Source organism: Bactrocera tryoni, chromosome 4, assembly GCF_016617805.1.
Source record: "Bactrocera tryoni isolate S06 chromosome 4, CSIRO_BtryS06_freeze2, whole genome shotgun sequence".
NCBI lineage: Eukaryota > Metazoa > Arthropoda > Insecta > Diptera > Tephritidae > Bactrocera > Bactrocera tryoni.
The window spans coordinates 62917645-62980506 of NC_052502.1; the positions used below are offsets into that span (position 1 = coordinate 62917645).

Here is a 62862-nt window from a genome sequence, read left to right on the forward strand (position 1 = left end):
CTCCGTGTGCATGGTGCTAAGGGTTTGCGCGTGGTCGACGCCAGTATTATGCCAGACATCGTGGCCGCTAATACGAATGCGGCCATAATTATGATTGGCGAGAAGGCTGCCGACATGATCAAAGAAGACTGGACGGAAAAACACACTGAGTTGTAATGAGTTCTAATGGTGCGATTTAGTATATTTCTTATCTGTTAAGATTATTTTTTTTATGTTTGTTTGTATGCCGTAAACATTTTTGTTAAATAAAGTAATTATTATTAACATTTTTGTTAAATAAAGTAATTATTAAAAAAAAATGTTTCAGTGTCGGATTTCTCTACTTAAGATAACGCATTTCAAGATACCTGCATCATTAAGATTGATGACATGCTGACATGACATAATAATTGCAGTTTAAAGTCAGTTGATGTTGGTCCGATAATGAATTTTTTCACAAACAAGTTTCAAAAATCCCTTTTTCAGAGATACATTTTTATTTGAACCGATAATGACGTTTTATAGAACACTCGAATTTCTGCCACATATCGACGCACTTATTGGCTTTTATATTTATGTTTCTATGAACTGATAATATGAAACAAGGGTGGCGTAAACTGATAGCACATTCTAAAGACCTCAAATCGCTAATATAATATAATAATGAAAGAAGGTGATAAAATAAGCAGAGAAATGGAAGAAAGGAAAATATCTAAACATTTTTGATATTGCAGTTTTCAGTACGCAAAACACTGAAATGCTTATATTATTTCAGGGATTGAGTGTTCCCAGAACTGTCGACATACGAATTTTATTTTAGTTAAGGACAACGTCGAGCTTGGAGGTAGAACTTTAAGCTCTTATAATAAAAATATTTAAAAAGGAAATGTTTGATGATTGAAGTATGTTGCTTTTAATTCCAAAAGGGATACGAAGATATCAAAGTTCAAAACATTATCAGTGACCAAAATACTTTACTGCCCACACAAAATAGTAAAAGAAAATAAATGTCCAATAAAGTCAATAAAGTTTTATATCCACTTTAGCTGCTGTGCCATAGATTAATATGCATGATTATTAGAGTGATTCAAAAAAATTTTTTTTTTCGTTTGGTACTCGGAAAAATAGGTTCCTAGACACCTCTAAGAAAGCCTCTCCAAACATGACTTTTTAAATGCAACGGGAAGGTCCTCCTACATACAGTTTTATATTTTTTCCTATTATCAGATAGAAAAATTTATATCTCGCTTCCAACTACTTGAAAAAATATCTTGTTCCTTAGATTTTGTAAGAAATTGAATGCTCTACAAAAAAGGTCCACGGAGGCTGCTATATATATTTCTGGCCTAGGCAACACTAAGTGTTGCCAGGTGCAATCTGACATTTCCATTGGAAAGTTTGACATTTTTTAGCATAACATCACTCAGAACGTTTTGTCATTTAATCGTGAATTGTTTTATTTACAGGGAATTAAAAAATTCATCTCGGCCAAAAAATGGAATTAACTCGTGAACATTTTCGTGCGATCATTTTTCACAACTTTCGACGTGTATTATCACGACAAGAATGCATCGATGAACTAAAACCTTTGTATGGCTATGAAGCACCATCCTATGGCACTCTGAAAAACTGGTACAACGAATTCAATCGTGGCCGACGCTCGCTCAAAGACGAATTCCGTGAAGGTCGTCCAAAACAGCCGTTGTGCCAGAAAACATTGATGCCGTACGTGAACTGATAATGCAAGACCGTCATGTAACATACCTTCAGATAGAGGCATGCCTATGCATTTCTCCCACCAGCATACATTCGTTATTGCATGAACACCTGGCCGTAAAAAAGGTTTGTTCTCGTTGGATCCCGCACAATTTGACAATCGCTCAAAAAAAGGCTCGTGTGGATTGGTGTAAAGAAATGCTGAAAAAATACGATCGCGGTGCTTCAAAAGACGTTTATAAGATTGTCACAGGTGACGAATCATGGATCTATGCGTATGAGCCCGAAACAAAACAGCAATCGACCGTGTGGGTCTTCCAAGACGAGCCAAATCCAACGAAAGTTGCTCGTGGAAGAAGCACTTCGAAGCAAATGGTCGCCTGTTTCTTCGGCAAAACTGGTCATGTGGCGACTGTTCCGGTTGAGCAACGTAGGACGGTCATTTCAGAGAGGTACACCACCATTTGTTTGCCTGTTCGGAGAAATTCGAAAAACGAACAAGAGAAGACGAATCATTGTGCACCATGACAATGCGTGCTCTCACACATCGGCTCAAACCAGCGCCTTTTTGACCGGCCGAAACGTCGAATTGGGGTCATCCGCCGTACAGCCCTGACTTGGCACCCAATGACTTCTTTTTATTCCCACACATCAAGAAAATAATGCGTGGTCAACGATTTTCGTCGCCATGTTTTGGAGGTGTCTCAATCGGAGTGGAAAAAGTGCTTCGAAAATTGGTTTGAGCGCATGCAAAAGTGTATAAATCTTGATGGAGAATATTTTGAAAAACAATAAAACCATTTTCGTTGATAAATATTCCTATTTTCATTGTTAGGCTAGAAATATATATAGCAGCCCTCGTATTATGATTTTTTTCGTAAACCCAATCGTTTAAAAGATATTAACAGTTAAAGTTTGATTATTTTTGGGAAATTTTTTTATTTCAAATGAATTTTATAACTCAATGAAAAAAAATTATTATGAATGATGAAACTTATAGGCTTTTTAGAGATGTCTAGGAACCTATTTTTCAGAGTATCAAACGAAAAAAAAAATTTTTCTTTTTTTGATCCACTTTAATATGCATTGATGTTTGACGATGAATATCTCGTAAACGCTTAACTTAATCGAAAAATCATAGGAGACCATTTTTATAGAGCAGTAAATTTCCTACAAAATCTAAGGAACAAGATATTTTTTCAAGTAGTTGGAAGCGAGACGTCTTGAATTTGCTGATTTTGCTTTGGAGTAACTTGAAAATGAAAACTATTTTTTTAAGAAAATTAACTTCTCCGATGAGGCTCACTCTCATCTGAGTGATGCGGTTAATAAATAAAATTGTCAATTCTGGTGGGAAGAAAATCCAAAAATTATTCATGAACAACAATTACATTCACCTAAATTCACATTTTGATGTGGCATTTGGACTGATGGAATTATCGCTGCGTACTTCTTACCAAATTAAGCAGGTGACACCGTTACTGTCAATGGAAAGCGAAAGAGTATAGAGCGGTGATAACCATTTTTTTTTATAGCCGCAATTGGAAGAAGTTGATCTTGACAACATTTGGTTCCAGGTTCCAACAAGATTGAGCTACGTGCCACACAGCGCGTGCAACAACCGAATTATTATAAGAAAACTTGGGAGATTCGATTATTTCTAGAAATTGTGACACTGAATGGCCACCACGAAATTGTGATTTCATTTGATTTGATGTCATTGGTCTATAGAAATAAACTAGACTTTATTCAAGCTTTAGAAGTCAATAACGTGCTATTAAATAAAAAAACATTTGAATTTTCTTAACAATAGGTGGGTTTTTTTTTGTTTTTGAACGATATAATATCACTCTTATTGGAAAACTTTATATTTAGAAAAATGTCCGCCAAAAAGACAGTTTTCACTTATTTATTTTATCCTTCGTCCAAAACCTAGGTTGTGGTTTTAGTTAAAATATGTAATTTTTGCTTTTAATTCTAACGATGCTGTTGGAAGTTCTATTGCCAAGACGGAGGCACCGTTTTCTGGAAGGACTGCCGCAAGTGACGTAGTAATGGCCGAGTTTTGTTTATTCTCCTATGAAAATTTCACAAAAGTCTTTGTAAAATATGAGTGCTTAGGAAAATAAAAAGTTTGAATAAAATATTTAAACTTTTATATGAAACAAAAATTATAGAAAATAAGCCGATTTCTGCTTGATCAAACTCATAAACCCTGAATGAGTACGTTTACAAATTTTCAATCACTGTTACGAAATACATATATTTTGGTGAAAATGTTCATGCAAGTGGTTAATGCACCTAAGCGAATATGCAGTTAAGTGGAATACACACATATACATACTATAATATACATATACATATGTACATATGCAATCTGAGTACAAGTGATTTGGTTACTAATTTGAACAGCTACCGAAGAGGTTTTAACTTGTTTATACTTGATTTATCACTTGTTTTAATCAAAGCAAATTTACTGATTTTTGTTCATAATTAATTTGTATCTGCAAATGTCGATTATTTCATTCAAATTACATCTCCATTCAAGTGTTCAACATGTTATGGTTTGAAAGCCACCGAATTAAAAACCAAAATGGTTTGCGCCTGAGCTGTCAGTAAAGCTTTTAACAAACGATACATTGGCTATCAAAATACTCGTATATAGCCGAGCTTCATATATGGTTAGCAAGCTTATATGTATGTAAATTATAAATATAAGAACAGTTACCCTATTCACTTCATTGTCTTTCTAATACAAGGTGGTCGAACAGAATCGATGTCGTCAGCCTTTTGCGAAAAGTCTTTCCGGATTGACACACGCTTTGAAATAAGTTAAAAAAACACAACCTTAGTTCAAAAACCTTAAGTCACTCAATGAAAAAAAAAGACTTGGTTCTTCAATGCCACCATAGAAGTTAGAAATATAGAAGCCTTCTTGTGGATTGCAATTGCTTCGCGGCCAGTGGAAAATCAATTTATAATGAATGCAAACTTGTTGTAGAGAATTTAGAGATTGTCGAGGCGATGTTATCATCATCAAGAAAAAAACGGAAACGACCTACATGAAGAAGTTGAATGAACCCTTTGCCATTAATTAACGGGTTTTTGAATAGGGGTGCTACAAAAGTAGACCGATAGGGAGCAAAATTTAAAATAAAAGCACAACAAAAGTTTTTTTTAAAGCAACAAAAACGGTTTGGGATATCAATAAAATTCTTTACTCCTGTGAAAATATTCGCACGTACTCCATGAGTCACCATTGCATTACGAAAAAATTACGGTTTGGCCGGTGGTGCAATTGGGCCATACTTCTTTCGTGGTGATCAAGACCGGCATGTCACTGTGAATGGGAATCGCTACCGCTCAATGATAGCCGAATATTTTTGGCCCGAATTCGATGATGTGCACTTGGACAATATGTGGTTCCATCAGAACGGCGCCACAAACCACACAGCGAATGTCACAATCGATTTATTGAAAACCAAGTTTGGTGCAAGTGTTATTTCACGAAATGGTCTAACAAATTGACGACCGCCTCGGTCGTGCGATTTGCGCGGTTAGACTATTTTCTGTGGGGTACGTCAAGTCTATGGTCAACAAGCCAACGACGATTGACACACGTCAATCGTACGAATATCGAACATGAAATTGCAGCAGTATTGCTGGACTTCTGCAAGCGTGCTCGTGGCGGTCATACAAACGAAATCGAATTCCATGCATAATCGCATCGAATGTACTTTCACAGGAATAAAGAATTTCATTGCAATAACAATCGTTTTTCTTTTCTTAAAAAAAAAAAAAAACTTTTGCAGCGCTCTTATTGAAAAATGCGTTACATCGATGCATAGATATTTGAATGCGATGCTACTGACCTAAGCACATCTTCAAGTGCCAAGTAAGAACTATACAGAGCATGACTCTTCAAATCGATGTTTTCAGTGCTCAAAAATTAAATTGCTTCAGTTAATGTTTGAGAGCTCGCATTATTTTGGTGAAAAGTGATCCGTCTTCAGTTTTTCTAAAAAACAGAATCATTTGATTGATTTGTTTTTGTTGGATGCGGCTCATTTTGAAACACCCATCTTCTTCACACCCATACCTACTGCTTATTTTCAGGCGTAAATCCATCACTCATCACTTTATGATGTCACAGACGTGAACCGAAGCATCGCTATCGTATATCGAGCGTCAAGATAAGGAAAAAATTTAAAAGGTCATAAAAAAAAACTGACACATACGAACGCCAAACCCTTTGAGGGTTTTACTATACTGCCCTAGTACCATCACCCTGACTTGGAATTTCTCACCCCCCCAGACAATAATCCCAAAAATGTTCCACAGTGTTATTAAACAGCCTTCAAGTAGTAAATGGGAAGCTTGTTAATAAAATTTGTTACGTATTAGAAACAGTTCTGTAGGGAGGGGCCCCGTCTTTTCAGCCCTGATAGAAAATTTCACAAATCTTGGAAGAGAGAATACAAATTGGACTAGTAAACGAAAATGAGCGGTCTAGTTAATGACTAAACAATGCATGGTGGCAGAACTAACGACCCCACTACTATTCAAAGGTTGCTCTTAAAGTGGGGGTGATAGTGGCTTGGCATCTTCTTGATTTGAGATAATGGGTTGTCAAAAAAGTCTTGCGGTATTTTTATTAAATTTTTTTTTTATTGAAATTGAAATGAATTTTTGATGATTTCATCTTCGACCACATGCTATGGCTGCCACTATGCGGGTCTCTTTCGACCAATTCAGCGATTTTATCGCAATTTTCGACGACAGGCCTTCCGGAGCGTGGCGCATCTTCGACCACCTCCACACCAGAACGAAAACGTTGAAACCATCGTTGTGCGGTGGAAATGGAAACTGTAACGGGTCCATAAACTGCACAAATTTTATTGGCGGCTTGAGATGCATTTCTGCCTTTATCGTAGTAGTACTGTAAAATATGCCGTATTTTCTCTTTATTTTGCTCCATGTTTGCGACGATATAACTCACGAACGACTTAAAAGAAACGACAATCAATCAAACGCGTGTTAGCGCGTGAAATGAGCTTTCCAAAAAGGTATAGCATTACCCGATGCGACGAATAAAACTAGAACTACGCGCTTTCAGCGCCAACTAGCGAAAATACCGCAAGACTTTTTTGACAACATACATAATTTAATGTCGACTATAAATAAACCTTATAAAAGCAAATTTAGACTTATTATTTAAAAATATACAACTCTATATATAATATAATAAATACAATTCTTAAGATTCTTATAATTTTGCAGATTAATTAATAAAATCGGCGGTATTGCTTGAATACTGTTCCTACTTTGTGGCATGAGAAAAAAAGCAATTAGTAAATCTAATTTTAAAAAAGTCGAATGTAAATCTGTTTAACAACATTCGAGTGTCATTCATTATCACGTGTCCGCCAACCCGCATACTCGCATGCGCAATAGCGAAATAATTTGGACACTTTCACTATTACCAAATTTCGGGCGCTTCAAGTGCAAATTCGAACAAACTATGCACATAAAAATGAAATATAATTGTCTAAGAGTATTTGTTGTTGTTTATATATATATAATTTTCGGCTGGCATAAAGACCAAATACACAAACAACAACAATCAAGCGTAGAGAAATTGTATTAACAAATAAACTAACAGGAAGACAGAGCGGAAAACAAACAAGTGAAGAAAATCAATTCGGCAATTCAAGCAACAAAACGACACCGATGAGAGCAAAGTCGCAGAAGCCGGCATTTCGTTAAGTACACACATTGTAATTGCTGTTGATTTGCGCTTGCGCACCCTTTGTTTGCCAAATCTGTTTTCAATTACACGCAATAGCATTTACAAATGAAATTGGGTGGCGCAGTTGGAGATCAAATAGTGCGTTGATCACCGTTTAGGTAGCACGAATTTATCGCTTAGATCTATAAAATAAAATAAAAATTGTTATAGTTGTTAGCGATGCTTGCAGTGTCTGATTCCGCAAAATTTTCATGTACGAGTACATAAAGTACTTGAACTCTTCCGAAGAGAGAGAGAGAGAAGAAGGTTACGAAACGGGCGAATAAATAACTGTTTTCTTTATTGCTTTTTACAACACGCACATGCGAAAGGTAGATCAGTATATGAATATAAGTACTCACTTTTCCTGGACATTTCTAGAGCATTCAACAATATTTCTACAGTATCTACATTCTATTCTGAATAGTATCGAGCCAGTAGGTGTTGAACCTCCTATACAACATTAAGGGGGTATTCTGGTCTAGGATTTTGAAAAAATCGATTTTTTTCGCATATTTTAAAAGTTTAGATTTTCAAAAATATGACCTTGGCAGGATTTTTAAAAATTCGACTTATTTTCGGAGATACAGCCGATTTTGTGGCGTGGCGTCTGTGTTCACTAAAACAGTACCCTAAACTTTAAACGTGTTTTTCTCGAAACTACTTTTTTTGAGGTGGTTGACATGATATCTCAAGTTCTACAGAACCGATTCCTTTGAAATTTTGTATATATCTTCTTTATACAATGCTCTATCGTCTCTGCCTTAGATTTCCAAAAATTTTGATTTAAAGTACTTTTAAAAAATTCGAAAAAGTCGAAAAAATCGGGTCAAAAAAAATTTTTAAGTCGACGGCTTTTTTTTTCGAAAATGGTCCCGATAACGACATCCTTACTAATAATGGCTTTTTTTTTCGAAAATGGTCCCGATAACGACATCCTTACTAATGAAGAATCTTCTTGTTTTTTGTGTTTTAGATCTTTGGAAGGATAAAAGCAGAATGGAACTTCACTTTCAAAACACTTCAGAATTGGGCATCGCAAGTGTGTCTGGGTTTAAATAGGCAGAAAATTGGTATGCTGGAGTTCACAAGAAAATACAAAATTCTACATGAAGGCTTTCGATAAATGGACTTTTGATAAATGGTCTCTCTCAAGGACCGCACCAATTACCTTGGGGTAGTCTTGGACATCAAACTGCTCTGGAAGAAAGAGTGAAAAAGTACAGCAATGCCTTATATGAAAAGACAACTGTTGAACTGTTACTAAACCTGAATCGAAGGGCCAATAATGGGTGTAGGAGAATCTAAGAATGGAAACTCCGAACATAGTGGTAGATAATGGGTTTGGCAAGCACCTTCTACAAGATATTACTTTTCAAGAATAGAATGTTTAGAATAAAAAGAGAAAAAGATCATTGGCAAAAGGCATGTTAGTTGCGCGCGATACATAATAAGTTAATACGGATGGCTCGAAAACGGAGGCCGCAGTTGATGCGGAGATATGCTGTCTAGAGTTAGGCATAAGAATTTCAAGCAGCCAGAGCAATACAGTATATTTTAAGCAGAGATCTTTGCTATTGGAGAAGCCGCCGTGCTGGCCACAAAAGAATCAGTAAGACAAATCCAGGGTTAACAACTACGTAGATAGCCAAGCAGCAGACCAGATGTGTATTGGGAAGCAGGGCATCAGTGGAGAGTGGCGCCAGAAACAAACGACTTCACTTCTACTGGATGCTAGGTCATATTTGATAATTGGTGATAATGAAATAGTGGACGAGATTGCCAAAGTTGGTTTATGGTGGTCATCCGATATCGTGACCGACATTGCTACATTTATGCATTGTTTTTACATGTTCTGGACAAGGGCTTCACTAGAAAGGTTAGAATTCGATGGCATGAACTCTCGGGATTAAAAATTGCAAAAGTCATGTGCAATGCGTTAGACCAAAAATACACAACGGATCTTCTTCTTTATTAGCGTAGACACCGCTTATGTGGTTATAATCGAATTTACAACAGCGCGCCAGTCGCTCTTTCTTTTCGCTGTTTGTCGCCAACGGGAGATTCCAAGTGTAGCCACCTGGTCTTTCCAATGGAGTAGAGATCTTCCTCTTACTCTGCTACCCCCGGTGGGTACTGCATCGAATACGCTAAGAGCGTTCCTGCTCACTCTTAATAGCAGAGACTGTAGGAAGATATTGAAATATACACTGATCAGTCGTGTGGCGGCTGTGTGTGACGCCTGCCAAATGAGGCTGATAGATCGAAATGACTGCGGAAAATGAAAGTAGCGATTTGCGAAAAAAATCAATGGGAAGGTGCAGTAGTTTTGACGTATGAAGGTCACCGACTTTGAAATCTTGAGTTATGGGGAAAAGGATTTAAAGTACTGAACATTATAAAAACTGATGTAAAAAGTTCATAGGACTGGTATAAAAATACTCGTAACTTCAAGTCAATGTTGCTCCATTCGATTTGAAGTTTAGCAATAATGTTCTTGAAGTATTCATTAAACTAAGCAAATACAACGCAAGGAAATTTTAAAAGTATTCCTGTGCACCGTTAAATGATCGTTAAGCCGTTATCGCATATTATTTGCCTTTTACTGACGCCTTCGGGTGATAACAACTACATACATATATATATGTTCCAGTTTACTCGCTTTTATATGTATTTCCTTTGATTTTATGTGTGTTCACATCCGCAAATTAGAGTGAAGGGTAAACGGGAAACACTTTACTTTGCCGAATCCAATCACTACTTTGTATCTACGACGAAGTCGACCGTGTTGTGATGACACAGTTTTAAAAGCTCACCTGAAAAAAGAAAAAAAGAGAAATTGTTAGTTTTTTTTACAGTTATTTGAAGTATTTAGTGATTACTTTGAGAGAAGTACAACCAAAAGCAATATGCGTAAATATCCGTTACCTAATGAGGAAATTAATTTTGTTTACAAACTTTTAGGCCGACATTAATATGTCTGTTGGAGTTGTGTACTCATTAAGACTTTTCAGTCATCCAAACCACTTATATAAGAAATTAACACACGCTTGGATTAACGTTGCTAACTCAAAAATCATGAACTTGACGAAACTAATTATCTTATTCTGAGATTGGGAATAGTTTATATAAGAGAACTACGAATATCATTTGCGCTATTGAAATGTATTACTACTGGGACCAAAAAGTAAAGTAATTTGTCATTTGGGCATCAGGAAGAAACATTTTTTTTATTGGATGGTAAGGTTGTCTATAATGCTTATTGTTCTCCAAGTTATACGTTATAGTTCATTGTCAATTTACAGGTCTATTGAAAAGTCTACGACCTGACAAATAGATGGCGCTACTAGAATTAAATCCATATGATTTTTAGTTAGCCAAAACGTTCACAAGGCGCGTGTATAAATTTGACAGCTGTCGGATCATTAGTTTGTGAATCATCATCATATCATCATATCATTTTGAGTGAAGCAACTATTGTTATTGTGAAAAAAATCAATAAAAAGGAATTTTGGGTAGTGATAAAATATTGCTTTTTGAAGGCGAAAAATAGAGTTGAAGCAAAAACATGGTTTCATGACGAGTTTACAGATACTACGCCAGGAAAACAAACCATCAGGGATTGGCATGCTAAGTTTAGACGTAGTGAAATGAGCACCGAAGACGGTGTACGCAGTAGACACTTAAAAGGGGACTTTTGGACCAAGTATTTTCTGGGTAGACAAAAAAAAAAACCGTTTAAAGGCGAGCTGAAGTGAGAAGGCGAAACATACCTCTCCAGGGTGTGCTAGGTTTGTTAACCAAAAACAGCGCCAATGAAAATAATATTCCTCTAATATACATACTTACATAGCTCGACAAAAAATATTCAAAAGCTTATGAACCATGGGCAGCAAATATTGGGATAGCTTTCATATTATTATACCCTGAACAGGGTATATAAAGTTTGTCACGAAGTTTGTTACACCCAGAGGGAAGCGTCGGAGACCCTATAAAGTAAATATATAAATGATTAGTATGTTGAGCTGAGTCGATTTAGCCATGTCCGTCTATCTGTCCGTCTGTCTGTATATACACGAACTAGTGCCTCAGTTTTTAAGATATCGTTTTGAAATTTTGCAAAGGTCATTTTCTCTTCAAGACATATAGCTGCTCTACAAACTGAACGATCGTAATCAAGTTCTTGTATGGAAAACTTTCACATTTGACAATGTATCTTCACCAAATTTGGTATAGATTATTTTCTAAGGCAACAATGTAATCTCCGAAGAAATTGTTCAGATCGGTTAACTATAGCATATAGCTGCCATACAAACTGAACGATCGTAAAAAAGTTCTTGTACGGAAAACTTTTGCATTTGACAAGATATATTCACGAAATTTGGTATAGATTATCTTCTAAGGCTACAATGTAATATCCGAAGAAATTGTTCAGATCGGTTAACTATAGCATATAGCTGCCATACAAACTGAACGATCGTAAAAAAGTTCTTGTACGGAAAACTTTTGCATTTGACAAGATATATTCACGAAATTTGGTATAGATTATTTTCTGAGGAAACAATGTAATTTCCGAAAAAATTGTTCAGATCGCTTAACTACAGCATATAGCTGCCATATAAACTGAACACATAGTTAGTAAAAGAAATGCACCTGTGAAGGGTCTATTAGCTTAGGTGCAGCCGAAGTTAACGTTTTTTCTTGTTTTTATTTAAAATTAATTAAAGTTGCATTATTAATATGAGGGAAGAATTTTTAACAAAACAGTTTTATGAGACTAAACTTTTTATTTTATGTATTTTTTGCGAGTTATTTGCACACTTACATAACTACCAGGAGTAGTTTAATTTAATATCTGCACTTGTGCAATTCGTTTTCTACCACTATGACCAAAAAGATGAAATGTGCTTGAGGCAGCGTAGCTCCCACAATTTAAAATTGAAGTGCGCGCATGCGTGGTTTTGTTGTGTGGATGAACGTTTAGCGCAGAGGAGCATGTAGTACATGTCGTTTAATTAAATGTTGAACAAATGTAAGAGCACACATCGTACTCGATGCAGTTTGCAAACAATGCCAACAATTAATTGCGTGTTATTATTATTGGGAAGATGAAAACGCGGTTACTTTCACGCATCTGAACATGAATTTGGAGTAAAATGCGGGCTGCGTAACTATCTACTTCGCAACTGTGAATGAGTAGACATCTCAGTTTTTACTAGAAACTTGCTTTTCGCCTGGCCTGTATTCATATGGCACACGCAGTAGCTTACATACTATATATCTAGTTATGTAATACTTTTGTAGTTTTAATTTTTTTTTTTTTTGATTTGATTTTACAAGTTTGACCTTCAACTCATTTCTTTTTTTAATTTCCTCGTTTCTCTTGATTTTCTTTCCATTTCAACGTATGTGCCGCAACAGATGGAGACAGTGAACTGATTTTCCAACAGTCAGAAATTATATAATAATGCTATACATTATATCATACTCACCACGAGTTAGTTTATAAAGCAGATAAATAACTGATATTAAACATATATTCGTTATGATAACGAGTGTTACGGATATTAATTTAACAAGATATAACCATTATATACATACACAAGATATAATAAGTTATTTACGCAAATCAAAAAACAATAATTTGTTGGTATTTTAAATGTAATTACCATAACCGCATACCTTTTATAGTGACGGGGCAACTTCTGGAATTCTATGTTTTATAGTGAAGAATACCAGCTAGTGCTTTATTTTCGCCCCATCGCACAGTGGTCGGTCTTGTATGGAATCAGCGACCGAAAATACTTCCACTGCATATATAAAAGTGAAACTTTTGCCAAAGCTTTTTAAAATCTCCCTCTCCCGTTTCCCACTCTGACACTCCCCGATGGTAACAAATTTTAATTAATTATATTAAATTAAAAATTTTGATAAACGAAAAAAGGATTTTTTCGAATATTATTCAACTAAATCAAAAACTGATTTTAATAAAATTGATTTAATTTTGCATGATAGTTTCTTTGTGTTTCTATTGTCTCACTTCTCTTGCTTTTCGTAGCCCCTACGAATGCGATAGACCAAAAATGTATTTACCGTTAGTTTTATTGGTGTTTTAAGAAATAGCCTTGATACAAACAGTGGTAAATTTTAAACTTTTATTTTTTTTATTTTTGGCCTATGAAATCGACCAGTGCGCATCGTTTTGTCGTTTTACAGTCTGTCAAGCAAGAGCGTGGTCGTTGAAATTTATAAAAAAAAGTTATTTTATGAAACTTTCATATTTATATATACATTGTACACATTACAAACAATGATGCAATTTGGTCAATAATATGTCCAGTCACCACCGGCGTCGATAATTGCTCGGCATCTCCGAGGCATGCTTTCTACTAATTCGATGGCGTATTCTAGTGGCAAGGATCTCCAGATCCGGCGAATTTCGACAGACAATTGCTTCAAAGTGTATGTGCGTCTTCCACGAAGCTTCTGTTTAATATATGCATTTTCAATAGGGTTTGCATTGGGCGACTGCGACGGCCAATCCGATGTAACGATGCTATATTGAGTTTTCCACTGAGTACAGAGCTTGTCGCGGTGTTTAGGATCGTTGTCCTCCTGCAGAATCCAGCCTTCATTTTTTCTGATGAACCATCGTTTGGCAGATGGCAGTAAGGCCTTTTTGTAGATTTTTATCATTTTCTCGGCATTTAGATTGTCAGTAAAGAGGTACAAAGTGCTGAATCCCTGCTTTGAGAAGCAGCCCCAAAGATGCACCTTTGTTCCATGTTTTACGGTCCGCTGAACAAGCCTATTGGTGGAAGTTGACCAGGCTCGCGTGAGAACAGAACGTGCCCATATGGAACATTCATCAGTAAAAATGACATTTTCAAAATCTCTATAAATATTCTCAAGCGCCCAAGCGAGTCGGTTTGTCACAAGTTTTTCAATCAACAGAGGCTTCTTCATTGTGTTGCGCCATTTCAGATCATGAGTATGAAGAAGGATTCGGATAGTTTCGTAGGATATATCGAAACCTTTTGCCATTTGCAGGATTTCGCGAAAACAGATTCACTATTCTTTTTTCATCTATTTTGTTCACTTTTCCTATCGAACCACGTTCTGGTAAATCATCGACATTTTTAGTCACTTTATATCGCTGTACCCACTTCTGTACAAATGCCTTCGACTTTCTCATATATTTAACAGCCGCTGATTGCGACATTTTGGGACATTTCGGGTGGAACTCCGCCTTAATTTTTTGCTAACATGTGTACAAAGTTTCATCAAGATATCTCAATTTTTACTCAAGTTACAGCTTGTATGGTCAACGGACCGACGGACGGACGGACGGACGGACGGATGAACAGACAGTCAGCCGGATTTCAACTCGCCCAGTCATCCTGATCAATTATATATACAGTAGCGGACAGTGAAATCCGGACAACCCGTCGTTTTGTATTTAAAGCACGATTGTAACCGACAAGTGTAATTTTTCGCGGAAAGTTTTCTTCTTTCGTTTTATAACAACTTTTCGTTTTTTTTTCAATAGTTTCAAAGTTTATTTCGTGCTCGAGCTTCGCTAAAACTTAAAGATGCCAAATTTAAAGAAAATGTCCGAATTGCCAAAAAAGTAATATTTTGATTTTGTGTAAAGAAATTCTGACCATCCGGGAAATGAGTGATAGAGTTGGCTTCAGCAAGTCTTCCATCGGAGAATTTCTAAAAAATTTCGATAAAACCAGGTCTCTTAAGACAAAAACTGGCTCTGAAGCAAAGAAGAAGACAAGTTCTAGAGAAGATCGGGTTATAGAACGCATCAGCTTGAGAGATCGCTTCAAAACCGCTGAGGACATTAAAGTAGAGTTATTTGAAGATGCTGGTACGGAAGTTAGCGCAAGAACTGTTCGTCGAAGGCTTCAAGAGGTTAGTTTGAACGCTCGTCGGGCCGCCAAAAAACACTTTTAATCTCAAAAATGCGTCAAAACCGTTTGAGATGAGCAAAAAAAACATCAAAATTCAATTCAACTTGATTGGCGAAATGTAATCTGCTCAGATGAGTCCAAATTAAACTTTTCTGCAGCAACGTTATGACCTACGTGAGAAGGAGAACTGGCGAGCGGTTCAAGGACGAATGTATTCAAAGAACTGTTAAGCAGGGAGGCAGCTTTTCCTACTATGGCCTTGGGCAACTAGCCTTAATAGAAGGAACCGTCAATGGGACTAAGTATCAGGAGATACTTGAAACAAATTTTATACCTTCAATGGAAAACCACTTTTCAAGAGCGGATGTTCTTATTTTTCAGGATGATTCTGCGCCCTGCCAACTAGAGTTTATTGTTTTAATTTTAAATACAAATTTAATACTTATCCTTTTTTCTTTCTTTAAGGTGAAGAATTATTTATCAAAATCGGGGTCTCGACTTTGGAGTGGTCAGGTAACAGTCCGGACCTAAATCCCATTGAGAACCTTTGGTTTATAATGAAGGCTCAGGTAGCACAGAAGAGACCAAAGAATTTAGCAGAGTTGAATGGAATTCTGGAAGAAACGTGGTATAACGGTATTGGAGCAGGCACAATAAAAAACCTTATAAATTCAATGCCCGCGCGTATAAAAGCCGTTATAAAAAGCAAAGGAGGTTTGACAAAATACTAAAAAGAATGTTTTTAAAAATATTTCATAAGTGCAATCGACTGCGCTGACTATTTTTCGCTTAATACTAATGTATTTAATATATATTATTGTTTTGAAATAAATAATTTAAACATTCCACTAAAATATTAAGGAAAAACTATCATTTTTAGTTGTGCGGATTTCACTGTCCGCAACTGTATATAACCTTATATTTATTTCGATTAATTTTAGGTGATACATACAAGCTTTAGGTGAACAAAACTATTATACTCTGTAGCAACATGTTGCAATAGTATAAAAACTGACCGAATTGTAAGCGTCAGTGGTCACAATTGCATAAACATATGATAATTTTTAAAAAAATTAAAATCGTTTTGTGGGAATTGATCGCCCGCAGGAAAAATTATATTTATATATACTTTCTAGGTTCACCGACGTTTCCTATTTATTCCGGGAATAAAAATCTAAACAAAATACAAGGTCTGTCGCAAAAGAAACAACGTTATAAATATAACTGTTTCTGGTGGCGCCACCTATTGGTGGGTATATGAAATAAAAAGTTTGATCTCTTGTTGACATTTCGTAAAAATTTTAAGACAATTGGATAACTACAATCGATGTTATCGATCAAAAAGTGACAGCAGCTTTTGGTCATCGGTCGTAAAATGCAAAGAGCAAATATTAAATTTTGTTTTAAACTTGGGAAAATGTTTACTGAAACATTTCAAATGATGAAAAAAGTTTATGGTGATCAGTGCCTATCCCGTAGTAATGTGCATGAGTGGTTTAAGCGATTCCAAGAAGCTCGTGAGGACCTCTGTGACGATCAGAAGTCGGTCGTCTTCAGAAATCAAAAATAAAGACAATGCTGATTTGTTTTTACGATTCCGAGGGTATTGTACACCGAGAGTTCGTCCCACCTGGCCAAACGATTAATGCTGTGTTTTACCTTGGTGTTATGAAGCGTCTTTTGTCACGCATTCGTCGTGCTCGACCACAATACCGTGAGGCAGGGTCCTGACGCCTGTTGCACGATAATGCGCCGTGTCATCGGTCGACGCTTGTCACTGATTTTTTGACAAAAAACACCATATTAACCATTAATCACTCATCCTACTCACCTGATCTGGCACCCTGTGATTTTTACTTATTTGGAAAACTTAATTTGCCCATGAAAGGACAATGGTTTCAGGACATTTCAGCTATCCAAAAGGCGACGACCGATATTCTCAAGAGCATTCCGAAAAATGACCTTAAACACTCATTTGAAATGCTAATTGACCGAGCTAAACGCTGTATCGAAGCACAAGAAAACTGCTTTGAATAAAAAAATATAACTTTTGTTGTTTTTGTTGTTTTTTTAACAATCCTGTTTCTTTTGCGACAGACCTTGTATGTAGGCACAGCTTTCACTTAGTTGCACAGAGCGAAAGGGTACCTTGGTTCTGAATTAAAATGGCTGATCTTCAATCTTTCAATTGATTACTTGCTAGTTTGATTAGAGAATGAACTATTGTAAAAAAAAATGTTTGTTTTTTGTGTAATGTATTAACAGCTGCGGAGAAAATTAAAAAAAAAAGCTTTGGCGACTACTTCTGATGGGTATAGTAAAGTCAATTAAACGGGTTTGGGTGCAAAACCACCCACCTATCAATAGACAGGTCCGAACAATAACGAACAGTTCAACACTTTCAGCATTTTTTGCAGGGTCAAGTACATTTTTGGCATTTTTTTATATTTTAATACCAAGTGCTATTAGACAGATATATGCAACAACTTTATCGAATGTAGATATTTTATATTGCAACAAAAATGCGCAAATTTTATAATAACTGACACTTAGTCTTCGTAATTATCATTACCTTAATGACAAAAATTAAAAATGTAGGAGAGATTTTCTTATAATGATTGTATCTTCAAATGCTAATAAGCTCTACCTTAACTTAATTTTTAGCTTTATAACGAACTTATAGAATGACTTGTCTAACTACAGCAAATCTTACAGTTATCAAACAGTTTATGATACTGTATTTCATAATGCTCGCCTTTCAAAACTGGCAACCCTTGGCAACTCTTGAAATTACTTTGGCAAAAAGCGTAAAAAACGTGATTAAATCTTCGACCTTCTCAGTTTGGTTTATATTAAATCACACGCCGCGCTTAATTTAATTAATGTAATTACCAAAAGTAAATAATGAAGACACACATAACTATTAGCAGCCAGCTTACTTACATATGTGGAGTCTTGGAGTTTAAATGTTGGTATGAAGCACTCGTAAATAGTTTACACAATTCGCCTGACCTAATGGGCCATTTGAGGGCAAATCTTACTTGTTATTTAATTGTTTTCTGTGTTACTGTAGTTTTGTACTAGCTTACGTGACTATTTGCATGGGATGTAATACAAAAATTTGCTACATATGCAATTGGGCAAATAAATCTTGTTTTTGCATAGTAAAGTTGAGCATTTGAATTGTTATTGAAATAAATCTGGAAAGTGGAATGTGTGAAAATTGTTTAATGACGAAAAAGTGAAGAGAGTGTGAAAGAAAACAATTCATAAAGGTTATCAATCAAATGAAGACACGACGTAAACCGCCATTATTACAACATAAGAAATGTTATGGATCCAGATATGAGCGTATGAGCTTTAATGCAGGCGTAAGACACCTAATGGTATTCGTTTAAGGTAGTAGTCTGGTAACTTATGCCTATTCTCATGACTTCTTTGGGGTGTGTTTTTTATAGGAAAATAGAAATGAATTATCTTGAATATTTAGAGTGTTTTTATTTACATATTGAAAATATAAAAAAAATTATTTGAAAAAATTTAATACTTTATTACCATTATTATTGTCACTCGAAGCTAGAACCTCGAAAAAAATGCACGTGGGTGGCCCGGGTGATTTTGGCTCTTCTTGTTATCTGAAATCAAATATTTTTGATTATTCTTAATCTATAGACACGTCATTCTGGTCGGAACTAATGAAGTTAAATTTCAAGGGTAAATAACAAAATGGCGGACTTTGAAAAAAAGTCCTTTTTATTTTAGCAGAGAAAGGGATGTAAAATAAAAAGTTAGGGGAGAAAAAAATTCTCGTTAGTTCCGACGAGAACTATAAATGTGTAGATCGGTTCAGTGGAAAGAAAGTTAGGACCCGGGCCGACCAGAAAAACAATGTTTTAAGAAAAACGCGTTTAAAGTTCAACAACTTCTAGAGAGAGGACTCCGAGGCGCTCCAGGAAACTCGTTATAACTCCCGAAATATTTCGAATTTCTGTCTGAAATTTTCACAGTATATTATCAAGACATTGTACTTTCAAATTAGGTAAAAAAAATGTCGATTTTTTGAAGCCAAATTACCAGACTACTATCTTAAGCGAATAAGTTTACCAAACTCATATATTTATACATTTACGCACTGCGTTACACGAAATGCTTTTTATCAGCTGTTTAGTTGTCAAAATCATAGATCTTTAGAGTAAGCTAAAAAGTGAAATTTCTCAAATTTTTGGAAAAAGTCCTTTTAAATTATTTATTAATGTTGGAGCTATTTGGAAAAAATGACAATAATATAATTGCTTTTGTTTTGAGTGTTCAATACTAAAATCATATCACCTTATTAAAGATGACTAATACAAAAAAAAGACGAAATTAAGGAAGACTTTGCCTTTGCAATTAAAGCTTCAAAATATTTTAGATATGAGTACCCTTTTGTTCATCATTCTGTTCCAAAATCGAATAAATTTTTAATAAACGTTTTGCCACATTTGGATGAAAACAGGTTTAGACAAATTATGCGGGTCGAAATACGTTTGATGTTATTATTAAACTAATACAAGGTGCGTTCCAAAGTAAACACGCCCCTGGTGGCGCCATCTACATATATGTCGACTGGTGTGTTAGAATCTGCTATCTCTATCGATTGTCCAGTGAGAATTTCATGACATTTCATTGATTGGAAGTGAAGTTATTGCATTTTAAGTGTCAGTATGTTTGCGTTATCGGTGCAAAAATGAGCTTCGAACAAAGAGCCAACATTAAATTTTGTTTTAAATTTGGTAAAACTTTCAAAGAAACGTTTCAATTGATGAAACAAGTTTATGGCGATGAATGCCTATACCGTAGCAGAGTGCACGAGTGGTTTCAACGTTTTCAAAGTGGTTGTGAGGACTTAACAGACGATCAACATATGCGCCAATCAAAATCCGTGATCACCGGCAATTCCACCAGAACTGTGCCTGAATTCATCAAAAATCAACCGAAATCATCATTGAAATTCACCAAAATAGAATTGAACATCTGCAAAACATGGATTTATCGCATTTTGACCGAACATTTGGGTTAACGAAAGGTGTGCGCACGGTGTGTGTCCGCACAAATTGACGGACGACCAAAAATTGCTCAGAATCCGACATTCGAAGGCCGGTTATTTGACCAAAAATCACATTTTAACCATTAACCACTCCCCATATTCACCTGACATGGCACTGTGCGACTTCTTCCTTTTCGGAAAAATGCATTTGCCCATGAAAGGAAAGCGTTATGCAGACGTAGAGGTCACTCAAAAGGCTTGCACCGGCATACTGGCGGCCATAACGGCCAACAAGCTAAAACACTCGTTCGACATGCTTTTGGACCGTGCAAAAAGCTGTATTGAAGCAGAAGGCGACTATTTTGAATAAAATAAATTGATTTTGCCGAAAAAACCATTTCTTCTGTCGTTTTTAGAAGTCCTGTTTACTTTGGAATGCGCCTTCTAAAATATGATGAAGTGTTCATTGGCCCGCATTCGTGCAAGCAATTTCCCGTACAAATGCAAGATTTAATTATACTTTATAGACTGGGTTCAAGTGGGGAAGGAACAACAATTTCGAAAATCGCAAGTTTGTTTGGAGTTAGCGAAGAAGGAGTAAGAAATGTGAGTTTTCCATTAAATTGTGCAGCTATGCTTGATCTTACGTTTCTTGATAACATATATAGGTCGTAACCAATAGTGCATTTTGTGCAATTCTGAAGCTAAAAGATAAGTTTATGTACTGGCCAGATGCATGAGCTTCCACAAGTGTTGGCCATGTTGACGTCACGGAAATAAAATTAGCTGAGAAACCTACTAAAGACCCAGAAGCATATTTTTCCCGATAACATGTATAGTCATTAAAGGAAACTGATGAATCAAACTACTAAACTTTACCTACTAACGAGGGTGAATCAAAACGGCTCACCTTGCTATCGCTAATACAAGATTTGAATGCTTAAAATCGTGTTTGCAACTAATATACTTATCTAAAATAAAAGACACATATAATATTAACAAGCGGTTTTATTTAACAGTACTATATAAAGATTTAAAAAAGTTGTACATTTATTTTAATTCGCTCCTCACTTGCCGATTTAAGTTTTTCTATTTCTAACTTATTTTCTTTTTCCAGTTCCAATTTTAACCTTTTTTTCCTATATTAATACTAAATTTGTCAAAGGATTTTCAATGTTTCGTCGTTTTTTTTAATTTTTTCAGCGGCGTAAGCGGGGTGGAAGGCTCTTTATGGTGTTAAATATTTTGTCAAAAGTATATGCCTCTGCCAATGTTAGGCAGCTTGTCGTGTCGCAGGGCCTGCACTGCAATGCATTTTCGGCATCTTCCAACCGTCAAGAGCGATGCTGCTTGGTATCTCTCCTGGAGGCTGACAGAAGCTGCATGTGTGCGGCGACCAAGAGCTACCACCTCCTAATCCAGGGTGTTATGCGAGTCCCGTGCCCATTGGATGATTTGCAACCAGGAGGTTAATTCAGCTGTACTAGAACGGAGTCTTCCCAGCACCGGGCCGAATAAAAAAGTAACTGTGGCCTTACCGCGTCAAGAGGCTCTGGCGTGGCGAATCTTTAGTTCCCCTTAAGAAAAGTAAACCCGACAGTTCACTGCGTTGAGCCAAGGGTCGTAAGGAATGATGTGTGACAACAAAAACTCAAAAACCAACATAAACAAACCAATAAGGCAACAACCAAGGACAACGACCACGGAAAACGATAAGGAGAAAATAATCAGCGCAGCTGCAGATAAGGGGGGTCAAAGAGTTAAGCGGAAGTTTAGCTTCCTTGACGCTCTCTCGCCAGAGGAGCGGGCATTGTTTGAGGAGCAGACCATGCAGCGGCGCTCTGCAGGCGAAATCGGCTGCGGCCGCTGATGAAGCTGCGAGCACAACCAAGACACAGCTGTCAAAACCGGCGGGCACGATGACCAGGCTTAAGTGGTATCTGCGGCATCTCCGGGAGGGGAAGTAGCCAGGAACAATATTGACTTCTTTTGCATTTCAGAGTTCTCGAGGATCTGGTGGCGGTACAGCCAGAGACTATGAAGGCATAGACTTCGTCGTGGCATCAGCATATTTCCCAGGAGAGGTTGTGGATAAACTGGTAAGGTACTGCAGAAAACACATGCTGCCCCTAATCATTGGATGTGATGCGAACGCCCATCACATAGAATGGGACAGTACGTACTGCAAGGCACGAGGTGAGTCTCTTTTAGAGTGTATAATAAGTAGTAACTTAGCTATAGAAAATGTGTGGTGTGAACCCACATTTATTACAACAAGCAGGAGAGAGGTGCTTGACATCACCTTGAGCAACGAGCCTGTGAACGGATTGGTCTCACAAGAGAGGATGTCAACAGAGCCCTCCTTGTCAAATCATAGGATCATAAAATTCGCGCTAAAGGTAGAGGTCAGGCAACTTCCCCCCAGTCGTAACCCTCAGAAGGCAAACTGGGATACTTTCCAGAATTTGCTAAGTAGGAATTTGAGCAGTGAGGGGCAGTCTAACAATAGTGTTACGACGTGTTAAAGACTGATTCGGGTGTTCATTAATTGATACGCTAGCTGCAGCAATGTTCTCGACACTACGGGTATTTCTTTGTCTCACTGGCACGTGAACATTTTGTACTGTGCCTGCGGATTCAAGTTTTTCCACTAGACGTTCAATTGTTGATCTGACAGGACGATTATGATGACTATAATTTGGACAAAGCGCTCTTAAAGTTGAGGCCATTAATTTCGAATTTCGGTAGCAAATTTTAATAATTTCGACTCGTTGTTGGAGCATATATTTTCCATGGTAAAATGGCAAACCTTATAGAAGAGAAATTTCAAAAGAGCGGGGAAAATATGGCGTCGTTTGCTGTCCCTATTGTTCTAATTTTGTAGCGTTCCCATTAAAAAACCCGTTAGATGCTGCATTCAGCTCCATCTGTGATATGTTCGATTGATACATTCTCCGCGGTTTATCCACTAAGTTTTCCAACAAAGAAAAATTAGTAACTGAAAAAATAGGGAAACAACGTTACTCGCAGCCGTGCAAATTTCAATTTATATTTGGGATTTTTTCTAAGTGATATTCTACCTCTAACTCTGTCACTTAGCGCGATTCTTCAGAAAGAATCGATACATGGTCTCAGTGTACATTCCTCTTTTGGATACAATCGGCAAAGATTTGAAGGCGCGCTTTTCTAGAGAAGTATTGGCTGGATTTCAACTGAGTTTGCTGCTTCCAGAAAAAGTATGTGCTTCGAAAACCAAAGAAATGGAAAATCTTGATAGATAGATGCAAAGAAAAAAGTGAACTTGATCACTGGCAGTGTCATTAGGGACCGAAGCAAAAGTCAAAAGACAAAAAGTATGTCAACCGCACGTCTACGATTTAAAATGTGTTTTTTTTATTTTTTTCAATTTACTAGGATTTGATATTTTCGATTATTCGATTAGAAATTACTCCACTATGATATTAAACTGTATGAAGACTACTATATTTAATGTAATAATCTTCATGTTTCAAGTAAATGTTTATTTCTCTTCTCAAAAACTATTTCTGGATCCGTCTCCGTCTTAATAAACAACTCGTTAATGGTCATTATTACAAAAATAGAATTAAATCCAACATACAATTGAGTTGCGTATACAAAGAAATATAATTTGTCACTATTTATTGCACACCCTTGAGTATCAACCCTTAAGTTAATCAACCCAGCGACGTAGCAATAAATGAGCGCCAAACGGTTTAGCGCACTTGTAACGTTTCGTTGCAACGCCAAACCGGCTGGGAGCCAATGCGAGAGTGAGCGCATTGCGCACGCGCACAGACACTACAAGCATACCGGAGCGCTGGGCGCTAAGCCAAGTTAATAAGCCAGGCAATATGTTTGTTAGGCATTTAAGCCCGCGCAGTGAGTTACCATGCATGACCGACACTTGTGCACCAGGCACAAGAGACTCGACGACACAGAAGCAAAACGGCAGTGCGCCACTGCAGACGTGTTTAACGGTGCAACGGTAGATTTAAGAAGAAATTTCTATGCGCAGAAAAAGAAAAAAAGTGTTGTTTGTGTAAGTGAAGTGAAGAATTGAATTGGACGTGCGACACGGGACATTTGTGGCTGCGCATTGCACGACTCAAAGCATTTCGATTTTTGTTAACAAATTAACGGTTAAATTGTAGTGGGCGCTTGCGCCAACACAACCGTAACAAACGAAGTGGCTTGCGCAGGAGAAATGCCTTAAACGCGCCAACGTGACGAAAATGTTTTAAGCTTGTGTATAAAGTAAATTCCAATATCACTTACCGCGCGTCACAACAAAAACAATGCACATATATGCAGTGAAAATAAATTGAAAGTAAAAAATGCAAAGAAAGTGTGCATATTGCTCAGAAGCCAATAGCGTGTAAGTGCATGAGTGACGCTACAAGGCGCAGAACGTGTATATCTGCTTTTAAAACCCCCTAAATCACAACAACTACAACAACAAGATTTTGTGATAATTATAGTCAAATATTTAGCCATAATCCCTGAACGCAAAATATAGAAAATGGTGCTTGGTCTTGGTCTTGGCGCCGCTGCCGGTGCCATATTCAAGGCAAGCGCGGGCTCAAAAGCCGCCGTCACTGCTGGCGCCGCTGCTGTGGGCGCCTCCAAATTGGGTATAGCTATTGCAGGTGCTATCAAAATCGCCACCACCATTATTGGTGTCAGTAAACTGGCCATCCTGCCGTTTTTGATAGCCGCCATTGCCTACTACAATTACGATCTTTTCGATCCGGAAAATCGTCCGTTCAATGTGCCTGCGGTCTCATTGGCCTATGATTTCATCATTGTGGGTGGCGGTTCGGCAGGTTGTGTGTTAGCTTCGCGACTCTCCGAAGTGCCGCATTGGCGCATTTTGCTGCTCGAAGCGGGCGGTCAGGAAACAGAGATCTCGGATGTGCCGCTGCTGTCTTTGTACTTGCATAAAAGCAAACTGGACTGGAAATATCGGTAAGTGTTAGTCAAGAGTAGTTAGAAATTAAATAAACGGTCGAGAATGAAAAGAAAAAATTAAGTGTGAAGAAACCTGTATCAAGTGTGGATAGGCTTCGAAGAATAATTTAAACCACTTATAAAGATGATTTTTGCTAAATAGATGGTGTGTTGTGATGGTTAGAATTTGTATACCAACTAGTTTCTAGTTAAACATTTGGTTTATTATGAATTCTTAAAACAAAAGTGATGAGCCTTCTACATAGAATCACAACAGTTCGGGCAACTATAGCATCTGACTGCCATACAAACTGACCTATCATACAAAGATATGGAAACATTTTTTAGTTTACGAGCTCTAAGGCAATGCTATAATACTCAGCAATGTTGTTCAGATCGGACAACTATAGCATGTAGCTGCCGTAGAAACTGACCGATCTCAAGTCCTTGTATGGCACACTTTTTTACGACGTTTCTTCACGAGATTCGGCGTAAATTTTTATTTAAGGCATTGCTCCAATATCCAAGAAATTTGTTCAGATCGGACCACTTTAGTATATAGCTGCCATACAAACTGGCCGATCCAATTGAAGTACTTGAAAAATAACAAAGCCGTTTTTATTCCGGAAAATATATCAATTATATCATATCGTATCAAATTCAGTAGAAATAATTTCAGTCAATTTTTAACGTAAATCTGTAAATCTGTGTGTAGAAAATTTATGACAAACGCGTTGCAAAGTATTAAAAAAAAAATTCATTAATTAGCGTATAATAAAAGTTTTGTATCATATTTCTTAACTGATTAAAAAAATATTTTATACTTATATTCAACAAATTGAACAACGTAATATTTTGAAATTATCATCTCGCACGAAATGCCATTTAAAAGCAATCAGCTATTTTTTCCTCATGATAATTGAATTGAAAGTAAAAGCAAGCAGAGAAAATATTACGCCTGAGTTGGATTTTTTTTTTATTTTCACTCTCGATTTCTAGCAGACACAAACAGCTAAGCTGCGCAAACGGCACATTTCTCGCTGACGCTTCGTACACGAGCGCAAAGCCAGACGAGATAAAGAAAGATAGAAAAAAGACAGCAGGCGTCTAAAGTGACACTAACGCGGCAAATGATGATGTTGGTTTTGTTGTTATTTATATTAATTTTTATGCAGCACAAATTGAGCACTTTACCATAAAAACCAATCAGCATTATAAAATAAAAGATCAGTGTGAAGATGACAAAACAAAACGAAAGTTGGTCAACAAGATATGTAAACTCACAATGACTTGAAGATTATATTTGTTTAAAAAAAAAAATGTTTAATATTTAGTTTAGTAAAGGAAGAGCGCTAATTGAAGTTGTAAAGAGCGAGTTGCGTAGAATTTGATAAAAATTTGATAATGCCTTGCCAAACTTTCTTCACATTACTGTGGAACATTGGCCTAAGTTACACTAGTTTACAGTACATTTGTGGCCGAAGAAATTTTAGCTGTTGCAGACTACATATAATATGCTAATTCCAAAAATATAACTAAAATATTTTTATCAGCTCGAGTTTCAGAGTTTCAGCCATGTAGGTATTACACAGAAAAAACATGCATTTATTAAGAAAAATTGTATTAAGAAAAATAATTAATCATTAAATTCTAAAAAATTTCGTTTTAAAGCTCTGCTCCGATGTGTAGACTTTGGAAAATGACGCATTAGAGACCAACAATAGTCAGACATCATATTTGTATCCCAGAAACCCTGATGGCGCTCTTCCATGACGCTTAACTCTTGATGCATATGCTCTCCTGCTCTTCGCACATATCTCCCAAATTTTCCGGAAACCTCTCTAGGTGACTATGGAAGAAGTGGAGTTTTATACTCATATTGGATCCCATGTTTTTTTTTTTGTAGCAGAAGGTCTTCTACAAGTTCAATATAATTTTCAGATTTTTTTTTCCGAGAAAATTCTGCATCACAGACACGAATGCTGTCCAAGCCTTTAGTTCTGACTCAGTCATAGAATTTCTAACTTGAGTATCTTTCGTAAGTTGTCTAATTTGGAGGCCATCAAAAATTCCGGCTTTAATCTTTTCCATAGTGAGCTGCGGAAATTTTTGGCAAATGTAAGAAAAGCAGTTCCCATCTTTATCTACTGATTTTACAAACTGTTTCATGATGCCCAGTTTTATATGTAGTAATGGTGGAAGCATAATTTTGCTACGAGCTACTAATGAATTGTGGCTCGCAGGCTCCATTTTTTCTCTCAAGGGCCAGTTTTTTTCTCACCCAATGCTCTTGTTTAACTCTACTGTCCCAAAGACATATAAAACTGGGAAACTTGGTTTAACCACTTTGTTGACCATTTTTAAATCGACACAAATTTGCCAATCATGGTCATTGTATTTTACTTTGTTCAAGACTAGCGAAATGTTACAATATTCCTCCTTTAACTTTGTACTGTGGGCAATAGGTATCCCAGCGGATTTGTTTCCATTATGTAATAGAATACATTTAAGGCTACGTTTTGAGCTGTCAATGAATAAACGCCAGTCCTTTGGTTCGTATCGCTTCAAGCCCATTTTTATCAACAAGTTTTTGATATCTGAACAAAAGGTAATGCCGTTTTCTGCAGAAAAATAACGCCGTAATTCTGCATCTCTTTCACGATAGAAACTTATTTTAGTATCCGAGGATAGCAATTTTTTTTCTTTTAGTCTTGATGCTAACAATTCTGAAGCTTGTTTAGAAAGATTTAAATCTCTTACAAGATCATTCAACTCATTTTGGGAAAAGCGTTTGGCTCATTAGACATACCTTCAAAAACAGCATCATTTTGTGATGAGCTTGGTCCTTCAATGTCTTGCTCTAATGGTTCAGATATATTTTTAGGCTCTGAAGAGTTAGGTGAACGCTGCACTGGACGTTGAACACAACTAGTACTTGGGTACTGCCATTTAGCTCGATTTATAGTGTTTAAACCGTTTATGTTCACAGTACAAAAATAACAGTCTACTGGATGATTTCGTGGTTCTTGCCAAATAACTGTTGTTCCAAATTTAAAGGCACTTCTTTTACCACTTTTCCATAATCTTTAATATTCCACACAAGATTTACAAACACAATTGGGAGTCCAAGAATTCTTATTTTTATCCAAGAGCACCCCAAAATACTCAAAATAGGTATTTTTCAACAACTCTGATATAACTTTTCTACAATTTTTAAACACATATTTTCCGCATATGTAGTAAAAATGATCTGGTTTATTTAAACAACGCCTTCTTGAACTACTCATGACGCAAAAACTTGAGAAACTAATCTTAACACAGTAAAATACGCCTGTTTAATATATATGCTAATTCCACCCAAATGCCTACAATAAGTCAGAAATCACAAATAACAATAACAATATAAATACAAATAACAACAGCAAAAATTTCAAATTTGTTGAAAATTATTACAAGACACTAGAGGACCCGCCCACGTGACTGATACATAGGTAGTACTACTAATAACATCTATATGATTTCTATTAGTTAGATTATAAGTATTAGTTAAGGAATAATCGCATTTGTGGTGAAGCAAAAAAATGAATCAAAAAGCATTTCCTGCGTTAAGAAATAATTGGTTTTTGGGGTAAAAATACTATTAAATTTGGGCTGTGCATCAGTGAAATCAATCGAGTCCAATCGATTGTCAGCCTGGTGGACTGCATATTAAGAAATGGTGGAAAGACAAAAAAAAAAGTCGGCTGGCAAGGTTATGGCATCAGTCTTGCAATGCTTCGAAAAGATTTCTGTATATCTCAAATTTTAATAGAACTTTTTATCAACACTTCAGATATGCCGCTATTTTTGTATGCCAGATCTTTTGCAATGTTAAATTGCCTGTCCAGATACCCCTTCCAATAGTTAGCAGGTATGAAAAAAATGTTATAGCTACCCATAGATGTATTGAATCACCCAATTTATTACTTAAGAACGAACAACTCTGTCCACGTTATGAAAACTTGTGTACAGATGTCGCCTTTTACTTTGGCATCTTTTTGTTTATTGCACGTTTACGCCAATTTAAGGTTTGCATATTGGATACTGCGATGGTAGCGCAATCTATCGGTCAAACATTCCAAAATTAGCAATTAATTACAAATGAAAAATTAATTATAAAAAACATTTTCCAGTGAACCAAATTGTAAATCTAAACCATTCTCGAATCTCCTTGAACACACACAAAAAATTTCATCGAAATCGGTTAAGCCGTTTAGAAGCAGTTCAATTACAAACACACGGTCAGATGATTTATATATATAAAGATTTGGTTTAACTCAAATTATTCAAAATAGTGCTTGTAATAAGGCTTGAGCCCACTGTGGTATAATACCCACAGTTCAAGGCAAATGCGGACTTGATTTATAGTGACCCACAAATATTTCTATTTACAACTTTCCTTATCTTTTTTTACGTGATTTTTTTTTTTATTTTTCCCTCCAAACTGGTCTCCAGAGTTATTTTGGTTGCCTAGTAATATAGTTCCGCTCTTGACCTATAAATAAAGACATATTATTTGTTGGCAGCTGTTGCACATACACACATACTTACGTATATGTATTTCCATTAATTATTATTTTGATATTTCCATTTAATTTTTTTTTTACAATTTGCTTTTAGAGTATTATTTTATCTTAATTTGTTAAATTATGGTAGCCTTTTTGTATTTCTAATCAAACTTCGACTTATTTTTTGATATTTATAATGAACTTTAATAAGCCAAATACATATGTACCATTTTAGTCGACCACTTTTCGCCATTTCTCCACTAGAGGCAATATTCCATCAGTGTAAAACTTTTCTGGTTTCTCGGCGAAAAACTGCGACAAGTAACTTACACAGGCTTCTCTTGAAGCCAACCTTACTTCATTATGGGAGTTCTGCATTGACCGAAACATTTGGTAGTCCGATGGTGCAAGGTCAGGGCTATAAGGTGTCAGACAGCATTGTCCTCATGGAAGACGAAGCCCTTTCTGTTGATCAGTTCTGGCCATTTTTTTAATTGCTTGCTTCAATCTCATCAGTTGTAAAATGTAGAATCAATCGTTAGACCAGGCTAGAGCAACTCATAATGGATGATTCCTCTCCAACCCCACCAAACACTCAGCATAACCTGTCGAGGCGTCAATCCTGGCTGTACGATCATTTTTTGAGCTGCATCACGCTTGGACCATGATCTTTTTCTCACATTACATCCACTTTTCGTCTCCTAGTACCATTCGCTTCAGAATTGATTCGATTTCAATTCGTTTCAGCAAATAATCGCAGATGTTAATTCGGTCCATTATATAACAAACAATTCATGTGTTACCCAGACATCGAGCTTCTTTTGCAGCCAGCCTTTTATAAATGGTTCAAAGCCTTTTGATGATGAATGTTAAGTTCCTTTGCGATGTCATGACTGCTTATGTGACGGTCTGGTCAATCTTTTTCATAATTTCACCGACTTTTTCAACGATAGGTCGACCAGAGCTTTCACATCGAAATTTTCGGAACGGAAGCGAGCGAACCATTGTTGGCTAAATGAACTGATACAGAATCGCCTCCGTAAACTTCACAAATTTCATTGGTGGCATTCTTCTTCTTTGTTATTTTCACTCATTTTTGAACAGTTGTAACTTTTTTTCAACTTCCCCGAATTTCATGTATTTGGTTTAATGAAGCTTAAAATCTCACCTTTCCAACACTATAAGATATGACACAATGTAATTGGCAGCACTGGTGATATACGACCGCAATCTATTGACAATTTACTGACAAAATACGAAAAGACTTTTTCGACTACCCTAATTATCTATTTATTATTTGTTTTTTTTTTATTTATTTTTTTTTTTAGTTTTGAATGTTTAACGTTCAGTTTATTAATTTAATTTAAATTTATTATTAATTTTTTATATAAATTACTTTTCTATTAATTTATTAAATTTTTTTTGTTTTTAATACTTAATAATTTAGTTTATTTCTATGAGTCTATTTTGACTCTATTTTTATAGAATACGTCTAAATTTTTTTGTAATTTTCTATTAATTACTTTATAACATATTTTTGTAGGATAAACTTTATTTGCTTAATTTCTCATTTTATTACGTTTATTTGCATTTATGACACTTATTATAATTTATGATTAGCAAATTGGTAATTTCCGCTCACCGGCGCCAAGCTGAACGCATGCGCATGCGTGACATAGCAAAAAAAAAAACTCTGGGCATTCCGCAAAGGTTTTTTGTTTAGTTTTTATTTTACACATACAAAATGTGAGTAATTATTTACTACAATGTGCGCATTCTCTCGCTCTCCTATAATTAGCGCGCTCTTTTGTTGAGGCGTGTGTTTTTTCGTAATCATTCATATGATTGCAGAAGAGATCTTGTTCAACCGGCTTTTGAATGGCTACCGCTTTGTTGCTTCATGTGTAGAAATTATGCTGTGGTTGTTTTTGTTGTGTTCATAACATCCAACTGCACTTTGTGGTTGGGAAGTTTCTTAAACTCTTGGCTTACCGCATTACTGTTATCGTTCAAACCACTTGTTTATCTGGAGGCAAAACATTGTGATACGAAAACGTTGTTGTTGCAATGCATTGTTGCTTGATTGTTGGTTTATATTGAAAAATTTCGTAAAATTTACCACAATTTGGTTACTGCGATTGCCGTTATTATATGTTGCCGATCTAATTGCATTCATGTGTGAAATGCATTGAAAACTCAAGGTGATTTTGGATTACGAGAGCCGAATCAAGTGTTAATTACTCGAAAGCCACTTCGTTATTACTAGCAGCAAATCATTGTTTACATATTTCTGTTGCGGTCTCTTGAGCTTTAGTTTTTCATAAATCCACACTTGAAGTTCGCTGCTTAAGTCTTCGGTTTCCACTATTGATTGCACTTCTTTGCTTATCTTGTCAAATAAGAAGCAATTGTATATAGACAAAGCGTAGGTAAACATGTAGATTGTCATGCCATTACTGTTAATTACAACAGAGCTCGGTTGATCGTGACGCATCAATGACGACAATATCAATAAATGCCTAGGTAAAACCATGACAGTGAGGAATGAAGGTGAGGGGTGGTGTAAATACGAAGAGTGCGAAAAGGTAAATTGACATTATGACACCGAACACAAAAAAAAACAAAAAAAGCAATATGATATAAACTTATTTCAGTAAGAAATAAATGTAAATAATAAAAACACAAATAAAAGAAAAACAAAATAAAGAAGGAATGAGATAACGACATATATAAACTAAAAAAAAAATAAAAAAAACAAAAAAATTTTTTTTAAATAAAAAAATAAATAAAAAAACAAAAAATTAAATAAATATGTAACGCATAATGATATCTGTAAATGAGAATAGATTACGATTTAAAAACAAGCTCTACAGGAAAACTAAAATAAAATAAAAGAAATATGAAACTGGCGTTCATACTAAGGATCAAATGGTTCGAAGATACAAACGTCAACGTCTTCGAGATGTGCAATGGCAATGTTCTTCAATATGCTAGTCATTTATTCACCAGCATCATATATAATATGTTATAAAAATAATAGTCAGAAAAACTAAAGACTGTCGTAAATTTTTGCATAAATTGCGTGAAGAAACTTGCTTTTACGAAGATTGCCGTAGAGAATATTTTGGGCCATCTAGTAGGAACTTTTGCGCCGAGTCCTAATTCAGCGGTTCAACTAGATAAAGCTGGAAGGAAAAAAGTCAAAGGATCTTGCGATACGTGAATACTGCACAATGCCTTAAGGAGCCTGCTTTCGATTTTTTTGTTTTGCTTAAATCTCTTTAAAAATAATCTAAGAAAATGTCCGCAAAGTTTTAGATGGGAATTCGAAATATTTTCGAAGCAAGAAGGGAAATAGTGACCGAGCGTCTAGCAGATATATGAGCGACTGGGCAGAAAGTGAAAACTTTGATGAGCGATTTCTCGGTTTTTCATTTTTACGATTTTGCTTAATTGGCGGGCAGGATAGAAAAAAAACTAAATGTCGTATGGAATTGGTGCAAAGTTTTTTGGCATTAAATTATCGTCTATTTAAACTAAAAAAAACTAAGAAAAGTCAGTTTTGAAGTTTGAACATATTTTTAAACAACATAAAGTTTAATTTTTTTTGGTCAAAAACCATTTTTTTTTTTCAATTTTTAAAAAAAATTCTAAAATTTTACACGTTTCTTTGGAATTTTTTTAGTTTAACTAGAAGATAAATTATTAAAAAATATGAATCTCTTTGAATTTTTTGTTTTCAATAAAAATTGCGACCTGCATCCTGCCCGCCGTTCGACAAAGGCACATGCGAGATGCATTGGGCAATTGCTTCCCAAAGGCAGAATATTAAAAATTTATTAAAAATTTCGTATCCAAAAAACTTGTAAATGATGTTTAAATATATAACTATAAGCCCTAGAAATTTTGCTTAAATCACTTATTTCTTTCCCTCCCAATAAAAATCCTCAAAAAAATTGATTTTTTGAAGCCTCTAAAGCAGGCTCCCTCCTTAAATGTTATAGTTAACATTATAGAATATACAATAAAAGTAAATTGTAGTATTTTTTAAGCCATTTACAGTTCAGTTTCTATGCTTACTACTGTGAGATCAGGGCACCGGGCTGCTTATCGGAAGATAGCCGAAGTTTAATTTCCGATTCTGCAGCTTAAAATGAAATATTATTATTTTTTGATGTTATTCACTAGAACACATCGTGGTGGGCACCCGGGTATTAGGTCATTAGCTTGCATCCTTATGCAATACAATTATAATAATGAAAATATAATAATAATAGAAGAATTATAAATAAAGCACAAAAATTTGCCGAAAATAATACACTTGCTTATAAAATAAAAAAATTAAACTCAATTCAAAGTAATAAAAGAAATTTATATTAAAATAAAAAATTAATGATAAAAAAACTGAAAATAAATTGAAAGTAAGAACACAATAATAATGATAAAAATCTAAATGAAATTCAAAAACTGAAAATTCTAAAAAAATTTATATTGAATCTAAATTGAAAGTATTAAAATACTACTAAAAACATACTTCAATTTCAAAATAAATTATAATTATAAAAAAATATTACAAAAATACTGAAAATAAATTTAAATTAACAAAAAAATATTAATAAAAAATATGCAAATTAAATAAAAAAACATAGTTAATAAAAAGAGTAATTTCAATAGAAAGTAATTAAATAATAATAATTCAAAATATCAACAATAAATCAAATAAATTTTTAAATTGATAATAAAAATATAGTAATTAATACAAAATATTCATATTAAATAAAAAAAGATAATTTATAAAACAAAATATGCAAATTATAATGATTAATTTAATGCAGACACATAAGAATAAAAAAAAAATTCCAAAAAATAAAGGAAAACTACAATTATCCTTTTGGAAATTATTTATTTAATAAAAAATAAAAAAATATTTCCAAAAAATAAAGAAAAACTACAATTATCCTTTTGGAAATTATTTATTTAATATAATTTATTTTACTAAAATAAATGAGATCAATGTGAACAAATAAATATATATAATACCAAACCCACAAGCAACTTTAATCAATCGACCGTAATTTAGCTGAAAGAGAAAACTGGGTCACCTGTTTATAAAGCTGAAGCAAGCGCCTGCGATGAAAAGCCGCTTTGATATATACACTTTCGAAGCACAAATGTATATTAGTATGTGTGTATGTAGTATTATATATACTTTTATTTCCAAACAAGTGTGTTGTTGTTACAGCAACAATTGACATATTTGCCAATCAAACAGTATGCCAGCAGTTTGACGGTTAAGTTGACTTTTCCCAGTTGCGGTGGATGTGTTGCAAGCGTGTGGTGGCCTGTTTGCAGTCATGAATACATGTTTGTTTTTGCATTTGTGGTGGCTGACCGCATGTTTCAACCGCGCAGTTTTGAGGATGAAAACATATCGAGAGTAGCAGTTTTTATTTAATAGCATTTGCGCGCGATTTTTAGAAATTTTTCGCGCTAAAATCGGTCCATATACATATATAATATTAGGTTTTTCTGTTTTATAAGCTTATACAATATATCGAAATATTTTTGTTGAATCGATTTGTTGCACAAAATAAATGTAAATGCTCTTAAAGCAAGTGAAAAATAAAGGTGAAAGTGACTTTTGGCTGCTTTGAAGATATATACTATATATGTATATACTATTTTTTTTTTAGTTGAGCTATTAATTTTTTTCAGTTCCGTCACGAAATTTCCTTGGAAATACCCTAAAAAAAATTCCCTGAAAATTTTAGCCCTTAATATTAACATTAAGAACTGGACCACTTATAAAAATTTTAAATAGAAAATACACTACAATCGTGGGTTTTTATCTCTAAATTCCTACAGATCAGAGGTATTTTATGGCATCACTTTGACTTTAGACGCATATTTCTCAGAATTCTTCACTCTACAAAAGTGCCCAGTGCAACAAAGTCGTAACTCACACCGGTGAGGTAGTATGGGGCTCTAAACCAGAGTTTTCCATGAAATTCGTATTTTTTTCTATATATCTCGTAAATGACAGAAGCTATAGAAAAAACGTACGTGACAAATTTGTAGGAAATTTTATTTGCTATAAAAAATGTCCGAGGTCAAAATCGCTATCATTAATACTTCTCGAGCTATTCGGCTTTTTAAGTAAGGCTTTAAAGAATTTTTTCAGAAGGTATGTATGAAAAAAGCTATGAAAATTGCATACAACAATTATTTCATCGATATTTCATTAAAATGGGAAGGGGAAAACATTGCACGCCGAAAAAGAGAGGGTTTATGTGGGATATGAGCAAAAAACGATAAGCTCCAGCCCAAATTGCTGAAATAATGCATTGCTCTCGAAAAATGGTATATAATATTCTTCTTCTTGTGTCAAAAAAATATGCCATTAAACCAAAGACCACGTAAAACCAATATTACTCTTGAGAAAATCATAGCACGGAAGAGCAAAGCCGATCCTTTTAAGTCAGCCAGAGAAATTATGATCGAAATTTAGGCGAATGTAATCTGAACGTGTCCAGAAAGCTTGTAGGAAGACAACTCAATGAAGCTTGACTTTTTGGACGAATAAGCAGAAAGAAACCACTTTTGCCAAAATGAAACATCAAAATTCGACTGGAATTGGCAAAGGTCCACAAGGACAAACCAGCACAATTTTGGAGGAACGTGCTTTGGGGCGACAAAACCAAGATAAATAAGATGGGTTCAGATGGAAAAACATTTGTACGTTGTCCGCAAGGTCAAAAAACCTTTAAGCCCGGCAGAAGTATGATGGTTTGGGGTGCGTTTTTATGTCATGTCATTTTATGTCATTGCGTATTAGCGTAGGGCTAATTGTTCGAATAAATGGTAAAATGGACCGGTTTTAGTATTTGGATATACTGGAAAATAATATAGAACGAATTGTATTTGTATTCATGCACATAAATTGGACATTTTAGCAAGACAATGATCCGAAGCAGACCGCAAAGATGGTAAAGCATTGGCAGGCCATCGAAAGAAATTAGAATATTGGCCTGCGCAAAGCCCGGATCTGAATCCAATAGAAAATATATATTATGATGATAAGACCAAAATAGCAAATAAAACATTCAAAAATTTTGTAATTTATGGGCTGGAATTGAGAAGGCTTGGTACTCAATCCCAAAGGAACGATATCAAAAACTGGTGGAGAGCATGCAGCGAACATGTGACAGATGGATATAGTACAAAATACTAACGAAGTGAGCAATTTTATGTTATTTTTAAACAATTTTTATAAAGTCTTGTACCTTTTTGTAAACCCTTTTCAGATTGTGTTATTTATTTGTTTCAGAAGCCATTTAGAATATTGATGTTTACAATTTTTGACGAAAATTACGAAAACATTTTTATAATTCCTAAAGACTAAACTTCGCTTTAAAAATCGCTGGCTCAAAACCGGTTTCAGACAAAGTTTTTTAGAATAATTCGTAGACAATTTTCAGCATATGCGATTTTATAGAAAGAAAATCGACATTATATAATATATAATATATAAACACGAATTTCGAATTGCCATGCGCAATAGCCCAACTTGCCACCCTACAAATATACGTATTTTGCCGGCGCAGTATAGTTTCTCAACAAAATATATGACCCTTTCGAAAATACAGTTTAATTTTGTCTATAAATTCTTCTTTTCCTGATTAAGTGTATTTTAATCTCGTCAGGTCTGAAGAACACTGTTTTTTAAAGGATGTTTTAACAAGCAAATCGTTCTTATGGATTATCAAGGGATTTTACTTTTATGTCTTTCGCTTCGGATTACTACCTGTCTCGAATTTATATCACCTGGCAGGGCTCGTTACTCTTTACTTTTAAGATTTAACCACATATGGACCAATCGATAAGGTAGGAAATCTTACCGAATGCAAAATGTCACAGTTGTTTGGAAACAGATGGATTCCGCGATTAAGGGGGCAGCCTGATTTAGAAGCTTCAAAAATTCATTTTTACGATTTTTCTTAATTGGCGGGCAGGATCGAAAAAACTAAACGTCGTATTGGTCAAGTTTGAACATATTTTTAAACAACATAAAGTAAAATTTTTTTGGTCAAAACCACTTTTTTCAATTTTTAAAAAATTTCTAAAATTTTACACTTTTTTGGATTTGTTTTAGTTTAACTAGAAGATAAATTATTAAAAAATATGAATCTCTTTGAATTTTTTGTTTCCGATAGAAATTGCAACCTGCATCGTGGCCGCCGTCCGACAAATGCACATGCGAGATGCATCGGGCAATTGCTTCCCAAAGGCGGAATATCAAAGATTTCATATCCAAAAAAATTTGTGAATGATGTTTAAATATATACCTATAAATCTTAGAAGTTTTGCTTTAATCACTTATTTCTTTCCTTCCCAAAAAAATGTTCAAAAAATCGATTTTTTGAAGCCTCTAAACCAGGTTCCCCCCTTAAGGCTGAAATACTGTAAATAACACAGTGAATTAGAAAAACTAACTCAGCATATTAATGAAAGGCTGAAGGTGCTTTGATGATATACGACCCAACATTAAGGGTTTCCTGGCTTCGAAAAGGCTGACCTAACGCTTAAGGGGTTATATATATGTAGTTAGAATTTTCCAAAAATCGATTTTTTTTCTTAATGTACATATACTTAAGAATAGACACAGAAAATTGTCCGTTTTATCGTTCCGGTGAAAATTTCGAAGTTACACACAAAAAACTCGTTTGAGAGTGCTTGGAGTATACTCCAAACTTTAAACGTGTTTTTCTTGAAATGGTGTTTTCAAAGTTGCTGACTAACATTACTCGAAAACGGCTAAACCGATTAGTCTCAAATTTTAACACGAGCTTCTTAACGTAATTAATCGTAGATTTTTTCTCATCGATCGATATTTTTTTATAAACAATTTCAGGCTGAAAATTGGGCAAAAATGGATTTTTTGGAAAAACCGCAATTTTGTCAAACAATTTTATTTTGCTTGTTCCTTTGATTAATTACTGGATTTATCATTACTTTAACGAAATTCATAGGATCCAGTTCAGAGATATAGTGGTCACCGCAAAATGTCTTTTTTGAGGGAAGCTCTCGGAGTTCAGCTGTGGATCATTTCCAAAACAGTTAAAAAATACCATACATATGTGTACAATTTTTGGATCAATATATGTATGTGACCTGGTCTACGGAAAGGGGGCTTAGGTGTCAAAAAAAGGAGAACAATTAATGAGATAACGAGAAACTGACGATTATTTTTAACAGCTTTTCCCAGAAAACTAGTTTTCGCATGTAATCTCCCTTTTCGTAGACCAGGTCACACATATGAAAATTTTCTCAGAAAAAATGTGACAAATTCTTTTTTCTTTGTCCTTCTAACTGTATATAACCCCCTAAGGCACAAGTGAAAATTTTCAATTTCTATTTCGAAATTTAGTCTTAACTAAATAAATGAATAAATAAATACAGTAGAGGCTCGCTAATCCGGATCAATTAAAACCGGCCCCTATCCAGAATATAAGGAAACCCGGATTACCAAAGACATATCAGAACTATGTATTATGAAAAAATATTTATAAATTTCTATTTGTTTGTTATAACAAATAATACACATGTTCCAAAAAAACAAAAAAACTTAAACCAATAAAGCATAAAAGCGAATGAAGTGAATAATAAACACGTGATCCGGATTAGAGAATACGGATAGAGAATGTCGGCCCGGATTACAAGGGACAAATTAGAAATTTTGAGTTTTTTAACCCTGTCCGGATTACAGTGGAATCCGGATTAGGCCATGTCCGGATTAGCGGGCCTCTACTGTATGGCAACCCACTGAACATCAAAAATATTCGAAATTGCTAGCAGTAACATAAAAAGCAAGGCGGTACCGAAGCTACATACATATATGTCCTTCACAAACACAAAATATTCCAAACAAGAACTTGATTGTGGTCGCTCAGTTTGTATGGCAGCTATTTGTTATTGTGATCCGATTTGCCGGTTCCGACCAATGCGCAGCTTCTTGGTGCAAAATTTCAGGTCGATATATCTCAAAAACTGAGGGACGTGACTGGTTTGCGAATATACGACTAAACGGGCATGGCTAAATCGACTCAGCTCCTCATGCTGATCATTTATGTAAGTATATATTTTATAGATGTTTTTGCGGTTAAAACATCTTGATAAATTTAACAAACCCTATTAAGGGTATAAAGATATTCAGCTTCGTATTTCATGGATTTTAAGCGCGCATTTATCTATTTACATTGCGTTATTCCCCCCAGAAACAATTGAAAACTTACGTATGCGCATTACTCCAAACCTGCTTAATTACCGTTAACTTGCACGTACATGCATCTAAGCATGAGTGTGGTTCGAAATTTTTCGTAATAATTTGCGTCTTATTTGAAGTTTCTATTCGCGGCGGTCACCTCTTTTGTTTAGACAAATATTTAACATCACTTGTCCTTTCGCTGCGCAAGCACTTGGGAGCACAAACAGTGCTTACCATCACATGTCGTGTCAACAACAAACACAGCTGCACAAAAACAACAAGGCATGCTTAAAAGCAGCACCTATAAATTATATGCCGTAAATTAAAGAAAATGTGGTCATTTCTACACTTGAAGCGGTTGAGGGTCCCGCCAGTGGGCAAGCTACTCAAATATATTTGTTTCCGCGATCTTATATACACGTATATATATTTAATTTCATACTTATTTTGAATTTCTTATTTTTAACGCCAACTTGCCAAAGGTAAACAAAGGAACTTTCGCTGCTTGCAATGTTTTAAATGGCCCCTCTGTTGCTTAGGCCTACTCTATAACTCTGCCGCTCACTTGCCAGGCGCTTGTGTCTGTCCAAGTGTGGCGTGGTGTGGTGCTGGTTACTCTTTGTTTTATTGTCATTTAACATCTTATTGTCGAATTTTATAATAAACTCTACTGACGATACTTATTTCCGTTATAAAAGCTGCTGTTTCTAAAGCATAATACAATTTCCCTTCAGTTTTTTCTCCAAAAAGTTCATGATTTGGGCGCAACTTTAACGGTTTGCTAATATTTTATGTCTTTTCTGTACTTCCTGCCTTTCACAATTCCTGTTTAACAACTCTGAGGTTATTGTTAACAGTAAATTGTGACCTCTCCTCGTTAGTGCATTGCCTCCTTGTGATGTAATTATAGTTAAAATATTGGCCAACACACTCACTATAAGCAGACTCTCTTGCGAAATTATTTATTATTAATAGCTTTTTTTTTAACTCAATTGCTACATACGACTGTGCTCAAGAGATCGGTGGAATTTGTGAATAAAACGTAAGTTCGTTATGCCTCCCAATCAATTTCATCCCCGTCTGATAAGAGGCACTTTTTTCACGCTTTTTCCAGTTTTTGGCGCAGTCGGAATAGGCTTCTTCCGGCATAGCCATCAAGACCTTCTTCGTTTGGGCTTTTAAATAATCAACCTTGTCATAATAGCATTTCCGCATTGGCCTTATGATTTTGCTGAATAGCCAGAAGTCACACTGAGCCAGATCAGCCGAATACGGCGGAGTTCCGATGGAGTTTTCGGCAAAAATATCGCAAAAAACCAATGCAGCATGACATTATCGTGATAAAACACCCAAGAGTTCTTTGCCCATAATCCCGTTTCAGACGAATAGCTTCACGCAAATTCTACATCTTAAATAATAACACACCACATAATGATAATCTTTTCACCTTACTTTTCCACCAGAGTTGTGCGTAGATATATATGAGGGTATCGGTTAAAAAACTACATTTCTTCCGAAGTAAGCAAGCTTTTTTCAGCCCTCTAGCTGTCATCCAGCGAAACAAATGATAAATACCTGACTAAAGTAGTTCTCTCAGATGTTCGGATTTACAGAAAACTAAATTAATAAAATTGTGCTTCCATCAATACATAAGCATAAGTAGATAAGGTCAAGGAATCTGATGACACAACTTGCTGTCAAATATCTGCTTACTTTCACTAAGGTATAGGCAACAAGCTACATTTCCTCCACCGCATGCATTTTTGTTTAGAAAAATACTCATTAGTATATTATAAAACATTTGAGTCACGAGATAGTTAAATATATGACAATATATATTTCGCTGATTAGTTCCTGAAGATTGGTTACCAAACCCACGAAACTCTACAATTGATTTATACGATCAACCAAAACCCATCTTATTCTTAGCAGGACTTTTGACATCACACTTCCAAGGTCTGAATGTTTAAACTAGGAGTTCTACATCGATCCTTCCTTCCTAAACATATGTTTGACAAGGCAAGCATACGGTTTGCCATTCAAATGGTAATTTCAAGTTTACAAACAACTTAATCCCGAATGGAATGTTATGAATAAATACTTGTCCTAAGTTTGTTGGTCAGTGACTTGCTGCGTGACTTTTCATATACCCCCCCACAAAGAAATTCACAGCAGTCAAATACGAAGATATTGACATTTCTTAAAATTACCAGCATAGAAATTAGAAATATGAAATTACAGTATTTATGTTGGGCACCTGTTCTCTGTCAAAAAAGGATAGTTTCCGTACAAAAACCGGGACATAATATGCAATATCAATCAAGTGATCTCTGGGCCCTCATAACGGAAAAGTTTGCTTCTTAGCGGTATCATTGTAGTTTCCTTGTGCTTCGATAAAGCGTTTAGCCCGATCAATTAGCATTTCAAATGAGTGTTTAAGGTCGTTTTTCGGAATTCTCTTGAGAATATCGGTCGTTGTCTTTTGGATAGCTCAAATGTCCTGAAACCAGTGTCCTTTCATGGGCAAATGAAGTTTTCCAAATAGGTAAAAATCACAGGGTGCCATATGAGATGAGTAGGGTGAGTGATTAATGGTTAAAATGGAGTTTTTTGTCAAAAAATCAGTGACAAGCGTCGACCGATGACACGGCGCATTATCGTGCAACAGGCGCCAGGACCCAGCCTCACGGTATTGTGGTCGAGCACGATGAATGCGTGACAAAAGACACATCATAACACCAAGGTAAAACACAGCATTAATCGTTTGGCCAGGTGGGACGAACTCTCGGTGTACAATACCCTCGGAATCGTAAAAACAAATCAGCATTGTCTTTATTTTCGAATTCTGAAGACGACCGACTTCTGATCGTCACGGAGGTCCTCAAGACCTTCTTGGAATCGCTTAAACCACTCATGCACATTGCTACGGGATAGGCACTGATCACCATAAACTTGTTTCATCATTTGAAATGTTTCAGTAAACGTTTTCCCAAGTTTAAAACAAAATTTAATATTTGCTCTTTGCTCAAAATGTATTTTACGGCCGATGACCAAAAGCTGCTGTCACTTTTTAATCGATAACATCGACTGTAGTTATCCAATTGTGTTAAAATTTTTACGAAATGTCAACAAGAGATCAAACTTTTTATTTCATATACCCACCAATAGGTGGCGCCACCAGAAACAGTTATATTTAAAAAGTTCTGTTTCTTTTGCAGCGCATAACAATTTAAAGGTCTCCGATGTTTACTTTTTGGTGTTACAAACATTGTAGCAAACTAATTATATAGTACTCTGTTCAGGGAATAAAATATCGTTAGGCGCCACCATGAAGCCGGACATAATAAGGGCGTGGATGATAAATGTTATGCTCCAACAAAAGACAAATCGCACTGCTCTCTGAGGCAACGAAAACAACAAAATTTAATTGCAGAAACTTGTTTTAATTTATTAGTTAAATATATGTACATATGTATGTATGTATGTACCATTTGTCCGCCTGAATTTGAAATAATTTATTACAATAATTCATTTGCAAAATAAAAATAAAAACTAATGAGTTTAGTGTGACATTTCACACTTTTCACCTGCTGACTTATTACATAGTGGGTCTATTGCCACATACAACTATTAAGCGCAAATATAAATATGAAGTATACCTAAAAGTGTCATAATATTCAGGTAATAAGCAAGCACTTGCAACATTTTTCATTTTTATGTTATATTTACCGTTATTCTTTCCAGTGCTAATATTTCATAAAAAAGTGCATACACTGAGTTGACAAAATGAATATTACCAGAAATTCACACTTTCACTAAGGTACAGTTAGGTCGAGCAGATGTCTGCTGACGCACCTAGGTCTCTGATAGGTTCATTGTGAAACCAGCGGGACTGAAGTCCCTTCACTCTACTTTGTTCTCTCTGAACCACACTGTGCTCTTGATGAAGTTCATTAATACAAAAGTTTTGTCTGAGCAAACACCGTTAAAAAACACAAATGAAGATATTTTATAGTCTGTTTTTCTGCTACCTTTTGACAGCTTTTACAATTGTCATTGTATCGGATTAATAGTCTGCTGGGATATCTGGTAATTAGACAGGTCTTGTTAGCGCGCTCACTAGAGTTCTTATGTCATTCCTTTTGAATAGTCAGCATGTGCGGTCCATATGTTTGATGATTAAATATATACAGGTACAAGTAACCAGTGACAATATAACTTCCCTCTCTTACGCAGAGTAATTTTAGAATGGCTCGTTCATCTACTTCCCAGTTAGCAGGAAAATCGCTATGGTCTGGAACCCATTGCAGGTTTATCATAAAATAGAATGTTACGTAGGTTGCCTCTAATATGTGTGAGGTTGTAGATCACTCGAAAACAAATTTCGGGATTTTCGTCCAAAACCAGTTGTTTTTCGAAGAACATTATTCCGTGTGCGTCTTCGAACATAGGCTCATGGATTAATCAAATATAATAATCGGACGGCTATCGACTCTTCGGTTGTGGAGACTGAAGTACGGCAAGGCGCATGTCGTGTGAACTCGTTTTTGTTTCAAGTTGTCTTTCCAAAGAAAGCAAAATAAATTAATTTTTTTTATTCATTCTCGTCAAAGAGTTACTTATATATGATGGCAAAGGGTTTTATACATATGTATAGTTCCGTTAATTTATTTAGTAGTTGCAGTATTTTCGTTTTACCATACTTGGAACAAATCTCAGCGGTATATAAAATTGCTGTTATCCTTGTTGTTGCGGAAAACATTTCAATACTCATTTAATAATTCCGAACGGAATATGCATAGTCGACTTTTAAAACAAGAGTTACTTCAATATTGGCCAGTTGTCCTTTCTTAACTCTTTCCCATTCCTTTCTAGGGAGAAGAAAAAGCCACTTGAAAACATTTTTTGAAGCTTAACTTTAAGAAAATAAAGTCTAACTCTCTACAGTCTAGTGGAAACTTATTTGGAATATTACTAGTACCATATTGTCTTGAGGACTTTACGTCGAGTCTTTTCTGACTAGTGTTTTCTTCAGTTGTAAAATAGTATTCAATTATGTCTGATGTCAGAGCATATGGCAGAATTTAATAAGATATTTTTTACAGTTATCTCTCAGTTATGGACTCTGATGAAATGTAAGATGTATTTTTGCATCTGACAAATATAGAATTTTTTTAATGTTAGTTGCACTCAATTTAAGTCTTAATTAATCAATTTGAGCATGAAATTAGAGCAATTTGAAATGAATAACATATATTATATTTTACATTTTCTCAATGGAATCGCTAACCGCAGCATTTATAAGATTTTTCTCGACCAAAAAATTTAGTGTTTTCTTAAGTATAAATATGCAAACATAAAACTGCTTTTTAATGTGTAGAAGATACATAAAAGTCTTCATTTTGCTGGCAATGCACGCTTGGTGAAACAGGGCGCAACTAGCTTCAGATTGGTGCATTTCCTACAGGGTGTTACGCAAATGTAATATCATTTGCTCGTCACACCGACTTTTCCATTTTGATTTTAACATGAATGAGTTATTTTACCAAAGCGAAATGTTACACATTTCCCGAATTCGTAAGAGTTTGTTGACAAATTTGTAATTATGGCTAGGAAATAAGCCATGGAAACAGTCGCCGCTGGAACTGTGCGTGACTATCAGTTGTAACACAACACAATCTTATATTTATAATGTGGAAACATTTGTCAAAAACGGCAAATGAACTAAATATAGAAAATAAAATAAACAAGAAATAATTGTACTATAGAAAATATATATTTTGTGCGACATCTTTTTAGTTAATGTGTAATTCTGCAAACGTTGAATTGGGCCTTTGAAAACAAGCCTAAACCCAATCGCTTAAACAACAAAAATGAATTAAAAAGCATTTCGTGCGTTAAGAAAGAACTGTTTTTGGGGTAAAAATACTACTGAATTTGGGCTGTGCATCAGTGAAATCAATCGAGTCCAATCGATTGTCAGCCTGGTGGACTGCATATTAAGAAACGGTGGAAAGACAAAAAAAAAAGTCGGCTGGCAAGGTTATGGCATCAGTCATGCAATGCTTCGAAAAGATTTCTGTATATCTCAAATTTTAATTTTTTATACCAGATCTTTTGCGATTTTAAATTGCCTGTCAAGATACCCTCTCCAATAGTTAGCAGGTATGAAAAAAATGTTATAGCTACCCATAGATGTATTGAATCACCCAATTTATTACTTAAGAACGAACAACTCTGTCCACGTTATAAAAACTTGTCTATAGATGTCGCCTTTTACTTTGGCATCGTTTTGTTTATTGCCCGTTTACGCCAATTTAAGGTTTGAATATTGGATACTGCGATGGTAGCGCAATCTATCAGTCAAACATTCCAAAATTAACAATTAATTACAAATGAAAAATTAATTTAAAAAAAACATTTTCCAGTGGACCAAATTGTGAATCTAAACCATGCACGAATCTCCTTGAACACACACAAAAAATTTCATCAAAATCGGTTAAGCCGTTTAGAAGCAGTTCAATTACAAACACACGGTCAGAAGATTTATATATATAAAGATATGGACATATATATATATACATACATATATCATTAAAATTATTACGCTGGCTAAAATATTTTATACCCTGAACAAGGAATTTTAGGTTTGCCACGAAATCTGTAACACCCTGAAGAAAAATCTATATACATATATAAAAGAAAATTGTGTTAGTTACACCATTTAGAACTGAAGAACGGCTGAATTGATTTGACTGAATATTGGTGGGCAGGTAGCTTAGAACCAGGGTAAGGACATAGGATACAGTAATCAGTCGTTGAGTAAGTATTATAGCACGTGCATCGCAAACGATTGATGTCATAACCTTTCCAGCCGACCGGTTCATCATCTGCAGTCCGCTAGAATGACTGTCGAGTGGACTTCAGTGGGAAATGATGGAGCTATGTTTCTATTGTCACACACCGACGCAAAAATTCGATTTTATTACGATTAAAAAGCACTCAAACATTTCTCAGAATCAGTAATTCGTTTTTTTGTGGGATTATGAACTTGCGAGGCACCCACTGTGCACAGAGCTTTCGAATTTTTAAACTTAGCAAGAAGTTGAAAGTTTAAAGTTTTTTAGTATGAAGAAATTTTCAATATCGGACACAAAATGTATAATTAAAATCAAGTACTTGCTCCAGGTGTACCGATATGAAATGAATGTTTTTTTTTTTTTGAAAATGAAATACTAATTTTGGATGAGAAAGTAAACTATTTTATTTTATTTTCACCATTGCTTTTTATAAGTTTAGACCACCTTGCTGGCAATTTGTGGATCCCATGCCAATAGAAATGTTAGTCTTTTGAAACAAACCAATCAGCCACCAAATTTTCGATTTCTGAAAATGGTAATCGGAAGGAGGCAAGTCTTGTGAATACTGCGGGTAGGGTAGCAGCTCCCAGCCAGGTACTTTGATTGTATCCTGAATGATACATTTTTTTTTTTTGATTTTTGTTTTTGATTTTTGTGCAAGTGCACGGTGGTGTAACAAAATTATTTTTGCCGTGTCTTCTGGTCTATTATGGTCGTTTTTCGATCCATGCATCGTCCAAATTGATCATTTGTTGCCTGTATCGATTAGTATTAAGAGTTTCACCAGGTTTTAGACGCTTATAATATACTACAGCATTCTGATCCAACCAAACTTCTTACCGAATTGATCTGATTTTGCAGTCGATGTTGATGGTTGTCCGGCATTAGCCCATGATTTTCTTCATTTGGGATTCTTAAAATAATTCCATTTTTCAGCGTCAGTCACAACTCGATGCAAAACTGATTTTCGTACTTTTTCTCTCAAGCAAAATTTCACAGGTGATGCTTCGGTTTTCCATTTGTCTTTTATTCAATTCCTGTGGCACCCATTTTTCGATCTTTTTCATAGCTTTCACAAACAGTCTGAAATTGTTTGTTGTACAACATTTAACATAGCTGCCATTTGCAAAGTATCATCTTCAGCCAGAATTGCTTGCAGTTCGACGTATTCAAACGCTTTGTTGGTCTTTCTAGTTCCACATTTCTCACTTCAAGACCATTATTTCCGTTGAACCGGTTTGAATATGGTTTCAATATTTTGCATGTTGCTTTTGATAGTGCATGTCCACCATATACCTCGACAAGCATTCGATGCGAGTATACAACACTTTTCTTCAAACAAGAAATTAATGCTTTCCGCAAATCATCACTTTTCGGTACAAAATTTGACATGTTCAACACAATGAAAAAATATGATGTTGCTTGTTGAATGACTGTAAGGTTATTGAATAAGTTTGTTGAAGGCTCGTTCACAACAAATGTTCCCTACACTTGTATCTTAACGCTCACTTCATTCCGCTACAACTCGTATAGAAACTTCTTTATTTATGAAGGCTATTTTAGCTTCAGAACAACTGAAGTTAACGATTTGTTTTTCTTTAAATTATACTTTGATTCGAAAAAAAGAATTTTAGAAAATTCTTCCGACTTTTAAATAATGAATTAATTATCTGTCGATATTAATATATTCAAAGCAAAAATGTCAATACATTTTCTCTTTACATTTCATGCCTCAAATTAACGTGTTTACTCTTCACACAAACGACCTTGGTTAAAGGCGGATTACTCAGAGAAATGTTACATAATGACAACATTTCAAAGCTTTAATGTGTTATTAACTTGAATGGCATGTTGTAAGACAATATGCAAATGGTAGCAACAAAAAGTGGGCAACACTTAATTATCTTGAACGATATAATAGCAAAACAAAACTTTAAGCTTGACTGGCTGACATACTCAAGAAAGTCAACAATCGTCATTCTAGCGCACCAAAATAGGTTATAGACACATTCATCATTTGCCCTTTGGACATTAAAGAAGTGTCAAAAGAAAGCCAAAGCAACTATTTTCAATGCATTTGCCTCTCAGTGATTGGCAGTAGACGGGTAAATTTAGCTACCTATTGGCGAGCACGTTTCCAGCGCCACAGCACAGCAGAAAACCCTACTGTACGAAATGAGTACACAAAAGACTTAAGAAACGAACTCGCTGCATGTGGGCCGCACAAAATACAAAAACGGCGTACGAAAATGACTGTCCGTGCGCTACCGGCTCTCTAGTGTGCCGCTGAGTAGTTTTCAATGTTAATGGCAACAATAACGAAAACCACACAGCGCTGCTGATGGGCAAGTCAGACGCGCAGTCGTAAGCGTGCTGTTGTTGTGCAGCCGCCTGAGCACAGCAATTATGTAATTTTGCGGCAAACGGGAATGCTGCGTTGGGTTTTCTCCGAAGCATGTGTAATACAAGCAAAGATACATGTATGTTTATGCATTGTTGTATTTTTTTTATCTTAATTGATTTTAAACTTACGAAAAAAGGCATAAATAAACTATTGTGTAAATAATATTTTCATTATAATGCAGTGAGTCTACAATCAGTTCACTTCAGTTGTTAAAAACAAAATTGATAACGCTGCCTGCACCGTTAAATGTTGTTGGCGATTAAAACGCAAGATTTTCATGCTTGTTGTTCCCGGCAAGTCTCAACATTTCACAATGAACATCATTACAACTGCGTAAATATTTATATACTTATGTACATGTGTGTGCATAAGTATTTGTGGCACATAAATATGTATCATTATTGATATCCGGTTTGTTGCGACAGCATTTTTTGTACCAGCGGTTATAATCGACACCAAATAAATAAATCAAAGCTATTATTATATTAAATGTAAGTTGTCGGAAATATGCGGTTTAATTATAGGCTAACATATACATACATATGTGGATATCCATTTATTTAAAATCTTAAATTCTAGTTGCCAGATTGTCGGTGCTGCACTTTTTTTTAATTTTAAATTGCATCAAAAACATTGGAAATATTGAAAGTAGGTCAATTGTTAGAAGATTTGATTCGATTTTTCTAAGAACATAGTAGTTTGTTAGATAATGACTTAATTATATAACAAATTCTGAAGCAGTTGACAAAAACCACATACCACTTAAGACATATTCAATAACACTATGCAACAACAAGGAGAACAAGGGTAGGACTAAGTTCGCGTGTAACTGAACATTTAATACTCTTGCAATTAGCAAGGGTCAAAGCCGGCTAAAAATCTGCAAGTGTTGACCAAACTTTTTATTAAAAAACTAGAGGACCCGCCCACTTTTTACTGTTGCTGATACAAAGGTTGTACTACTAATACCATCTATATGATTTCTATTAGTTAGATTATAAGTATTAGTTAAGGAATAATCGCATTTTTGGTGAAGCAAAAAAAAATGAATCAAAAAACATTTCGTGCGTTAAGAAAGAACTGGTTTTTGGGGTAAAAATACTATTGAATTTGTCCTGTGCATCAGTGAAATCAATCGAGTCCAATCGATTGTAAGCCTGGTGGACTGCATATTAAGAAATGGTGGAAAGGCAAAAAAATCGGCTGGCAAGGTTATGGCATCAGTCTTGCAATGCTTCGAAAAGATTTCTGTATATCCCAAATTTTAATAGACCTTTTTATCAACACTTCAGTTATGCCGCTATTTTTTTATGCCAGATCTTTTGAAATTTTAAATTGTCTGTCAAGATACCCCTTCCAATAGTTAGCAAAATTTGAAAAAAAAAATGTTATAGCTACCCATAGATGTATTGAATCAGCCAATTTATTACTTAAGAACGAACAACTCTGTCCACGTTATGAAAACTTGTCTACAGATGTCGCCTTTTACTTTGGCATCGTTTTATTTATTGCACGTTTACGCCAATTTAAGGTTTGAATATTGGATACTGCGATGGTAGCGCAATCTATCAGTCAAACATTCCAAAATTAGCAATTAACTACAAATGAAAAATTAATTTAAAAAACCATTTTCCAGTGGACCAAATTGTGAATCTAAACCATGCTCGAATCTCCTTGAACACACACAAAAAATTTCATCAAAATCGGTTAAGCCGTTTAGGAGCAGTTCAATTACAAACACACGGTCAGATGATTTATATATATAAAGATATCTATCTCGATTCTTTGCTGCTAGTCATATTTTCTATGAGCATTGTGAACTTACGAAATTTCGTACTATTTGAGGAAAATATCACATACTGAAGTAGAAGAGTAAAGTTAACGAATTCAACGTATATCCTTGGTATGTTGATTAATATTCAGTTTCAGTTAAAAACTGTTTTATTTGAAAATGGCAATAACTAAATTAATATTTATGAATAATGATGGGAAAGTTCAAGGAAAAATATTTCACAAAATTGAAGGTGAGATCAATTGAATCGTAAAGATTTAAAGTCCAACAGTTGGATCGTAAGTACGGAAGTAAGTCTCCAACCGAGAGAGACAACTTCTTCAATAGCCCCTTTTACAATGGGTATTTTGAGGTCTCAATGGCGATGCTCACTATAGTGCAACCCGAATACGTGATTAAGAAATTTCAGATGAGCAGCCACTACAGAACTTGACAATATACCTCTGATTCTCTCAAAAGGTTCATAATCAAATATAAGTGTTAGGTAACTATAATACTTTATTGAGGCAAAATCAACCTAAGAAGATCCTCAATTGATTCTATATTGGCTTTAGAGCCATGTTTCGGACAAAAATTCACAACTCAAAAAAAAAAAAGAAAAAAAAATATAGTAAACTAAAATATGTACAATAAAAAGACGAAAAGAGTTTATCAAAATATAACTGCTAAAGCTGTCGCTATTAACTGCACGCAAGCAAGTGGCGAAAATTTTTGAAACATTTCAAAAAACTTTGCGTTAATGCGTTCAAAACTAAAAATAACAACAAGTACATGAAACGCTTCGCATACTGACCGTTAGCTTTCATTTAAGTTCATTTTATTATACTTAATTTCTTCCTATTTTGTTGCACGCACATTGCTATCGAAGTTGTCGGTCTAACACGAACCTTTTTACTATTATTTCTTCACATTTCCCAAACACAAGTTTCATTGAAAAATTTTCGTTAACAATTTGAGATGATCACAATTTCATAGGTGCTTAAGCAGACAGCAGTTAAACGATTTAAATAGACGTTTCGGCGCCTTCGGAGGTTTTTGAATGACAGTTAACTCGACTAACTACTTTAGACAAACACTAATGCATTTAATGAGCACCTATTAAGTGCTGATTACAGTTATTTACCAAGGTCATGAGAAAATTGAGTCATTACGTATTCATTGACTGCAATTTTAAAACGATTTTTGGGCAATTTGTTGAGCGTTTATATTTTGATTCGACAATAAGTATTTGTGGCTTTTAGATATTTAGAGTTGTCATTTATTTTTAAGCGGGTATTCTTGTCTAGGATTTTGAAAAAATCGATTTTTTTTGCATATCTTGAAAGTTTAGACTTTCAAAAATATGACCTTGGAAGGATTTTTCAAAATTCGACTTATTTTCGGAGATACAGCCGATTTTGTGACGTGGCTTCCGTGTTCACTAGAATTGTCACCTAAACTTAAAACGTGTTTTTTTCAAAACTGACTTTTTCGGAACGATACCCACGATTTCTCAGGTTCTACTGGACCGATTTACTTGAAATTTTTATAGAGTCTTCTTTATAGGCTTGCCTATGGTAGGAACTAGCCCCATCACCAAATTTTTATTTTTTCTTATTTTTAAAAAAATCGAAATAGTCAGAAAAAGTTATCCAAAAAAATTTTTTTTTTTCAGGCAGTCGCCAATCTGTGAAACAAAATTTTTCCCACTTTTCCGTAGTTCCGGCCATTGCGACATTATTCTAGATTAACAACCTTTTTTTTTTGGTTTCAGGTAAGTAGGAGGGTTGAAATCATGGGCATACCCCCTTAATTAATTAGATATAATTAAATAATTAAAAACTGCAATAGCTAATCCAAGTAATAATTTCGTAGCCACTACTATTTTTTCATCTTTAATTAATTAAAAGAAAAATCAAGGAACATTAACAATGTTTGTAATTTTTGAAAGTATATAAACCTGTTGAGATTGTAACCCCCCATTAGCAACTTGGCATGGCGCATGCCTTGGAGTTATTGCTAATACCTCACTCTGCCTACTTTTTCTTCCTTGCGGAGCAGCTTTTTTATGGTATGGGGATCCACCGCGATGAAGGGTTCAGGTCTTATCATGTTAGTGGATGGTGCGGAGCGAGAGAGCTCATCAGCCAGTTCATTCCTGGCTATACCTTTGTGATCGGGGATCCAGATGAGGTGCACTTGGTTACGTTCCGCTAGGTTATTCAGCCGTTCTTTACACTTCTGCAACAGCAGCGATTTAATCTCATAGACAGAGATTGCTTTAAGTGCCGCTCGACTATAGCTAAGTATGGTAATACGTTCGATTGGATAGTTGCTTTGGAGGTTTATCTCTATGCACCGACTTATGGTAAAAACTTCTGCCTGAAAAATGCTCGGAAGGTTTCCCATAGGTATGGAGGGTTTGGCGCGTGGTCCTGCGACTCTTGCACCAATTCCCTCCTACGTTTTCAAGCCGTCGGTGTATCACTTGATTGTACTATCCTAAGCTTTAAAGTGGATCATTTCATTCTGTCTTGCTGCTAAGGGTAACCTTGAACTTCTTGGTGAAGTTTAGCCTTTTGGTAATGCTGTGTCTTGAGAGAAGAGCCAATGGTATTACACCACTTAACTCTTTTATCCGCTGGGACGGGATTAACTCACATCTGCCACGCCCTTCTGTTGTCATTTGTAGTATGTTTGGCTAACTGACCGACTACTAGCTGAAGTGATATGAGCTCAAGCATGACTTCAAGTGCTGCCGTCGGACAAGTGCGCAGTGCATCCGACATGCAGATGCATTCCAGTTGTTGCAGCTACGATATTTGGAGTCCTGCCGAAGTCTGCGAGGCTTTTGAGTCCGAGACCACCGCATCATATATGATTATCGTTTGCACGATCATGATGTAGAACCCCCTAACGATACTCTGCTTGGATTTACCAGCTAGTCGATTGTACACCACGGTCCGTCTCAGACACTCATTTTTTGAATCGTTCTCCGACTTTAGCCTTTTTTGATGGATTTAAAAGATCAAAATGGTTCTTTTCCGACTTTAGCGTTTATATAATGGGGCTTAATTTTTCCTTCCGCAAAGTCAATATGAGCCTTGCCTGATCCACTATTTTCGTTGTATCTTACGTTTTAAAATCAGAGTTGTAAGTATGTATTTTAAAACGCAACACTAAATGAAAGATAAGAGTATTTTGACAAGCTTTATTAAAATAACTATATTTTACAGAGTTGCCACCTGCACGTTTCACAGCACAAAAATTTAAAATTCAATAGTTTAAGTGTGACATTACACACTCTGTATGTTCTTAACTCAAAATGTCTTTGAAAGGTTTACAATCAGTAATAAGCCCTCTATTTCTTTTTCCAGCACCCAACCACAGAATACAGCCTGTCAGGCGATGAAGGATCGCCGCTGCTGTTGGACGCGTGGCAAAGTCATTGGCGGCAGTTCCGTACTCAACACTATGCTATACATACGTGGAAACCGGCGCGATTTCGATCAGTGGGCATCGTTTGGCAATCCCGGTTGGGGCTACGAAGATATATTGCCGTACTTCCGCAAATCGGAAGATCAACGTAATCCATACTTGGCGCGCAATAAACGTTACCACGGCACAGGCATGTCAAAATCATAAAATCTATAATATCAGCGCTCATATTAACACTTTTTTTTCAATTTCAAGGTGGTCTTTGGACTGTGCAAGACTCACCTTACAACACGCCATTGGGGCCTGCCTTTCTACAGGCCGGCGAGGAAATGGGCTATGATATTGTGGACGTGAATGGTGAGCAGCAAACGGGTTTCGCATTCTATCAGTTCAACATGCGACGCGGTTCGCGTGCCTCCACCTCTAAGAGTTTTCTACGCCCTGCGCGTTTGCGCAAGAACCTCGACGTGGCGATGTATGCCCACGTTACGAAGGTGCTGACGCACCCAGAAACCAAACGTGCCATCGGCGTGCAGTTCATACGCGATGGAAGCCTACAGACAGTCTATGCCACACGCGAGGTTATACTCTCGGCTGGCGCGATAAGCTCACCTCATTTGATGATGCTGTCGGGTATCGGACCTGCGGATGAACTGCAACGCGTGGGCATACCACTGGTGCAGCATCTACCCGGTGTCGGTCAGAATTTGCAGGATCACATAGCTGTCGGCGGCATTGCATTCCTTATCGACTACCCCATTTCCATTGTGATGAAGCGTATGGTTAACATTAATACCGCATTGCGTTACGCCATCACGGAGGATGGACCGCTCACATCTAGCGTGGGTTTGGAGGCAGTAGCTTTCATTAATACCAAATATGCCAATGCCAGCGACGACTGGCCTGACATGAGCTTTATGATGACCTCAGCATCGGTCATGTCGGATGGCGGTTCGCAAGTAAAAACTGCGCATGGTTTATCAGACGAGTTCTACCAAGAGGTATACAGCGAAGTGAACGACCGTGATGTTTTCGGCATCTTTCCCATGATGTTGCGGCCCAAAAGTCGTGGCTTTATTAAACTCGCATCCAAAAATCCGCTTCGCTACCCTTTACTCTATCACAACTACCTCACACATCCGGACGATGTGAATGTGCTGCGCGAAGGCGTCAAAACAGCGGTAGCCATGGGCGAAACCCAAGCTCTGAAACGTTTTGGCGCACGCTTCTGGAGCAAACCCTTGCCGAACTGCAAGCACTTGCCGCAGTTTACCGACGAATATTGGGACTGCGCCATACGCCAATACACCATGACTATCTACCATATGTCAGGCACCGCTAAAATGGGTCCACCTAGCGATCCGTGGGCGGTGGTCGATCCGCAATTGCGCGTGTACGGTGTGCCGGGACTGCGTGTAATTGATGCCAGCATCATGCCCACCATCACTAACGGCAACATACATGCGCCGGTGGTCATGATCGCCGAGAAGGGCGCAGATATGATTAAGGAGCTGTGGCTTAGCAGCACGCAGTGGCGTACGAAGCGTGCGCGATCTGATTTGGAGCCCATTTGCAATGTAACGGGGGTCGCGGAGAATACGTTAAAGAACGAATCAACGGGCTCCTAGCGGTTTAGCAAAGAGAGGAAATAGCATATGACATTAACAGCTATTAAATCATACATATCAAGCCTCTCAAAATACCGCTCACGGTCATAAGTTGCACTTCAAGCAATTAGTTAATAAGTGTTACTATTTAATTAATTTTAATTAATATAATTTATATTTATAAAGTTTATCTGTATTTTTAAATTAATATTTAGTAGACACTCCTTTCAGCTTCATCGCAGTGCTGCCAAGTCTTAAAGTATAATTTATATGTATTAACTGTTATGTATAGATTACGCCAGAGCACTATACAAAGATTATCTCATAAGCCATGTTTTGCATTGTACATATCGAGTCACGGTTCCGATAGTTTTAGATAACTCTTAAATTCTGCTTTAATAATTGACGATTTGTTATTTAATAAATAAATTAATTAAAATTTGTCAAACGTTGTTTCGTTCTGGAATAATATAGAAGTCGCATAGGTAAGAAGTAAGCACTCCTCCCAAGCAGGAGGATCCCGTGGTCTGCGCTATTTATGGCGGGACCAGCCTTCTTAACATTGCGTAAAAGTTTCCTTCGAGAGTATTGTGTGACAGACTTAAGGGGTCACGTTACCAGTGTCACATTTTCAAAAATGGTTTTTCTGCTTTTTCAATAGCTTACAAGGACTGTTAAAAAAAACAACAAAAAATTAATATTTTTTAAAAGTTATATTTTTTTATTCAAAGTAGTTTCCTTGTGCTTCGATACAGCGTGTAGCCCGGTCAATTAGCATTTCAAATGAGTGTTTAAGGTCATTTTTCGGAATGCTCTTGAGAATATCGGTCGTCGCCTTTTGGATAGCTGAAATGTCCTGAAACCAGTGTCCTTTCATGGACAAATGAAGCTTTCCAAATAGGTAAAAACCACAGGGTGTCAGATCAAGTAAGTAGGGTGAGTGATTAATGGTTAATATGGAGTTTTTTGTTAAAAAAACAGTGACAAGCGTCGACCGATGACACGGCGCATTATCGTGCAACAGGCGCCAGGACCCTGCCTCACGGTATTGTGGTCGAGCACGACGAATGCGTGACAAAAGACACATCATAACACCAAGGTAAAACACAGCATTCATCATTTGGTCAGGTGGGACGAACTCTCGGCGTACAATACTCTCGGAATCGTAAAAACAAATCAGCATTGTCTTTATTTTTGACTTCTGAAGACGACCGACTTCTGATCGTCACAGAGGTCCTCACGAACTTCTTGGAATCGCTTAAACCACTCATGCACATTACTGCGGGATAGGCACTGATCACCATAAACTTTTTTCATCATTTGAAATGTTTCAGTAAACGTTTTGTCAAGTTTTAAACAAAATTTAATATTTGCTCTTTGCATTTTACGACCGATGACCAAAAGCTGCTGTCACTTTTTGATCGATAACATCGATTGTAGTTATCCAATTGTCTTAAAATTTTTACGAAATGTCAACAAGAGATCAAACTTTTTATTTCATATACCCACCAATAGGTGGCGCCCCCAGAAACAGTTATATTTAAAAAGTTCTGTTTCTTTTGCGACAGACCTTGTATATTTCCAAAAATATCCTGCGAAATCGGCAAGGTCGTATCTTGAATAGTTTTTAGATGCCAGCGTTCTAAAGAGCGACCGTTCACAGGTACAAACATATATAGTATAAGTGAAACTTTAAACGCGTTTTTCTCGAAACGACATTTTTCAAAATTGCTGACATCATAACTCAACGAAAAATTAACCGATGGACTTCAAATTAAAACTAAGTATTGTTGAATACATTTGGCATTAAAAAAACGATTTTTTTCAAAATTACGCCATATTGTTAATTTTTGATATTTTAAAATTATTCGGACGGAATCATGTCAACAGTTGGGGCACTTTTTTTTTTGGGACCATCGAAGACGTCAGATAACTTCGTTATTTTTCAATATTTTTGCAAAAAAAATCTTAAAATATAGCCAAAAATATACCTTGTTACGTCCAAGGAAGTTCGACACATTCAATCTAGCACTTTCTTTAACAAAAATTCACGAAAATCACCTAATTGTTCATGCGTTACACTGGTATAGCCCCTTCAGCCCATTGTAAATAAACTGATTTTACGTAAATCCTTATACAAACTTCACAATGCGTCAAATGCTGGAGAGTACCTCCACAAATAGATCGATACGATTTCAAAGCCGCTTTCGACAGCACTGGCAGGAGCTGCCTATACGACGCCACTTCTCAGTTTGGTATCCCCGCGAAACTCATTCCGCAAAATGACGTTGGCACAAGAAGGAAGAAGAAAAATTACACTAATAATTTAAGCTTGAAGGTCAAACGTAGCATAACTCTTGCTAAAAGGAGTTACTTTGGCAACGATTGGCAATTGAGAAGTAGGTCTTTCTTTATCCCAGTCCTATTGATCAGCGTAGAAATATGATAATGACGTATCGAGATGAGAAAGACCTGTTCTTCACAAGTTTTTCGAAGCTGTCCGCGTGAGCGAGGAATATCGAAAAAAATGGAATCACGAACTGGATGAGCTCGGCAGCGACATGCATATAATTAAGCGCATAAAATTCAACGCATGTATGTTGACACTTCAGCAAAAATATTATTCGATTCGAAACCCATGGATGGACAACAGGTGCAAGGGCGCCCACGCATCCAATGGAAAAATCAAGTTCATAGTGGCCTGGTACAACTGGTGTAAACTTGCTAAGGATAGAAGCACTGTCAGAAATTCTTAATATAGAATGATTTTAGTGCCCGCGTAAGCCGATGATATTGATACTACTTCCGACTGAGTAGGCAATTGAAAAGTAAAGTCCTCTCTCGACGAACAAAAGCCAAACTCTATAAGTCGCTCATAATTCCCGTCCTGCTATGTGGTGCAGAGGCTTGGGCGATGACAACAACCGATGAGTCGACGTTACGAGTTTTCGAGAGAAAAATTCTGCGAAAGATTTATGGTCCTTTGCGCATTGGCCACGGCGAATATCGCATCCGATGGAACGATGAGCTGTACGAGATATATGACGACATTGACATAGTTCAGCGAATTAAACGACAGCGGCTACGCTGGCTAGGTCATGTTGTCCGGATGGACGAAAACACTCCAGCTCTGAAAGTATTCGACGCAGAACCCGCCGGGGTAAGCAGAGGAAGAGGAAGACCTCCACTCCGTTGGAAGGACAAAGTGGAGAAGGACCTGGCTTCGCTTGGAATATCCAATTGGCGCCACGTATATAATCGCGTAAGCTGTGTCTACGCCAATTAGGAAGAAGAAGAAGGATTTTAGTTCATTTCAGAAACCGGAAGAAATACGAATATGGCTAGCAATAAAGAGTGGAATTTCAGTGACTGTAGTGAATATTTCACAAGAAAGTGACGCAATTACTTCAAAAATGAGGCAGAAGACTTGATAACAAATGTAAAGCGGATTTTATCTGTCTTCATAGCAAACTTAATAAAACCTGTCCAAGATATAAAAAAAAAAACGTTATATATATACATATTGTTTAAAACTCATCAAAGATTTGTCATTCCTTACCACTGGTGGGGGGAATAAATAAGGGTTATGTCGAGTGAGAAACATTTGATCCTTCGAGCCGAATATGTAGCTCGAGCCAAAATTGTAAGACATGTATGGATAAAATACAGGCAATATATGTATGTAAAATTCCTATTATATATTTATGTATATAGGCAATATAAAAGCCCTATTATTTACACAAGCAAATTAATAAAGAAATTGTAAGGCGGGTCCATATTCCCGCATATTTATATGATCACATCAGCCCTTTTAGTACGAAACTAAACGTTGTGTGAATACTGTTATTTAAGAAAATATTCAGTGGCTGTGAATCGAGGCACAGCAAGGTCAACCAGGCGACCAAAACAATTACCTCCAACGACTTTTTTAAAGAAGAGAGTTTATTAAAAAAAAATTGTTAAAATTTCGAACACTGCGAACATGTTACAAAGAAGGGATCACTTTTGAGAAGAATCTGCGCGTAGAAGATATTAGATTTGAGGAAATAAATCTAGATTATATATGGAGGAGAGCTGAAGATAATAGGAAGCAAATTCAGGAGCTCAAACAGGAAATAGCTTCCAAAGAGATGGTCATAAAGGCTAGAAGCAATAGCCCAACTGATAAAATGATAGACCTCATAGAGCTGGCAATTGAAAAAAGGACCAAAAAGAATTCGATCTACAATTGCAGCGGCAAAAATAAATATAAATACTGGAGACCAAACTGAAATCGAATTTTACGAAAACCATCTCAAGAATTTATGGAGCAATATGGAAAGAAATATGCACGAATTGACAATCTATTGCAACAATTTATATTTTAATGTTGAGATAGAAGATCTATCTTGGGATGTCACTCACATTTTGAAAGTGCTAAAGAAACAAAAAAGCAGTTTAAAAAATAGAAAAGATGAGCTACGCGTAGAAGACATTACCTTTGGTAAGCTGCGCGTAGAAGATATACGTTTTGAGAAGCATTGCATTGAAGACACAACGGAAGAGCACGACTTAATGGTAGCTGACAACAAGTCGACAACTAAATACGATCAAAAAGCATGCATCCTGGCAGAAACGAAGAAAATAGAAGAACAAAAGGAATCTTGGAGAGCTAAAATTTTGGATAATGACTTTAAACAAGGTATTTTACCAGCTACGGAAAGAGAAGACTTTAAGAGGCGTTTTATTGCCCGAGAGAGTCCTCACTTCGGAGGAAGTAGGGGGGCTGGTTATCTTGTTACAGATGTAACAATGGATCTTGACCCGCCTGATGAAGAGCCAAATGAAGACATGACAACTAAAGTCGCAGACGATGGAGGTATGACAGCGGAAGATGCAGTACTGAATCCAAAAGCCAAGAATGAAAGATTTTTTTAGCTTGAAAAAAGTCTTTGCATTCCCCCCGCCAGTGGTAAGGATCTAAAGAATCTTATTTAAGTTTTAACGTTTGATCAGTTCTCCGATATTTTGGAATTGTTAAAAAAAAGATATAGATGTTTTGATTCATATCAATCGGAAATTTTTCACACGCAATTTTATGATTTAGGCCGATCGATTGACCAAAAAGATCGTGTGGTATCACACCGTTTTCCTGTAGGAATATGTGAAGTCTAGCAATCATCGAAGTCATCTGAGACCTAGTCGCGACCAGAGATAATTTCAAAAAAATAATACCAAAGAATGGTATTTCGAATGAAAATAAATATTCCCCATTAAATGTAAAGCTTTTGTGTTTTTCTTTAAAAAAGAAGGTAACTTTGAAATGAATCACCCTTTATAACGATACAATCCATAAGGTCATTGTTATCTCACAGTGATTAGTGCCACTAGTACGTGCTTTCCCACGGGGTAACCTGCTAGTCACTGAGTCTATTTGCTAACACATACATACATATGTATATATATGTATATATATTTATTTACCAAATTAATTGAAAGTGTTGTATGGAAACTTGAAAGCAAATTCCGCTCCCACGCTGTGCAAAAAAAATCGAAATAATCAAAAGAGATCGCAAAAAAAATTAAATGAAAATAAAACAGACACACCAGACATTGAGGCTTAAGGCCAACAACGCGCAAATAATAAACATTTACTAATAAATAACAACAAATGCGGCGATACAACAAATCTATTTATTTTCGAAAATTCGTTTTAGTCAGACTCGCTGGGAGATCAAAGTCACCGCGCCGCCCACAAAAGGCCTTTCATGTTCTATTAAAAATATTTCGACAAATTACTTTAATTTTATTGAATTTCGTATTCTAAAAGCGGCACTTAAAAGTAATTTAATGAATTGATGGGTATTTTAGTAAAAGCACGGCGATCAAAGTGAAATAATCGAGCCACTATTGAGATAACCTTGACTAAAGAGGAATTCGTTGTGGAAGCGCACTTGAAAGTCGCATGTATGCATGCATGTGTGTGTGTGATAATGCTCTCGCATTGGCGGTGAAATTAGTATAAGCGATTTGCTTATGTAAATACCCGCTGTTGGCGGCTGATCTAACAATGGCCATGAATCAAGGTGTTTACTTAGAACATAAAAAAATTTAAGTAACTTGCTCAGCCTAAAGTAAAAAAGTAAAGAGTATGATTAAACATAATTAGCACGAATTTCAATGTACACTGAAAAGGCTCATTGTAAATAGACCTAAACAGTCATTCGGTTATAGTCTTAGGGTTGTCAACTTTTTCGAAATTTTTTCTCAAAGAACATATGAAGTAAAAAACACTTGCATCAACTAAAGAAATTTAGATTTGAAATTATATTTAGGCGGTTGCCACCTGCGATTTTGCGATGCTTTTGAACTAAACAAAGGTTTTGCCAGGTATTTTTATACTCTCGTAAAAGAGTCAGATATAGGGTTATATATACCAAAGTGATCAGGGTGACAGTAGAGTCAAGAAATCGGATCTGTCAAATCCCGTGACCGTGCAAGCTCTAACTGAGTAAAAAATTGAAATATCATGATGAAGCTTGGTACACGTATTTCTTGGCTCCATAAGAAGGTTAAGCTCGAAGATGGGCAAA

The 62862-nt window shown here is 35.9% G+C and overlaps 2 protein-coding genes across 3 annotated transcripts in view; both read left to right on the top strand.

The window, feature by feature from the left end:
• Positions 1-253, top strand: part of LOC120775363 (glucose dehydrogenase [FAD, quinone]-like) — a 7104-nt gene extending 6851 nt beyond the window's left edge. For both annotated transcript variants that reach the window (XM_040105525.1, XM_040105526.1), the window contains exon 4: positions 1-253. This exon is cut by the window's left edge and continues 740 nt beyond it. In XM_040105525.1, the coding sequence (XP_039961459.1) occupies positions 1-156 (156 nt within the window). In that variant the 3' untranslated portion in view covers positions 157-253.
• Positions 254-24971: 24718 nt separating this feature from the next.
• On the top strand, positions 24972-56311 carry LOC120774645 (glucose dehydrogenase [FAD, quinone]). The gene is made up of 3 exons (XM_040104369.1): positions 24972-25417; positions 54623-54873; positions 54939-56311. The coding sequence occupies exons 1-3, from the start codon at positions 24972-24974 to the stop codon at positions 56309-56311; spliced, it is 2070 nt and encodes a 689-aa protein (XP_039960303.1).
• The last annotated feature ends 6551 nt before the right edge of the window (positions 56312-62862 follow it).

Coding starts and splice junctions, on each gene's coding strand:
- LOC120774645 (XM_040104369.1), top strand. CDS start 24,972: ATGGTGCTTGGTCTTGGTCTTGGCGCCGCTGCCGGTGCCATATTCAAG. Junction 25,418..54,622: donor AAACTGGACTGGAAATATCG/GTAAGTGTTAGT, acceptor TTCTTTTTCCAG/CACCCAACCACAGAATACAG. Junction 54,874..54,938: donor TAAACGTTACCACGGCACAG/GCATGTCAAAAT, acceptor TTCAATTTCAAG/GTGGTCTTTGGACTGTGCAA.